Here is a 53,381-nt window from a genome sequence, read left to right on the forward strand (position 1 = left end):
TGGCCTAGAGCCCCTCTTTTTCCTAGCTAAGCATAGACTCTCAACTAACTAACCAGGGGATGGACCCAGATCCATCTCCTGGAAACCTAAAATGGTTAAGTCAAGGTGTTAACCCTGACTTATCAATACAATGCTGTTGGGTACACAAACATTGTGCTGTCCCACTAATGGTTCTCAATCTAGAATTCAGTTAATTACATTGTTATCTCTGTTATCCACTATGTTTAGCGTACTTAGCTGCCATCTTGTGGGCATTGTTATATTAGGTTTTATGAAGTTATCTATGGTGGTCATTTTCATTATGTCATTCATCTTGTAACTCTTCCTTCTCTCCTGTGAGCTTTTCCTGTTTGTCAGACATGCATCACAGAGCTGAAGAGACTGGACAGATGATTTTCCTTTGACCTCTATCATCATTTCTCAGTGTACATTCAATAAATTACCTTTAGTCATATCCATTGCATCTCCCTCACTGAATTGCAACTGGTGTGACTAGGGGAATGATTATAGTGAGTTCACTATCTCCCATTGCTTTACAAGAGACTGCCACTCACACACATCAGAGACTTTTCTCTCGTACATCGGTTACAGAATAAACACAGTTAGGCCTCTTTCCCACGGGCGTTGCGGGAAAATGTGCGGGTGCGTTGTGGGAACAACCGCGATTTTTCCGCGTTTTGCACTCGCGTGAGAAAAATCGCGCATGTTTGGTACCCAAACCCGAACTTCTTCACAGAAGTTCGGGCTTGGGATGGATGTTCTGTAGATTGTATTATTTTCCCTTATAACATGGTTATAAGGGAAAATAATAGCATTCTGAATACAGAATGCATAGTAAAATAGCGCTGGAGGGGTTAAAAAAAATAATAATAATTTAAAGGGAACCTGTCACCAGGATTTTGTGCATAGAGCTGGAGACATGGGCTGCTAGATGGCCGCTAGCTCATCTGCAGTACCCAGTCCCCATAGATCTGTGTGCTTTTATTGTGTTAAAAAACTGTTTTGATCCATATGCAAATGACCTGATATGAGTCCTGTGTCCAGAGATGAGTCAAGCGGAAAGGAGCCAAGCACCGCCCCGCGTCCTCCGAATCTCCTCCTTGCTGGCTGACGTCACAGAGCTGGAGCGCCGAAATCTCGCGATGCGCGAGCTAGCGCATGCGCAGTGTCGGCATCATGTTCATTCCCTGTACTGGCATCAGCACAGGGAACGAACTACGCATGCGCTAGCTCGCGCATCGTGAGATTTCGGCGCTCCAGCTCTGTGACGTCAGCCAGCAAGGAGGAGATTCGGAGGACGCTGGGCGGTGCTGGGCTCCTTTCCGCTTGACTCATCTCCGGATACAGGACACATATCAGGTTCATTTGCATATTGATCGAAACTGTTTTTTAACACAGTAAAAGCGCAGAGAGCTGTGGGGACTGGGTATTGCAGATGTGCTAGCGGCCATCTAGCAGCCCATGTCCCCAGCTCTATGCACAAAATCCTGGTGACAGGTTCTCTTTAACTCACCTTAGTCCACTTGATAGCGCAGCCGGCATCTCCTTCTGTATTCTTTCTTTAGGACCTGGGTAAAGGACCTTTGATGACGTCACTCCGGTCATCACATGATCCATCACCATGGAAAAAGATCATGTGACGTACCATGTGATGACCAGAGTGACATCACCAAAGGTCCTGTAACTGTAATTAATGCTCACCACAGGTCCTATTCAACAAAGGAGACAGAAGGAGATGCCGGGCTACGCGAGCAAGTGGAAGGTGAGTTAAATTATTTTTAATTTTTTTTTAACCCCTCCAGCGCTAGTTTACTAAGGGGAAAATAATAATAATCGGGTCTCCATCCCGATCGTCTCCTAGCAACCGTGCGTGAAAATCGCACCGCATCCGCACTTGCTTGCGGATGCTTGCGATTTTCACGCAACCCCATTCACTTCTATGGGGCCTGCGTTGCGTGAAAAACGCAGAATATAGAGCATGCTGCGATTTTCACGCAACGCATAAGTGATGCGTGAAAATCACCGCTCATCTGAACAGCCCCATAGAATTGAATGGTTCGGTATTCAGTGCGGGTGCAATGACTCATCTCACGCATTGCACCCGCACGGAATTCTCGCCCGTGTGAAAGGGGCCTAAGGCCTCATGCACACGACCGTTGTTTTGGTCCGCATCCGAGCCGCAGTTTTTGCGGCTTGGATGCGGACCCATTCACTTCAATGGGGCCGCAAAAGATGCGGACAGCACTCCGTGTGCTGTCCGCATCCGTTGCTCCGTTCCGCAAAAAAATATAACCTGTCCTATTCGTGTCCGTTTGGCGGACAATAGGCAGTTATATCAATTGCTGTCCGTGCCGTTCCGCAAATTGCGGAATGCACATGGACACCATCCCTGTTTTGTGGATCCACAATTTGCGGACTGCAGAACACAACGATCGTGTGCATGAGGCCTAAGGGTCCATTCACACGTCCGCAAAATGGATCTGGATCCGTTCTGTAACGTTGCGGAACAGATCCGGACCCATTCATTTTCAATGGGGCCAGAAAAGATGCGGACAGCACACAGTGTGCCGTCTGCATCCGCACTTCCGTTCCGCATCCGCACTTCCATTCCACAAAAACAAAACATGTCCTATTCTTGTCCGCAGAGACGGACAAGAAAAGGCATTTCTCTGGTGCGGTCCACAAAATGCGGAAAGCACATGGCCGGTGTCCGTGTTTTGCGGATCAGAATATTTTACTTAACAATTTAACGTGACATCAGATTACCCTTTTGCAGTGACCCAGTTCTTGGGTACTGCACTAATCACAGCAGAGAATCACAGTGTGCACACCACAGACCCCTAGGCCTCTTTCACACGAGCGGGACGGATTAGGTCCGGATGCGTTCAGGGTGCGTTCAGTGAAACTCGCACCATTTTGCAAGCAAGTTCAGTCCATTTTGTCTGCGATTGCGTTCAGTTATTTTTTTCCGCGCGGGTTGAATGCGTTTTGATGCGTTTTTCACACGCGTGATAAAAAACTGAAGGTTTACAAACATCTCTTAGCAACCATCAGTGAAAAGCGCATTGCATCCGCACTAGCTTCCGGATGCAATGCGTTTTTCACTGAAGCCCCATTCATTTCTATGTGGCCAGGGCTGCTTGAAAAACGCAGAATATATAACATGCTGCGTTTTTCACGCAACGCGCAAGTGATGCGTTAAAATCACCGCCCATTTGAACAGCCCCATTGAAGTTAATGGGTCCGGATTCAGTGCGGGTGCAATGCGTTCACCTCACGGGGGGACATAAGGAGCCGTTATACTGTGGGGGGGACATAAGGAGCCGTTCTACTGTGGGGGGGGGCATAAGGAGCCGTTATACTGTGGGGGGGGGCATAAGGAGCCGTTCTACTGTGGGGGGGGGGGCATAAGGAGCCGTTATACTGTGGGGGGGGGACATAAGGAACCGTTATACTGTGGGGGGGGGACATAAGGAACCGTTATACTGTGGGGGGGACATAAGGAACCGTTATACTGTGGGGGGGACATAAGGAACCGTTATACTGTAAGGGGCATTACACTGTGTGGGGGGTAGTGTTGAGTGAACTTCTGTTTTCAAGTTTGGCATACAAGGTTCGGGTTATCTAAGAATTCCGTAGAGAACAAGATGCAAAGATAAGCCGCACTCACCATTCGTGTTCACGCTTCTTTATTGTAGGGTATGGAGGACGGTTCCCAGGTGGGAGGACGGTGCCCTCAGTACCTCTTGTTATGTGTATCTAAGAATTCCGTTATGGATTCCGCTAACACGGACCATAAGTTATGGTCTGTGGTAGCGGAATCCATAACGGAATTCTTAGATAACCCGAACCATGTACGCCGAACTTAAAAACAGAAGTTCGCTCATCCCTAGTGAGGAGCACTGCGGGAGCATTATACTGTGTGGGGACACATACAGGGGAATTTTACTGGTGGCATATAATGGTGCATTATACTGTAGGGGCACATAAGGGGACATTATACTGTGTGGTGGTACATAATGGTGCATTATACTGTAGGGGCACTGTACAGTATTACAAAAATGCTTAAAATATAAAATATAAAGTATAAAGAAATCACTGGTGAGAAGTAACACCCCGTGTAAAGCCAAACCACCAAATCCCTGTCCGTTTTTAACCGGGTAAACTTGGCCTGTATTTTCTGTTGGGGAGTGTGGCCACCCTACCATCAACATGTGTATATTGAGTAAATAAGGTACAAACATCAATTCCCATAATTTCATAATTTTTCTTTACACTTTATTAAAATTTTGAATACTGGTAAAAAAAAATATAATAATAATAATAATAATAATAATAATAATAATAATAATAATAATAATAATAATAATAATAATAATAATAATTCTGTAGGCAAAAGTAAGTAGATCTGGAAAACTGTAGCTGAAGTTTGTCCCTACCGCCTCCCTGTACTGTCCACAGGAAACGCGTCTTACCCGTATGTGAGGAAGATTTTCCCTGTCGCCTCCTGTAACTGTAGACGTCACGTGACGAGTGACGCTTCCTGCTCCCTCAGCAGCGCAGGCCGGCTAGCTGGCAGTGCTGGAGGCTGTGTATCCGGAATATGTGTCCGGGGTCCAGCTGTCACTCGGTTCTCTTCATGTGCTCCCGCAGGGCCCCCCTCGGGTCTCCCCGGCTGTAGAGCGCTTTGTGTGGAGCTGCCTCCCCGGACTGTCTACATGAGGTTATAAGGGAGCTGCCGACATGGACGAGAAGTACGGCAGCAATGCGATGAGCACGGGCAGGCTGGGGCCTGTGGATGCCCCCGAGTCCAGGTGAAGAGGAGCAGGCAGCTGCCATGCATGCTGGGACTTGTAGTTCCTCGGTCACCTGTGTTAGCCAGTCCTCGGCCATCAGTAGGAGACTCCCCTCTATCAGATCTCCTAATGGGGTCCATGGACAAGCATTAACCCTTTAAACCAACCCTCCAAACCGCTCCCTACCACAGCTTCAGACCCAGCGCTTAAGAATGTTCTCATTCACTAGCAGCAAGCAGAGGTCTTGAAAATCGCATGGCATTTGATAAACCTCAGCAACCAGCCAATGCAGGCTACTGTACCCACTAAAGCGTCAGTCTGTATATGGACTGGGAGGAGAGGCCTAGAAGAGCTGTCCTGTCAGAGGACGCTCCTATATATTATAGAATCGCAGGTGATAGGTATTAGATTGGTCAGGTCTGACCTCTTGGACTCCTGTTCTTCAGATGTGCGCAAATGTCTTATGGTGGTTAAAAAACATGTAGTGCCGGGGGCTCAGGTGCCACTACAGCTCCTGGTTCAGGTTGCCATGTTCTCAGTTTCTGTCTTCCTCTCTTGCAGACTGACCAGATACATCGTCCTTCTCTGCTTCACAAAGTTCCTGAAGGCTCTTGGTATCTTTGAGTCCTACGATCTACTAAAAGTAGTCCATATTGTACAGTTTATCTTTATATTAAAATTGGGGTAAGTAGCATCTTCGTCTCGTCAGTTATGCCACTGCGTCATATTAGGCTACTTTCACACTCGCATTTGGTGCGGATCTGTCATGGATCTGGAAAGACGGATCCGTTCAGATAATACAACCGTCTGCATCCATTCAGAACGGATAAGTTTGTATTATCTGTAACATAGCCAAAACGGATCCGTCTTGAACACCATGGAAAGTTAATGGAGGACGGATCTGTTTTCTGTTGTGCCAGATTGTGTCAGTGAAAACGGATCCATTTGGCTCAGTTTCGTAAGACGGACACAAAAACGCTGCAAGCAGCCTCCAGAGCATAATGGAGACGGAACTGAGCCAAACTGATGGATTCTCAGCGGATCCTTTTCCATTCAGAATGCATTGGGGCAAAACTGATCCGTTTTGGACCGCTGGTGAGAGCCCTGAACGGATCTCACAAACAGAAACCAAAACGCCAGTGTGAAAGTAGCCTTAGATAGACATTGATACTTCATTCTGTCCTGGAGCAGAAGATTGTAAAGGGGGTTTCCAGGATGTTGATGGTCAATCCTCAGGATAAGTCATCAATATCTGATCAGTGGGGTCTCTGACTCCTAGGCAACCCCGACGATCAGCTGTTTGAAGGGGCTGCAGCGCTCCGTGGAGGATAGATCGGCAATATTTAAATCATGGAAAACCCCTTTAAGGCTATTTTCACATCTGCGTTTTTGCTGGATCCGGCAGAGGATCAGCAAAAACGCATCCGGTCAATAATACAACCGTCTGCATCCATTCAGAACGGATCGGGTTGTATTATCTCCAAGATGAACAACAAGGATCCGGCACTAAAACCACTAGGTCCAAAAAAACGCATCCAGCACCATTGACTTACATTGTGTTTCATGCCAGATTCCTATAGCCCCCGTATCCCATGGCGCACTCAAAAACGCTGCTTGCAGCGCTTTTTTGTGCATCATGGGAACTGAACGGAATGCACTCTGTTCAGTTCATTTTTGTCCCCATTGAAAATGAATGGGGAGAAAACTGAAGTGTTTTGCTGCGGTTTTGAGATCCTGTGCCAGATATCAAAACCGTACAGCAGAACGCAGATGTGAAAGTAGCCTACATAGAAATACAATACAAGTACATGCCCCCTACGCCCTAGTAGTAATAATTGGGTCCTCTAACCTAATCTCCTCCAGCCCAGTTGTCAGAGCAGACACCCAACTTCCCACCAGTTGGGCCTTTCCCTCCCACCAGTAGTTACAGGTTCCTGCCACACTTCTCCAGAAGTCACCACAACTGTAGGAGCAATCAGTGACCCTGGAAAACTGCTGACAGCACCAGGTAGGAGCTGCTTGAAATACTGTTATTGATGCTTTTATTCTAGCACACTGAAGGCCTCTTGGCTCTCTGCAATAAACCACTTTACAGAGTGACAGGTATAGCTTCCAACCAGGAGACCACTACAACCCTCACTCGGAGGAGAGGGGTTATGAAACGGCTCAATGCAGAGAGCACTTCAGCATAAGGGGCCACATCTATTTTAAAAAAAAGCATTTAGAAACCAGTTTAGCTATCTGTCCAAGGCCCCTGCCCAGCGCTGTCAGCAGTAGTGTTGAGCGAACTTCTGTTTTAAGTTCGGCGTCTAAAGTTCGGCTTCCGGTTAGCGGAGAATCCCGATATGGATTCCGAATTCCGTTGTGGTCCGTGGTAGCGGAATCAATAATGTCCGATTATTGATTCCGCTACCACGGACCACAACGGAATTCGGAATCCATATCGGGATTCTCCGCTAACCGGAAGCCGAACTTCAGACGCCGAACTTAAAACAGAAGTTCGCTCAACACTAGTCAGCAGTTTTCCACAGTCAAAACTGCTGACAGACTCCTATGTATTTTGGGACTAAAATTGTATGTATATGGTATAGTATACAGTGAGGTGTCCCATGACTGCTGTGACCGGTCACTGTCCTCAGCGGTCACATATGCTTGAAAGGCATGTTCTCGTGACCGTGGACAGTTTTTTGTTGTTGTTTTTTTTCTTCTTCCTAATGGGTCACGGGTTAGGTCCATTGGAGTTGTCAGTTCTTAGGCTGGGCTACCCCTTTAAGAAATCTCAGATGTGTCTGGCTATGTCAAACCTGCTCATTTTTAACAAAAGTCACAAATCTTTGTCCATAATATATTTGTGATTTTTGGGCACCACTATTCTGGCGCACGGGGCCTGATAAATCTCTCTGTTCAGTATATTTTCTATAATCCTGTCATCTCTGCAGCCTATAACCTGTTATACGTGATCTGACTGCGGGGTGATCTCATGGCTCTGGTTGTTTTTGGGGGAATTGAACAGTTTAATATAAAATGGTTACGTGAGGTGTGACTTTCCAATTCCCCCATTCTTCCATGCTATAGATATATTTTACTTTTACATTGTCATATTTGTCTACATATATTTTTGTCTCATGTTTGTCTCTTTTTTTTTTTCCACAGGTGTGCAATTTTTATGGTTTTGTTTCAAAAACCATTTTCTTCTGGGAAGACGGTTACTAGACGCCAAGTGAGTCGGCCATGCTTCACTACTTCTGTCCCAGATATAACCTTCTGGAAGTAGAGTAAATTAGTAAAAAGGGGCACGTGGCAGGAATCTTCTTCCTGTAGGTGGGCCGTTCCATGCATTGGGGACCGCAATTTGCAGTCCCCAATGCAGGGGGAACCTCCGTACGGCCACCGGGATGAATCCAGACCCATTCAAGTTGAATGGGTCTGCATTCGTCCGTTCCGCAAAAAGATAGGACGCGTTCTATCTTTTTGCGGAACGGAAGTACGGAACAGAAGCACTCCGTAGTGCTTCCGCAGGGTCCCGTTCCGTGCTTCCGTTCCGCATCTCCGGTTTTGCGGACCCATTCAAGTGAATGGGTCCACATCCGTGATGCGGAATGCACACGGAACGGTGTCTGTTTATTGCGGATCCGCATATGCGGTCCGCAGTATGGAAACAAAACCCATACGTTCGTGTGCATGAGGCCTAAAGGTAGACCGTGAATTCAGTTTAACATTTTCAAGCAAAAACCTTTGGGAATGGTCCCATTCCCAGAGTCTCGCTTTCAAAATCTCCCCCTGTGCCCTGATTGACATTGACAGCATTTCTTTTGTCACAGATCCTCACTGAAATCTCACGTATGCGCTGTTCATTTTTGTCCTGCACAGTACATTTGTGAGGCTTCTGGCTAGAGAAGTGAGCGTACTGCGCATGCACAAGACCGATAATGACAAGCACATGCACAGATTTCAATAAGGACTGCTGTGACATGGGGGAGGGGGTTGTACTGAGACCCCCTTTGTATGGGTAGAGGTAATAGAAGCAGTGCTACAAGATTGGCAGAAACGTGTAGCCCCGGCGCTGACTTCCAGCGACTGTGCTACACCCAAAGAGCTAATCAGTGGGATGTCGTACCCCTGCCGATCACTAAGGCTGGGTTCACACGAGCGGATGCCGTGCGTGACATCCGCTCCGTGAATGACAGCCAAGACACGATGCAGACTGCAGAGGCACAGAGCATTAACATGACTGATAATGCTCCGTGCCTCTCTGTGATCTCTTTACTACGAAATCACAGGGAGATAAAGTTGTCACTGTGATTTCGTAGTAAAGAGATCACAGAGAGGCACGGAGCATTATCAATCATGTTAATGCTCCGTGCTTCTGCTGTCCGCATCGGGTCTTGGCTGTCATTCACGGAGCGGATGTCACGCACGGCATCCGCTCGTGTGAACCCAGCCTTAGTGATGGCCTATCCTGAGGATGTAGATGTGTAGCAGACGGCGCTTGTAACTGAAGCTCTGCTTCCAATCACTCCAGTGGGAACAGTAACCAGGTCTGTCCACTACACAATGGACGGAGCTGGCTGGTGCTGGAGCAGAACATCCAATCTTCAGAGGTGTCGGACCCCCGCCAATCAGTGTTAAAATCAGAGAAAACTCCTTTAAGGGAGGATGTGAGGGATCTTGGCTTGCTGCTTCCACATGAGTCGTGCTTACATTTTATAGGGTCATAGTTGCAGATGAGATTCAGTATAAGTGGCTGTAGAAGGATTGAACTAGGATTTGTGCTTGAATGTATTAACCCGTGTTTTCTGTGCCTTTTTTAGTGGATCAGTATTGTGAAACATGCTTTCGTTGGCTGTATTCTGTCACTCCTGTGGTTCTTTGGCCTTACACTTTGTGGGCCTTTAAGGTAATTGCATTTCTATACACAAATTGTTATGTTTTTGTTGCTGTGGTGTCTGCAGTCTCAATGATCACTGATGACCTCCTGGGACTCTCAGCAGTCAGCTGCTCTACTTTACCTAGACATTTTCCCTGCAGCAAAATGTATTATTACACGTCCGTGTCCGTGCTCAGATCCGTGAGCAGGTGGTCAGTGATGCATCCGTGAAGGATCGTGTGTGTGGTCCGTGTGTCCGTTTTTTGCTGTCCGTGTTGCATCTGTGTTTCACGGACACTGCGTGGCCAAAAAATAATTTTCAAAGCATCTCTTCTTAATGATCCGTGAAACACGGATGGTATCCGTGTTGCCTCTGTGGTTTTCACAGACCCATAGACTATAATGGACGTGATGGATCAGTGAACACAGACAAAATAGAGCATGCATCCATCCTAAAAACACTGACCCACGGACCGTGCTAAAACACTGATGTCTTAATACACACATTAAAATGAATGGGGACGTGTGCTGTCCGTGGAGAACAGGTACAGCACACGTCCATAAAACACTGACGTGTCAATGAGGCTAAACCTGTCTAATGCTTGTTTCACACTAGTGCAAAAATGATCCAGCAGACTGTTCTGGTAGAGAAATAACCTGCCGGAGTTTATCGCATTCAGGATAGTCGGAAACTGTGGGAGTACTGCCAAACAGTAATGGCCAGTTCGCAGTGTTCACCAGCGAACACATGCGGGCTGCCATCTTGACTCACCCATCCGGCGATGCACAGGTAAGCCCTTACCTGTGCCGGGAGCCGGTGTGAAATCAAATGCGGTCACCGGGAGCAGGCAGTTCTGAGAACAGCCCGATGAAGGCCCCCGGCTGCTGTTCTCGGAACTGCCTGCTCCCGGTGACCGCATTTGATTTCAGACCGGCACAGGCAAAGGTAAGGGCTTACCTGTGCATCGCCTGACGGGTGAGTCAAGGTGGCAGCCCGCATGTGTTCGCTGGCGAACACTGCGAACTGACCATCTTTGCTGCCAAACCCCTTTGCCCTTTGACTGTAATGGGACCTGGCAGGGATTCGGCCTGTTTCCAGCCTTAGTGCTGAGATTAGGCCGGACAAATACCGGAGGCTGTTCCTCTAATGGGTGACCATGTAATAACACAGGGCCGGTCTGAATCTGTTACAGCAGGGAGACTTTTTATTCAAGACCTTATAGAGTGGTATTCTCAACAGGGGACGTCCATATGCCTAATACGACCTAGTATCATTGTAATGTTTCACAAAAACAAGGGCCCAAATATGAGTGAGTGAGGCCTTATTACTGCTAAATTTGACACACATAGGAAGAGGAGTATTTTAGATAGATTTGCATATAAAAATGTTATGTCGCTTTACTGATGCCGTTAATATCTTTATTATACCCCTGTCCTGCTCATGGTGTTCCTGTTTTCTAGGACTTTGCTGCTGTTTGAACATAGTGATATTGTAGTTGTAACATTGCTTACCGTGCTGTTCACTGGTTCCAGCGGAGTACCGTCCAAGGTATTTTATAAGGTTTTTTTTTTTGTTTTGTTTTTTACTTTAAAGTCTCCTTAGAAAATGTAGTTGAGATGAGGGACTGGCTCTTATTAAGTAGACCAGCTACATGTGGAGACTTGGAGAGGTATTCTGGTTAAATAACATTATCCACAGCATAGGGGATAACTATTAGATCGGTGGGGATCCTACCGTTGGGACCCCCATCAATCATGAGCGGCCGGTCGGCATGCGTGTGGCCGCTCTGTTCATTTTTAAGGGAGTTCTGGAGATAGCGAAGTACAGTGCACAGGTATCTCCGGAATTCCCCTAAAAATGAAGGGAGCAGCCGCACGCATGCCTGACCGGCTGCTCCATTCATTGCAAGGGGCCCCCGTTTTCATGATCCTTGGGGGTCCTAGCGGTAGGACCCCAACCGATCTAATAGTTGTCCCCTATCCTGTGGGTAGGGGATAACTTAAGGTAACTGGAATACCCCTTTAATAGTAGTTCTCTATGGGAAAATGATATACAAGGTTTCTCTCAGAGAAATAGAACTGCCTTGCTATTGCATCCTATTGGCACCATGAAGCAGCTGTCGGCGGATGGATCTATGGAGTGGTTATTTTCCCTTGTCATGTTCCTAGGCTTCTTGAAAAGTCAGACATTGACTAAGGGCTCATGCACATGAATGTATATTTTTTTCTGCGTCCGTTTTTTTTTTCGGCCAGTATGCAGAACCATTCGCTTTAATGGGGCCGCAAATAAAAAACTGAAACGATTCCATGTCCACATGGCCGTTCCGCCAAAAAATAGAACAGGTCATATTATTGTCCACATTAGAGACAAGGATAGGTCTGTTTTATTAGGGGCCGACCGTTCCGTTCCGCAAAATGTGTAATGCACGGTAAAACATCCAACGGTCGTGTGCATGAGCCTATAGTTGAGTCACTTCTGATAGGTGGCAGTAGCGAGATGGTTCTCTTTGTCTGGGAGATTTGTCTTTGCATAGATGATGTGATTTATAAAAGTGTGCACCCAGCGATTACTGTAGTAATACAGAAGGGAATTGGATGGTAAGGGTAAGTGCACATAGCGCGGATTTGCAATTGTACATGCTGCAGATCCGCACACCAATTTAGCCCCATTCAGGGGCCCCTACGTTGGGCACCTGCTGTGGTTTCTGATGTATTGTGTTCTCTGATTCTTAGAAACATGGAGAATCTATGTCCATAGATGTCTGATAGAACAGGATATCTCCAGTGGGACCTGCGCCTATCCCAAGAAAAGGGTATCCCCAATCCCTGTCCTGCTTGGTGGATCAAGGCGGAGAATGACCGGTGAGGTGGCTGCAGATGTCCGCCGGTCTCTCGATTTATCTCTATGGGAGACAAAGAAACAGCCGAGCACACTTGTTTGGGTTTTTTCATAACTCCTACTGAAGTGAAAGCGAGAACTGTGCCCATGAACAGCCCCCTCCCCGTGTATTCTCAGTCTGGATCTGGCAGCTGATGTCTGCATTGCCAGACAGGACGGTGGTCAGATGAAGGTCCCACCAGTAGGACATTTATGGCATATCCTGTTGATATAAAGGCCTAAGGTAAAATACAGAATTTTCATAATGAAGAGAAAGTAGGAGATAGCTATTGATGTTGTTCCCTAACCAATAAGATTTCAAAGATCTTCAACATCAAGATAAAGGATTTTAGATGACGCAAAGAAAATCATCAAAAAGCTTAAAGACGTAAAGGACTTATCTGAGAGTGGGAAGTAATTTCCTTTGGTCCGGTCACTGTATAAAATTACATGCCAGTGCTGGCCTCAGCAGTCACATACCGTTCCTGACCCTTCAGCGCTGAGGCCATTGGTTAGCCCGCAGTGGTGACATACGTGTTGACAGGATGTCTCACTTCCAGTCCAGTGGGGACCTATAGCCGCCTTGCCCAGTGCAAATTACTTTTCAGTCTCTGACAATCCCTTAAAAACTGCTGGAAAATATGTCAGTAGAGATTCTGCTTTAATTCTTAAAGGGAATCTGTCACCAATATTCAATATGCTCAATATCAGGCATAAAATCAAATCTAGAAATTCGTGCAAAAAATTAAAGTTATTTTTTTTTGAGTTTGACCTAAACTAGGTCTCCTTGGAGAAAATGTCCACTTGTCACTTTTCAAATTTAATAAGTGACTAGAAAAGGTGAAAGTTTGTCGCCCGTTACACAGTGTTTTTCTGCAGTTTATGGAAAAAAAATGTAGCTTCATCTAATCTGTAAGCGTGGCCCATTGACTACTACTTGTCCACTGAAACGTTACTAATCTCGGTACGTATACAGTCACATCATTTTTGTGATTTGATATATACTCGCCATTTACATTCCATAGTTTTGGCGCTGCATGTACTGAGATTCCACGTTGTGTCTTTTGAATTTAAAGGGTAAGAATATTTTAAAGATGCAAATCTGCAAATATCAGCACTGATCAGTGGTTTGCATCGTCCGCTGTGCTTGCTGACTTCTGTCTCTTCTCTCCGCAGACTCGAGGTGCTGCATTTTTCATCGTTGCGGTTATATGTTTACTACTCTTCGATAATGATGATCTGATGGCCAAAATTGCTGAGCACCGTATCCTTTGATGCCTCTAGATTTTCTGAGGGAGCTCTTCTGTATCTATGGTACCTCAGTAGCACATCTGTCAGTGGGAACGTGTCATTCATACATTACGGTAACAACAGATGATTATGATGACCATACTCATCATGCTAATGGCGCAGGCGCTGCCACTATGCCTGTATCATCAGAGCTTTGAATAGAAGTTCCAAGACTTAGCTAAATGTACATTGTGTATTTTTCAGCATTTTTCCAAAAATCGGTTGGTTAGATGGTAAAAAATATGACACCTAAAGAAATACCAGCTTATCCCCAAAAGAAACAACAAATGTTTTTTGGTTGCTTAGTCATAAGCTTTCATCCCTTGACTAGGGTTGCATCGGGTATCGAATTTTCGATACCCAATCGATACTTTTTCACCCAGATCGATACGATACCGGGATTTGCTATTTCCGATACTAGGCTGCTCTACTGCGCAGCCTAGTATCTGTTAGAGAGCATGGCACGCGCCGGGTTAATAGACGCAGATCGCCATGCTCTGTCATTGAGGCCAGGTGCCGGCTGTGTGATACGGCGGGCACTCGTAGCCTACATTTGTATTTAGGGGGTATATTATATTCATTGGTGGCGCAGTGCGCCCCACCAGTATTATATCCATTGGTAGCAGTGGGCACAGTATTTTCATTAGTGGCAGTGGCAGCTTCCGATCAGAGCCCCAGCAGTAAAATCGCGGGGCTCTGATCAGTTACCATTCCCTGCTGCCACTGTCCCTGCTGCCCTGTGCACACAGCAGAAGGGAGCTTACCATGGCAGTTATGGAAGGCTTTAATGGCGTCCTGGCTGCCATGGTAAGCTCCCTGCTGCTGTGTGCACAAAGCACAGGGCAGCAGGGACAGTGTGAGATCCTATTTACCCTAATAGATTAAGGGTTATAGCCCCCTAAGGTGGCTAAAGTAAAAAAATATATATATTACGTATCGCCACGTCCGAAAAAGTCTGAAATATGAAAACATATATCCTATGTGGTGAACGATGTAACAGAAAAAAAAAACATGCAATTTGCACGTCAACATCTGTTGTGAATACAGCAGCCAATGACTGGCTGCTGAGGTGACTGGTCTCCCTTGAGTCACGTGACCTAGTTACATAATGCATGGGGGACACGTCACTATTGCAGCCAGTCATTGGCTGCAGTGGTCACATGACCCGTGTCAAACCGTATGTTGACATGATGAGACCCAAGACCTGCGGTGCCCAAGGAGGAGCAGCAGTGTAGCCACAACTCAGTAGCTGGGATCAGGTAAGTATGATTCACCCTGGGGAGAGTCTGCAGAAAAGGTCCCTTGGGTGAACAACTCCTTTAAAGAGGTCAAAGAGAGAGGGCTTCCTTTGCCTCTGACCGCAACATATGTAGATGACAAATAGGCCACGTCTTTTATTTTTCTCTGACAGGCAATAATGCATTGTAATACAGAGGTATTCCAATGCATTGCATGTTGTCAGTAAAATTCCTTTAAAAAAAAGTTATAATATTTATCAAGCAGTGAATGGCGTAAACAAAATAAAATGGGCGAAGTTTTTGTTTGTTTGTTTTTTTACATTATTTAAAAGATGAATAAGTTATGGATAAATAAAGTTATGGATGTTGGAACACAGTGAGGTAAAAACATAATATTCATTGTGTCCCCAGCAATCATGCATCCTTAAAGGGGTTATCCCATGATTAAAGGGGTTGTCCGAGTTATGAAAAAAATATAATATATATAGCACTGAAAATCTGATGGGCAGCAATATATAACTAAGCTAAGCAAGATTTATGCAAAAAATATATATATATATTTCCTCATTTCCCTGGTTCTTTTCTGGCCCTTTGTTTACATGCAATAAAAACACTCTGCCCCTCCCCCCTGCTCTGCTAAGGGAGTGGCTACAAGTCCTGACCTGAGTGACATGTCTGTCTGCTGGGAGACTCTGCAGCTTGTTGTATGTGTAGGACTACAAGTCCCAGCTGTATAATGACACTGCTAAGGGAGTGAATACAAGTCCTGACCTGAGTGACATGTCTGCCTGCTGGGAGACTCTGCAGCTTGTTGTATGTGTAGGACTACAAGTCCCAGCTGTATAATGACACTGCTAAGGGAGTGAATATAAGTGCTGCCCTGAGTGACATGTCTGCCTGCTGGGAGACTCTGCAGCTTGTTGTATGTGTAGGACTACAAGTCCCAGCTGTATAATGACACTGCTAATACACACAGGATCTTCCCCCTACCTTCTTGTGCAATGCTCTCTCTAGTCCTGCACTTATTTTGAGCTAAAAATCATTATTTCAGTTTGGTCTTTATTAAAAATATGAAGCCCCTTTTTTCTGTACATAGCTGAGATGCTCTAGCAGCAGCCTTTGGATTTTCTGTCTTTTCCATCAGTTGGGGAGCTGACAGACTCCTTATCTCTGCTCTCTGACATTATAAACACTTATTATAGTTCTGTTCTAATATTACTGATAAGAATGTGGATTAAAGGATAACTGTCACATTTAGACCCTAATTTCAATTTTCATATATGTAGTTACTAATGACATGATATTCCAGAATCAGTTACTATTAGACTGACTTACCCCATATTTAATAAGATTCAGCCCTTAGCAACCAGTCTGCATAAAACTGCAATCTCACTATTCAGTTAAGATGGCCGCCACTGCCCTCACCCTGAGGCTAATCCCGCCTGCCCTCACTAGCCAGTAACAATAGCCCCCCAAAAGTGTCAGTAACTAGAGCCCTCCCCCTAAAGGGTTAATCTCCTGCAGCACAAAGGGGTCCTTTTACCACATGTTGCTTTCATTTATACACTGAGCAGACGGCAGATCTCCCTTCCCTGGTCTGCGCTGCTCCAACTCTGCATTCTCCAGCTCTGCTGAGTGAGGGAGCGTCTGCCAAGTGCAGGGACAGGGAGAAGTGCACACAGCCCAGGCACTGTTATCAGCTGCTGGGGAGGACCTGGCCTTAATCATTTCCTTACAGTCCCTGGCTGTCAGTAATGTGACCTTGCACACTGCGTGCTCCGTCCTTCAACAGATAGACGGACCATGCCTAGCAACCCTATTTTAAGCACAGGTAAAAGCAGGCAGTACAGGGAACAAAAATGTGGAATTAAGGGGTAATTGAATACACAGTGAAAAGTTGAAATGGGGCCACCAAGGTGATATTAATTACCACAATGCAATACTCCAAAAAAAAATATACGACAGTTATACTTTAAGTGTTTTTGACGTCTTTAGTTTAGAGATAAGGTTTGTTAGAGATGAACAGCACAAAGTGAAAGTACCAGTCACACAGCTAGAAAAAACAGTTAACCCTTGGTGACAGAACGGCTCAATATTTTTAATAAAGACCAATTAGAGTAAAATGCAGTCATAAACAAAAATTGCATCCGAAGGTGTACATAGCATTTAATTTAAGGCCTTAATCAAAGGTGCTACTTTGTAGGAAATATCTCTCTTGTGGATAAAACCTTCCCAATAATTGTTTCAACTGGGGAAAATGGATCCGATCACTCATCGGCTTGGGATGCTTGTTTGTGTGGGTGTAAGCAGAAAGGTACCCCGTACCATCAGCAATCTGTGTGATCGGCTGTGACTTCCTATAGTCAGAGCATGCTCAGTGAATAATGACTACTTTCTTGTGCCGGTCATTTCCTCCTTAACACTTGTTGATTAGCTGAAGGACACCATGACAGTGCGCTTACACACTTCCTGTACATGGCATTCTCCCTCCTAGGAGTTGCTGACCACAAGGTAAGGGGAATCTCATCATTGCTTCACCTTCCTATGTATGTTTAGTCAGGGAATTTAAAGTTCTCTGGGTTCAAGAATAAACATTGCATTGTCTATTAGATCCTCCTGCCTTTTCAGCGCCGGCGCGCGCTGCTGGTGTCTGTTTACTGTGCTGCGGCTCTAAGATGACTGCTAATATGTGGCAGAATTAAAGCCATCTTAAAGGGACCATATATATATATATATATATATATATATATATATATATATTTATTTCAGATGTTTCGGTATATGTGTCTGAGAAAGCTGGGTGACTACCAATAAGGCTGCCATAGCAGCTACCATGGGGTTTCCCATAATGATGAATCCATTCAAGTTCATGGCGTTGTGTTGTAGTTCCCCACACAGTGGATAGACCAGACTGCCATGTTGAAGGAACTGCAGAGCTTAAAGGGGTTGTCTCATCAAAGACAATGGGAGCATATCGCTAGGAGCCCTGCAAGCTGGTGGCTGGAGGACTCCGATCCGGCCACCACCAAGTGCGCTCCCCATAGAAGTGAATAGGAGCGCACCGCTCATGACCGGCCACCGTTCCCATTCACTTCTATGGGCCCGACGGAAATAGCCGGGCCAGCGCTTGGCTATTTTCGGCAGCCCCATAGAAAATTAATGGAGGGTGGCTGCGCATGCTCAGTGCCTCCTCCAACACTTTTGGGGCTCCTTTCTCGATATAGGTGCGGGTCTCAGTGGTGAGACCCGCACCTATAAGACAATGGGGGCATATCCTATCGATATTCCCCCATTGTCTGTGATGAGACAACCCCTGTAACTAGCGGTTTAAGAGGTCTTGTCAGCTCTCCTGGAGTGTGTGTTTTAACTAAAATAACAATTCTTGAGCTTCTATTCTTTGAACTCTCCATTGTGCTGTTTCCTCTGTTATTCCTCCTAGCATTGTACGACTAGGTGTTCACATTCCCCTTGCCAAACAGGTTTGTCCCTGCACAGTTAGCATTGATTGGACAGTGACATTGTGAGGACACCCCAACTGGTAACACACAATTTATTCATACATTTTCAGGAGAAGTAACAATGGAATCAGCACACTGCAGTTTGTAAGAATGGTGATCCAGAATTGTTGTTTTAGGGAAAGGTCCAGTTAACAAGAGCAGGAGCGCACGGTGTCATTGGTTGCTATGACGCCGTACGCTTCATGCCGCCGCTGCACTATAGTAATACACTCGTATAGATTATACCAATGTATTACTGTAGTGCAGCGGCGGCATGAAGCGTACGGTGTCATAGCAACCAATGATGCTGTGCGCTCCTGCTGTCAGCAGGAATCCAGGCCGGCATACCACGGACCGCTCACGGCCGCGGAACACGGCAGTGTGCTTTCGGCCTTACTTCTGCAAGTGGCATTTATCATGTAGAGAAAGTTAATACAAGACACTAATGTATTGTGATTGTCCATATTGCTTCCTTTGCTGGTTGATTCATTTTTTCTGTCACATTATACACTGCTCGTTTCCAGGGGTTATGACCACTGCTGCAGCAGATATGAGGTGGCCCAGACAGAAGCTGCTACGCATGTATATCTATGCACGCTCTCACCAGAGAGGTATAAGCACGACCACCACTACAGGATTGCCGGGTGGTCATAACCCCTGGAAAAGAGCAGTGTATAATGTAACTGAAAAATGATTCCAGCCAGCAAAGGAGACAATATGGACAATCACAATACATTAGTAAGGGCCTTGCACTAACTTTCTCAGCATGATAAATGCCATTTGCTGAAGAGAGACAACCCCTTTAAGTGGAGGGTGGTTCCAGCATTCGGCATAAATGTACAGATTTTTTCAGGCTTTTAGGTTATCGTCTGTCTTGGGTAAGATGTAGTCCCTACATAATGTATAATAGACTGTATCTCCTGCCTGTTCTGCATTTCTCCATGTCTCCAGCATGTCCATCGTACACTTCATGTCTCGACCTGCGGATTTTCTTTCTGACATTTTGCTGCACCCCGAGGAATGTATTAATTGCCTCTGTTTTCTTGTTGATTTCAGGGAGGAGTGCTGTTGCTTGTGTTGGCTTTATGTTTCAGTGTTGGCTTCCATGCGGCTTCCAGAAAGCTCTCTTTAGATATTGGTGGAGCCAAGCGTCTGCAAGCATTGTCTCACCTTGTGTCTGTCATATTACTGTGCCCATGGGTCATCGTCCTCACTGCAACTACCGAGGTAATTGCCGCGTCAATCTGTAGACCCCTCAGGTCGTGTGTTATCCAGATTACGGCTGGTTTCTATATATTACATTACAGTAAACTGAAGAGAGGAAGCATTTCTACTTGCGTATGTTAAAGGGGATCATCCCACAAAATGTATTTATCACCTATCCATAGGTGATACATTTCAGATTACTGGGTGTCCAACCACTGGGACCCCTAGCAATCCTGAGAACGGAAGGCCCCTGGGTCCCCTCTCTGAATGCAATGTTGTAGCACATGTCAGTCTGCTGCTCCATTCACTTCTATGGGACTGAAGGAGCACTGAGAATAAATGTGCATTGGCTTAATAAAACTTTAAAGAGGTATCCCGGTTATAGAAAGTTATCCCCCATCTACAGGATAGGGAATAACTATCCGATCGATGGGGGTCCTATCCCTATGGGAGCGTTGGAGATAACGGAGTACAGCGCTCGGATGTCTCTGGCGCTCCCATCAAAATTAACGAAGCAGCGCCACTGTTCCCTGCTTACCTCTGCGGTCCCGGGCGCTGTGTTCAGCAGTGATCTGCTGCCAGTGTTTCCTTTCAGCCCTGGCCACAGCATGCTTGCTGCTTGTTTCCTGCAGCACTTCCTTAAGGGCCGGCGCGTGTCACTTCCTGGACTTTATGGGTTGGGTCATGTGACCTCGCTGACCAATCCTATCCCTCCTGCACATATAGAAGTGGCTCAGCCCCCTTCCCAGATGCCTCAGTGTCAAGGTCCTTGTGTCCTACTAAGGTTCCTGACATACGCTTGTGTTCCTGACTCGTACTTGTATTCCTGGACTCTGCTACCCCTTTAATCCCTGCCTGCTTGCCTTGACTCTCCTGTTGCCGATCCGGATTGCCTGACCTGTGCCGCCTGCTCTGAACTGTTGCCTGTCTGACTTCGCCTCTGCCTCATCCTTCGGTCCTGCACTGTTGCTACTGGTAACGACTCAGCCTGCTGACAACGCCTGTACCTCTGGTACCTTTCTCAGGTACCTCCTGGTCCGCCTGGACCAGCTGCCTCGTGTGCCTATCCACCATCAGGGGTACTGTGAAGATCGAGGCATTCACTTAGACAACGCCCTTAGTGGAGGTAGGACACGTGGCACAGTGGGTTCACACCCGCTAGTTCGTGACAGGCGCACATTTCTGAACAGCCGCTTCATCCATTTGGGGGGGACTTCACTGAGTACAGGGTTCACATCCTCGTGATCGGTGACGGTCCCAGCGGTAGGGGATAACTTTCTTTGGCCAGAATACTCCTTTAAAGAGGACCTGTCTGCTCTGCAAACGTGTCCATTGTAATAAATATTTTCTTATCTTTTGCTTGAGCTCTGTGTTATGGCATCCCTCTGTTATTCCACCTGGAAATATATAAACAAATTGACAGCTAGATCACCAGTCCCCTTGTATATGGGGCCTGTTCTTACAGTCTGACACTGGCCATTCAGTGATGACAGTGTCAAACTTTGTGGGACACCCCCTAAACCACAGGAGGGATGCAAAAGGAACAGCATAAGAGTACTTCGAAAGAAAAAAAAAAAGATCCAGCATTGTTATTTCATAGGGAACACACATTTTTACTAAAATAGACATGTGAGAAGAGTCCTCTTTTAAAAAAAAAAAATATACAGTTGCAAGCAGGGTGGATTTGATTTAAATCACTAGTCAGTAAGGCTTGATTTAAAGCATAGTTTTCTACATAAAGACTAATTCTTGCTGGTATAACTTATAATATGCAAGTAGATGAAGATTTTTAGAATAACAACTTTTCATATTAGGTTGATTCTGTATTCATAGGTTTGTAGAAGTTAGGATTAAGGTCTTTTTCTCAACTCTGTTCATGTTATAACATTTTTGCTGTGAAGAAGAGGCATGTGATCTCTGCTGAGTCAAATTCAGTTTTGAGAACTGCAAAAGTAAACCAAGCATCTGTGATAATATCTTGTAGGCAGAGAAACTGCCCAATAATCTCACAATAAACCTCTGGAAGAGCATGACATTGTGAATGGATTAATGGGATTTATTTACCCCAAAAAATTAACATATACAGCCTTATTCTACATAATTATACTAATCTTTATTTCATGATGGAATAACCTTTGGATGGTAATATATTTTCCTCAAAAAGCATTTTAAATTAAAAAAATTTTTTTTTTTTTTTATTTTTTTTTTTTAAATCATGAATTTTTATCCACCCTGGTTGCAAGAAAAAGTATGTGAACCCTTTGGAATGATAAGGATTTCTGCACAAATTGGTCATAAAATGTGATCTGATCTTCATCTAAGTCACAACAATAGACAATCACAGTCTGCTTAAACTAATAACACACAAAGAATTAAATGTTACCATGTTTTATTGAACACACCATGTAAACATTCACAGTGCAGGTGGAAAAAGTATGTGAACCCCTAGATTGCTATATATTTGAGACTTTGAATTGAAGTGCAATAACGGGACACTACTGAACGCACTATACTAAGCGTTTATGAAATCGTCTGGGAATTTAATGGAATAAATTTATAGAATTTTAATCTATGAATAATCAACCGTTTTATTAACTATATTAATGCATGTAACAATTTTAGGAATTACAGACAGACCACAGTATGACCAATATCTTATAGTAATTGTTATTATGTTCTATTGAAATGCATTGCCTATAGATTTATTGTATTGATTTTGAATAAATGTGTTGTATCTATAACGCAGTGTACCTGATGTGTAGCACCAGATATTGAGTGCCCACTATATACTATATAATTCCGTAATTCTTGAATTGTGGTTAGGGTGAACCACACATTAGGGAGAGCACCTGTCCTAGGTTTCCAGAAGGGTGAGCCACTATATAGACTCCCTAATTTTCTAGCATAGATATTGATTTGGAATTGTGACCCGGATTTTCATGCTATTTTATTCATTGTGAATCAATATTTCATATTTACCATTAAAAATAGTGTCACTATACTAGATCTGTGGTCCAGTTATAAGAGTGCCCATTCACTTCTTTGTTACAATTTTCTCTTGGTGATTGGGGTGCGACATCAATTTGGTGCACCTTGCCATCCTGCTACATATCCATAAAGCAGGCACTGCATACAGTAAAGTGATTTACGCATGTGCCCACACAATGCTCCAGCTGAGGCCAGAACATTGATATAGATGTGGATTTGGTTCCATGCAATGTCCCATTGACACCACAATACACAGCAGGAAGTGTTGGCATGAGGGCATAGAAGTATAAATGCAGGCCGTGGGTCTGTACCTGATAACACGTCATAGAGTTAAAGGTGTTGCATGCGAATAGAAAAGTATGGCTGCTTTTTTTTTTTTTTTAAAACAGCACCACTCCTATCCCAGTTGTGCTATCAGCTGGAGTGCCGGAGGTTGTGTCATTCCTGATCTGTCTGACATCTTCTTCCTGAGAACAGTCACCCCTCGTACACAAAAGATCATCAGCCGATCCTGAGCACAATCGACAGGTTCAACTGTCTTTTATTGCGTAGACTAGTTACTCTATAGACCTTAACAGCCCTCCTCTTCTGGAAATTGGTGGTCATTGTGGACCCCACTAGTGTGATCTTCTGAAAAGTAGTTATTTTTTTGTTGGCTTTCCCCTTTAACCCCTTAAGGACCCATGACAAAGCTGTACGTCATGGGTCCGATCCCTAAACATGGCGCCCGATCGCGCGTGCAGCGGGCGCCTTAGCCGCGAGGTCTCTGTATACATCTGACCTTTCAGATGCCGCGCTTCCGGTCCGGTAACAGTGTTCCCCGGCTGTTATCGGGGGACCTGTTACCTCGATCTAATTGACCGAAGCCCCAAGCCGGCTTCCGAGTCAATTAGATGTATATATCAATACAGGCCACTAGGTGGCAGCTTTGTATTGATATAGTGCAATTGAAGTCTTCAATGATGGCTATTTAGCCATCACTGAATACTATGGGCAATCAAATGATTGGCAGTTATTGTCACCCAAGGTTAAAAAAATTAACAAATATAAAAAAAAAAAAGTTCAAATCACCTTTCCTTAAAATAAAAATACTTAACCAATAAAAAAAATAAACATGGGCATCGCCGCGTGCGTAAATGCCCATACTAAAATATAACAATATTAATAGCATACGGCAAATGGCGTAGCGGGGGAAAAAATAAAAACAGCCAATTTACCATTTTTTGTCACTACAACTACCCAATAATTTTTTCAGAAAGTGATCAAAAAGTCGCACACACTTAAATCTACTTTCACACTAGCGTTCGGAGCGGATCCGTCTGATGTTTCATCAGACGGATCCGCTCCTATAATGCAGACGTTTGCATCCGTTCAGAACGGATCCGTCTGCATTATAACTTAGAAAATTTTCTAAGTCTGAAAGTAGCCTGAGCGGATCCGTTCAGACTTTACATTGAAAGTCAATGGGGGACGGATCCGCTTGAAGATTGAGCCATATGGTGTCATCTTCAAGCGGATCCGTCCCCATTGACTTCCATTATAAGTCTGGACGGATCCGCTCGCCTCCGCACGGCCAGGCGGACACCCGAACGCTGCAAGCAGCGTTCAGGTGTCCGCTCGCGGAGCGGAGGCTGAGCGCTGGCAGGCGGATGCATTCTCAGTGGATCCGCCTCCACTGAGAATGCATTGGGGCCAGACGGATGCGTTCGGGGCCGCTCGTGAGCCCCTTCAAACGGAGCTCACGAGCGGACACCTGAACGCAGGTGTGAAAGTAGCCTAAGATTGGTATCACTGAAAATAACAGATTGTCCCACAAAAAATGAGACCTCACACAGCCCCGTACACATAGCTGCAAAAAAGTTATAATGGTCAGAATATGATTATGGGAAAAAAAAATTATGTTCCTCAAAGGTTTACATATTTTTTTTCAGTATTAAAATGCAAGAAAAATTATTTAAGTGTGGAATCGTACTGACCTGGAGAATGAAGATAACAGGTCAATTTTACCGAATAGTGTACAGTGTAAAAAAATAAATAAAATAGAAACCTTTATCAGAATTGGGTTTTTTCCCAATTCTACCCCATTTGGAATGTTTTTCTCGCTCCCTACTACATGGTATGCAACCGTAAATGGTGCCATTAGAAAGTACAAGCCAGCAAACAAATAAGCCCTCATAAGGCTATGTGAATGGAAAAATAAAAAAGTTAGGACTATGGGAAGGCGGGGAGTGAAAAACGAAAACGCAAAAATGGAAAATCCCAGGGTCCTGAAAGGGTTAAGGGGCTCTCAGGTTTATTCAGGTAGTTCCGTTTTAAACTACAAACCATTCCTAAGTTCTAAGCCATTGCCCAATGTTCTCGAGGTTGATCTTTTACGTGACCTAAGATTTTGTGTTTTTCCTTTCTGTTTTAGAGCAAAGTAGAGTCTTGGTGGTCTCTGGCAATGCCTTTCACCACTGTCATCTTCTCGGTGATGATTCTGGATTTCTACGTGGAGTCGGTTTGCACAGTTAAAATGGAAATGTCAAAATGTGCCCGCTATGGCTTCTTTGTCATTGTTCTGAGCGCGTTGCTTCTCGGGAATTTCTGGACTCATCCGATAACAAACCAACTCCGAGCTATGAATAAACCAGCACACCAGCCCAGTACTGAACATGTGTTGTCCGGAGGGGTGGTGGTCAGCTCCATTTTCTTCCTTTTATGTAAGTATTGCTGTCTGGTTGCGATGAATGTGTACGGATGTGCTGAGTAAACCTTACATATTGATGACCTGTCCTCGGGGTGGCTATTCAGTATCTGATTGGTGGGGGTCCAACTACCATTACCTTCCAGTGATCAGAAGGGACTGGGATTCTCGGTAATCGGTGTGGCCTCTTCATGGTCAGGGCAGTAGGTTATATAGCAACCATGCTTGGTAATGCAGCTCAGTCCATTCAGGCCTGGGAAGAGGCCGCAGCACATGGCCGAGTGCCGCAACCCCTTGAAATGGCTGAACAGCAGGGGTACCGGTTTTTGGACCCCCACAGGTTTGATATTGATGACCTGTCCTAAGAATAGGTTGGAAATACTTAATGGGGTTGGGGTATCTATTACTAGCAGCACATGTGCTAGGCATTACTAAACCTTCAGCTCTGCTGGTTTAATAGTTCTAATTTATGCTTCCTGGCAGTGTGCACTGAAAATGGCCGCTGAAGGAGAATCCCGTCCATCAGCAGCCTGGGGATAGATGGGCGATGGGTAAGGGAATGGAGGCACAGCTCCATATTATACCATCTGACATTAGTGCCGATGGTTTAGTAATGCCTGTTACTAGCTGCATGTATGTGCTGTTCTCAGCACATGTACAGCTAGTAATAGATGGTGGCCAACCCCTTTAGGCTTGGTTCACACGCTGCCGATTTTCTGTTGTGGATTTTCATGCAGCAAATCTGCAGCGTTGTACAGTACCAGCAAAGTGTGTTTTTTTTTTTTTTGTTTTTTTTTAGCTATTCTCATTTTCTGTAGCAGAATCTGACCTCTGGTGCGAATTTTAAAGTGGCAGCGGATTTCATCCTTTCCAATGTAAAAAAACAAAATCTGCGTCTAATCATCAGCAAAAAAAACACCATTTGGTGTGGGTTTTTTTCTGCTGCAGATTTTGTGCTGCAGAAAATCCGCAGCTAATCAGTCATTTGTGAACCCATCCTTAAAGGGAACCTGTCACCAGGATTTTGTGCATAGAGCTGGGGACATGGGCTGCTAGATGGCCACTAGCACATCTGCAATACCCAGTCCCCATAGCTCTGTGTGCTTTTATTGTGTTAAAAAACCTTTTCGATCCATATGCAAATGACCTGATATGAGTCCTGTGTCCGGAGAGGAGTCCAGCGGAAAGGAGCCCAGCACCGCCCCGCGTCCTCCGAATCTCCTCCTTGCTGGCTGACGTCACAGAGCTGGAGCGCCGAAATCTCACGATGCGCGAGCTAGCGCATGCGTAGTTCGTTCCCTGTGCTGATGCCAGCACAGGGAATGAACATGATGCCGACACTGCGCATGCGCTAGCTCGCGCATCGCGAGATTTCGGCGCTCCAGCTCTGTGACGTCAGCCAGCAAGGAGGAGATTCGGAGGACGCGGGGCGGTGCTGGGCTCCTTTCCGCTTGACTCATCTCCGGACACAGGACTCATATCAGGTCATTTGCATATGGATCGAAAAGGTTTTTTAACACAATAAAAGCGCAGAGAGCTGTGGGGACTGGGTACTGCAGATGAGCTAGTGGCCATCTAGCAGCCCATGTCCCCAGCTCTATGCACAAAATCCTGGTGACAGGTTCCCTTTAAGGTGCCTGTAAACGGCATAGATTTCTATGCAGATATTCTGCATAAAAACAGCATGAAAAACGCAATAAAAGTAGCACATAAATCCACTCTATTTATTCAATTTTTTGGGCAATTTGTAGTGTAGATTTTTGGTGTCTCTTAACAACCTCATTGACATCTATGGGGAAACCACATTGCATACAAAATATGCACTGTGTGTGTGAGATCTGTGGATAGGGGATAACTTCAAAGAACCAGAATACTCCTTTTAATATACCAGCTTCAAGATCTTTTTAAGACCACTAGGTGGCACTGTGATCTGTTGTTTCAGCCCATAGCAGTGCTGTAAGTTGCTTGAATAAGGCTAGTTTCACACTAGCGGCACAGAACTCCAGTGGGTGAACAGCCTGTCGTAGCCGCACTGCCGCTAGTGCACATGTGCCCCCGGACTACTGCTCCGGCCCCATTGACTATAATGGGGGCGGGCCGGAGTTCCAGCAGCAGCACGGCAAACATGCCAAGAGGCGGCCAGAATAAAACTACGGCCCGCCCCCATTATAGTCAATAGGGCTGGAGCGGTAGTCCGGGGGCACGCATGCTCTAGCGGCAGCACGGATCCGACAGGCTGTTCACCCGCCGGAACAGCCTGCCGGAGTTCCTTGCCGCTAGTGTAGGCCTTGAATTGTGGTATCTATAAGAATCTATAAAAATTCTCACTTTAGCTGTCATTTTAGACATATAGAAGGACAACTATTGTAAGGCACCACCTTACAATAGTTTGAGAGCTCATGCATATGGTCATATTATGGCTCCATACAACCTCCATGTTCTACAGAGTGATAGTACAACACCCACTTGTATGGGTCCTTACTGTCCCTCTGATTTCATATGGGGGCATATGAAGGTTCATACTGCATCCGACAGAAGGAAAAAGCCATGGCTTGCTCTGTGCCAACAGCTCTGGCACCTAAGGGATAGAGACGATCTGTATAGTCTGCATACCGGGTAGTCGTATGGCCTCTGTGTGCCGTCATAGACAGACCTAGAAACCTGAATACAGTCTTTGGGGGTCATTTACTAACCAGAAATACACCTATATTCTTTGACCTTTTCCCGCTCATGCCAGGTCTAAAAAAGTGAATGGGGACGTCCCGTCCCGGTAGGCCTGTCTCATTTGCAATTTTCTACGCCTGGATTAGGCCTAGAACATTGTCAAAATGTAAGACCGTTAGAAGTGGCGGTGGATCCCCCGATGTTATGTAGAGGCCGGCGCCTCTACTTAACTCTGGAGGATCCGCTGCCAGCTATAAGGGGATATTAAAAAAAAGTCTGTCTTAATAAATGACCACCTTTGTTTTTTATCCCAGACACAACCAGCTGTTCAATGTGAATTCAAATGTATATAATGTGTGTACTAGATGTACTTAATGTGCTGTTTTGGACCATTTTGCAGCTGCAAACATCCTGGCCTCAGCCTCCAGGAAGGGACAGAAAGGCACCCTTGTAGGGTACTCCCCAGAAGGAACACCTCTCTATACCTTCATGGGGGACGCTCTGCACAGCACGTCCCCTTCCATGCCAAGGTTTATTAAGGATTCCCTGAAACAGATTCTTGAAGAGTACGACTCCAGGCAGATCTTCTATTTCTTGTGTCTAAATCTGGTATGTGATAGAGTCTGCTAAGCATTTCTTCTCCTGCACAAGCTTTAGGGTTGTCTTCATGGAGTCACAACAACCTATGCATTAGGCTACTTTCACACCTGCGTTCAGGTGTCCGCTCGTGAGCTCCGTTTGAAGGGGCTCACAAGCGGCCCCGAACGCAACCGTCCAGCCCTAATGCATTCTCAGTGGACGCGGATCCGCTGAGAATGCATCAGTCTGCCAGCGTTCAGCCTCCGCTCCGCTCAGCAGACTGACACCTGAACGCTGCTTGCAGCGTTCGGGTGTGCGCCTGGCCGTGCGGAGGCAAGCGGATCCGTCCAGACTTACAATGGAAGTCAATGGGGACGGATCCGTTTGAAGATGACACTATATGGCTCAATCTTCAAACGGATCCGTCCCCCATTGACTTTCAATGTAAAGTCTGGACGGATCCGTTCAGGCTACTTTCACACTTAGAAATTTTTCTAAGTTATAATGCAGACGGATCCGTTCTGAACGGATGCAAACGTCTGCATTATAGGAGCGGATCCGTCTGAGCAGACATCAGACGGACCCGCTCTGAACGCTAGTGTGAAAGTAGCCTTAAGAGGACTACTCCCACTTGGTGTGTGTATCTATATGAGCAGTGGATGCATATGAGGTTCAACCTCTGTGTGCCTGTCCGTTGAGGAGACTGAGGTCCTTTGGAGTGCAGGGGATGCTCCTAAAGACCTCCTTTGTCTCAGTGGTGGCATCAGCCATATTCTATGTTGTGGTTTGTTGGGGGAGCAGCTTATCGGTGGCTGAGAGACAGAGATTAGATAAGCTCATTAAGAAGACCAGCTCTGTCCTAGGTTGTCCCCCTTGATCCAGTGCAGGAGGTGGGTGACAGAAGAACTCTAGCAAAATTAACATCACTGTTAGACAATGTCTCCCACCCCATGCATGAAGCTGTTGTGGAGCTTGAGAGATCCTTCAGTGACAGACTGCTGCATCCTAGGTGCACGAAGGAACGTTTTTGGAGGTCCAGAACCACCACTGTTCCCAGAAACCCAGTAGTGAATTCTTTAAGTAAATTCTGTGTTATGTTTTTCTTGTATTTTACTCTTTAATTTCTACTGCTCCTTTGTACCTGTTCTGATAAATCCCCCATTGCCAGTACATACAGATGCGGTCTCCTTTTGCAGCCTTTAGCCAGTGCTTGCCATCAGGCTATGATTACTGGACATTACCGCTGTGGTTTTACAATCTTCTGCGTTTTACTTTACAAGATAATATTTAGAAGCCATTGTTAGTATTGCGGCCCATGCCCACCTCTGCCCCATACTCCTAGACCGGCACTGTTTTACTTACCCTCCTCATGGCCCATTGACTCTCCTCTACCTCACCCACAGTGAGCCTGACGACTGGTATCTTATGCTGCTCTAGCCTGCACTTCCATCTTCAGCCTGGTGTCTCTGCCCATAGGGTGTGCACACGTGTTTCCTGACAAACTCTGCCTGTTACCTGACTACGAGTATTGCTTGTTCCCCCAAGTACTTCACACTGGTGCCTCTGACCCTGCGGGTCAGCAACCAACAATACCAGGACTACTCCAAGAGGTAGCAGCTTGGTGACTCTCCTGCAGCGAAGTCCAGATTCCTGTATACGGGTTAAAGGGTAAAAACCCAGGGGACTGCCAGGATTAACGCCCTTACGACTAGCTCCAAGTCAAATTGGTTGGTTAGCACAGTGGGTTCACAACCACTGCTGTAAAAGCCATAAAGATGCACAGCTTGTGTACGGGCAATGGGAAACCCAGTTTCTAGTAAGAACATGTTATGAATTATATTTTGTCATTTCCTGTTGGATTTCCGACTATCTCATTCTGATTTTAGGCATTCACATTTGTGGAGCTTTTCTATGGAGTGTGGACCAATAGCCTAGGACTGCTTTCTGATGGTTTCCACATGCTGTTTGACTGCTCTGCTCTTGTCATGGGACTTATCGCTGCATTAATGACCCGATGGAAAGCAACACGGATGTTCTCTTATGGGTAAAAACATCAATGTCTCCATATAGATCTTACGTGGCTTATAGCTGCACTATATACTGTTTATCGGTATCCGTGTATTATGCAGGATACCTGACATTTTGATTATCGTTTTAGGTACGGCCGAGTGGAAATACTGTCTGGGTTTATTAATGGCCTCTTCCTAATGGTGATCGCATTCTTTGTGTTTATGGAGGCGGTGGGCAGAATCTTTGATCCCCCTGATATCAATACAGATATGCTAACTGTAAGTATGCAAGTGTTTGCCTTTTACCGTGTCATTAGAGGTGTTTTAAAATATATTTGGCCAAACCTGTGGCAGATATTTTATTCTGGAGCCATCTCAAATGTGCATAATTTCATCTTCACTTGGTCAGATTTATAGCTACAGATTTAAATTATTATTCTTATTTATTTGAAAGTGCCATGGCACAGAAGATATAAGAGGGGGCATACATACATAATATGAAACAACACAATGTGTATGAACTTTGTAACAGAGGATCAATTCTAACGTAAAACTTTGTGGCACTCTGCCAATAAATGCTCGGAGACGGGTTCCCACACCTTATATAACAATAAAGAGAACTCGAGCAGTTATGATGCGGAAGGGTGAACTTTTATTGAAGTGCGGCCTTTACAAACAGTGGCGTTTCGGCCTGATGTGGCCTATATCAAACTGCTGCCGCTTAGAGAAGATGGGAAAGTGTAGGAAATAGCTGCACTAAGAGAATCTGGGTAGCGTGCAGTTGTGCATTTACCTACTCGTGCAACTGCGCGCTACCCAGATTCTCTTAGCGCAGCTATTTCCTACACTTTCCCATCTTCTCTAAGCGGCAGCAGTTTGATAAAGGCCACATCAGGCCGAAACGCCACTGTTTGTAAAGGCCGCACTTCAATCAAAGTTCACCCTTCCGCATCATAACTGCTCGAGTTCTCTTTATTGTCTTAGTAACAGAGGGGAGAGAACCCTGCCCACAAAGCCTACAATAGAAAGGGGAAGGAGACAGTAGGTGAGGTTAAAAGCTGCTAATTCAGCCAATAATGTATAGCTTCCAACGTATATCCATCCTTTGTGAGTCAGCCGTCACATTGGACGAACATCAGCAAACTCTTCCCCAGCAGCAGATGTGGAGGGAAAGAAGAATCAGGAATGTTGAGTTTCAGTGATGCCATCGCTCGTCCCCAAGCTGTATAGTGGTTTGGCGGTGGCACATCGTTATTAGACACCACGATCTGCGGCCTGCAAACGATAATTTTTTAAGATGTGAAAAGATTTGGATTGTCCGATGATTTAGCGTTTGCTCGTTCATCGGGCAATCTGCAGCAGTATTACACTGCCATATGATTGCTAACAAGTGTTCATTCGAAGCGATTATCTGCCTAACAATCGGTCAGTGTAAAACAGGCAACAGAGACACTATTCAACAGGGGCAGACACAGACATCAGAGTAGGGCTGCAGTAAACCATTATTTTCGAAATCGAGTATTCTGCCGATTTATTTTTTACGATTAATCGAGTACTCTAATAAGAAAAAATTAATTAATAGACAATTTTCCTTTATAAAAACTCATCAGACCCCCTGCCATCAGTCCCCAACACCCTTCGTATCCCCCTGTGTGATCAGCTCAAGTGCATCAGTTCCCCCCAGTACCATCAGCTCCACTATCCCCCTTGCAATCATCTCTACCCCCCTCAGTGCCATCAGCTCTACCCCCCCCCCCCTTCAGTGCCATCAGCTCTACCCCCCCCCTCAGTGCCATCAGCTCTAAACCCCCCCCCCCCCCTCAGTGCCATGAGCTGCCCCCCCTAAGTGCCAAGAGCTGCCCCCCCCTAAGTGCCATGAGCTTATTTTTTTGTATCCTTGGCCAGCGGCTAATCTCTGATCTCCAGCTTCTTCTATACATTTGTCCTGTAAGATTTCCATGGGCGTATCTCTCCGCTTTGGTCTAGACTGATGTCTTGCAGTAATGTATTGCTGATTTTAACCCTTTATATTTTTAAAGCTGGCCATGACATTAGATGTATGTCGGTTGACAATCTAATGTGTGTGGGATCTCCCGCGACATCAGGGAGAGATTGGTCGGCGTGTTGGATTTCACTTGTACAACCCTTTTATTCTTGGAGATCAGCCGCCTGCCAGAGGGGTCTGGAACCAGATTATTCCCTTCTCCCATTCACATGCATGGCTGAGCATCTATGTGTATGGGGGGATCGGGAGGGTGTTCACCTGGAAGTTATCTCCTATATCTGGCCAGCTTTATAGTTAGGATTTGTGGACAAACTTGAATCATTGAGCAGGATGGCACTGTATTCCTTCAGGTGCTGCATGCCAGTAGAATTGAGACATTTTGTGGCACCCATCCCCCAGTGCCAGTACTTACCTTTTCTGTAGGGGCGCCGCTCCACAGCTCCCCTGTCTTTTTCTCTGGTCACATGACACAAACGAATCCTCGATGCAAAAGATTTGCAACAAGGATTTTTTGGTGTCACATTATTCGATTCAATTGAGTAATCGTTTCAGCCCTACATCAGAGGACACCCTGCTAGACAAGTTTACTGACACCTTGCTCATTTAGATGACCCCCTTATGTCTCTAACAATCCACCAGTAATTGTGAAACCATGAAATATATTGTTTAGTTCCTTACATGCACCTAATAGACAGTAGGAACCTATTTTTATTTTAGCCAAAGGCAGAAGGGGATTAAAGTTGAAATATAAAGCAAGGACTTGCACGTCTCCTTCTTACTGGATCCGCTTCTAACTTTGGCTCAAAACTGCAGTGTTTTTATTTTGTTTTTGTTTTTAAAAAAAGGTGGTGTGTGAGACCACCCTCAAAGATCATCTGCCAAGCATGATCAACCATAAATCAGTAAATCGGGCATACTACTCGGTAGGGTTGATCATGCTGAGTGCAACAACCCCTCTCTTGCAGCAGTCGTATGTATAGTTTTTTGAGAAATTCACACTTTTCTATTGATATGTAGACGAGGTGCTCAGAGCACCAGGGGTGATGGTCCTAGCCCCTCGGAGCACTGATTCACTTCTCACTCCTGACTGATTGACAGGGCCTGGCATCTTCACTGTTCCAATGCCTGGCCCTGACAGCATTATGTCAGTTTTTTTCTTGCAGCTTTATGTGACTATGATTCTGTAGAAGTAAGGTCAAGCGGAGGCACATAGCATTATAAATCAGTATAATGCCATGCGCGCTCCTGTAAGTCCAGAATGGAGGATCACGCTCACACGTGGCGAGTGATTCCCGTAATGGAATCACTCGTGTGAAAGAACCCTTCTAGAGATGATAGAAGCAGTATGCCTACCTGATCAGCCGCTACATTCATTTCAGTGGACTTCAAGTGGTACGCATTACTTATTCTCGTGATCAGTGGAGGCTCTAGCTGTAGGACCCAACAATCTAAAAGTTATCCCCTATCCTGTGGAATACAGGAATACCTCCTTAAGGTGACTGTGGGCCTCTTTCCCTTCTGGGCTCCTGTGCAGCTGTTTGCACATTTGGTATATCCACCCTTACTCTCCATCTACAATAAAGAAAGAACTTGGACATTCATTTCACTATCTATGTATAAGATACAAAAAAGATATAAAATAGCACAAGGGCAGAAGTGTTATTTGTTTCTAAGAGACAAACCATTTAAATAAGTTCATATCAGTTCATCGGAAAATGCAAATGTGATCGCACACTACATCCAGCACTCTGCCCTCCATGCTGGATGAGACATTGGTTTATATTTTGGCCAAAGCATAGTAAGCCACTCACCGCGTCAAGGTCGTCTCATGAGTGGTCCCTAACTCTTGTTCCTACCTGTTCATGGGCCATGACAGCCACATAAAATCCAGTTAATCTGTCCTGGAGGCTGGTTTTAAAGTCAGTATAAAACTGAGTCTGCTTGTATAGAACCTACCATTAGCCATCTGGCTCCAGGAGAAGTATATGGTGGGTTCAGCATGCATGTTGGTACTTGCATCCCTGGATCCGATGAAAGCTGTAATGGCACCGGACGGGGTTACAAGCAAAGTGTACTTGGCTTGCATGCTGACCTGCATTCCCTGGATTTTATGTGGCTGTCATGGCCCATGAACAGGTAGGAACAAGTGTTAGGGACCACTCATGAGACAGCCTTGACGCGGTGAGTGGCTTACTACGCTTTGGCCAAAATATAAACCAATGTCTCATCCAGCATGGAGGGCAGAGTGCTGGATGCAGTGTGCGATCACATTTGCATTTTCCGTTTATATATGTATTTCGCCATAGTGATCTGCACCTACAGGCAGGTTGTGCTGACCCAACCCCTTATTTTTTTCATATCAGTTCATATTGTCTTTTCTCTGTCACCACAGCCAGTGTCAGTCGGGGGCCTGCTTGTCAATCTGGTTGGTATTTGTGCCTTTAGTCATGCCCACTCCCATGGTGGTTCCCGAGGAGGAGGGTGCTCTTCTCACGATCATGGCCACTCGCACCATGGACATAGTCACGGTCATGGTCATTCACATGGTGATCATGGACATGCTCACAACCATGGTCATTCTCATGGATCAAGTGGTGGAGGAATGAATGCAAACATGCGTGGTGAGTACAGCTTTAATGGTTTTTGTTTGCTAGCTTATTTTACCCCTTTAACCTTTAATATAGTCAAAGCTGCGGATACTGAAATATATGATTGTTGAGTTGATATGTTTGAATAAAAAATAAATTAAAATGAATATAGTCAAAGCTGTTGTGGTATATTGTTAGGATATTTAGTGGGGAAAATTGGCTTCTACCTCACAGGTTTTTTTTGCCTTCCTCTGGATCAACTTGCAGGATAAGAGGCCGAACTGGATGGACAGATGTCTTTTTCAGCCTTATAAACTATGTTACCAGTGTCAGATAGGTGCTCTCCCAACAGGCACCCCAAAGTGAATGCGAGCGCACCCCTCATGCACATTCACCTCTATGGGACTGGTGGAAATAGCCGAGCCAGCGCTCTTCTATTTTCGGAATTCCCATAGAAGTGAACAGAGACTGGACGTGCTTGTGCGGTGGACTCATTCACTTCGGGGGGGGGCCTGTTCTGGAGATAGGTGCAGGTTCCACCTCTGGGACTTGCTCTTATCTGACATGGGTGGCATATTCTAGTGATATTATAAGCAAAAAAAGACCAACAAATAACCCCAAAGGAAGTAAGGAAACCACTCATATAAAATATATGCAGTTTTATTAATACATGAAATATACACAAAATGACTGAAGGCACACGGTCATAAGAGGACTGGGCACGTAGCGAGGGTAAAAAATGTCTCCACCCTCGTACGGACCGTACTAGCAAGGAGACAAACCAGAGAATCCGAAAATAATCAGCCACACACTGATGGGTCCAATATAAATTACCCAAAAATGACATATAGCTAGATACATATCCAAATAATAAATGTGCATAGTATCAACTGCCACCCATGCTGGTTTGTCTCCTTGCTAGTACGGTCCGTACGAGGGTGGAGACATTTTTTACCCTCGCTACACGGGGTGCCCCGTCCTCTTATGACCGTGTGCCTTCTGTCATTTTGTGTATATTTCATGTATTAATAAAACTGCATATATTTTATATGAGTGGTTTCCTTACTTCCTTTGGGGTTAGTGGTTGGTCTTTTTTTGGTTCTAGTATTGCATGCTAGACCCCAGTGCATTATATGTATGGTACTGGAGTTCTCTTATTGGTTGTCCTAAATATTCTAGTGATATGCCACCAATATATGAGATGAGACAACCCCTTTAATTTAGACCTATTACCTGCTCCAATCAGAGGCTGAACCTTTATTTTCCACCATATATTTTGCATTGCATTTCTAGAGCAGTCCTCCTAGCAAACGTTAAGTGACGGCTCCTGCTCCTTTCCAGGTGTGTTTCTCCACGTGCTGGCAGACACTCTTGGCAGCGTGGGTGTCATAGTATCTACCATCCTGATTCGGCAGTTTGGCTGGCTGATAGCAGATCCTCTGTGCTCCTTGTTCATTTCTGTTCTAATATTTGGAAGCGTCCTCCCTCTCCTGAAAGATGCTTGCGAGGTGATCCTCCTCAGAATTCCTCCTGAAATTGAGAAGGGGATAAACGTGGCTCTTGAAAAGGTGAGTTTTCTCATTTACTTTTCAGCAGATTTTTTGCATTATTCATTTACCATGTGTAAGGGGTGTTAAATATATGGACTATGTTTGGGGTACAGTTCTGGTGAAAAGGACTACGGCACAGCTGTGAATCTGCCTAGAGCAGGCTGGCCTGTAAAAACGGAGTGGCAGTGCAAGGAGGAAGGCCACCCTGACGCCTATGACGGTTCTGAATCCTTTACAAGCTAGCTTTGCTGGAATGGCCGACCAGAGGTGCAGATGTGACCTTCTATATCGCAAGATGTGAACAATGATTTTCCAATATTGTCACATGATGTCTACGCTATGTGCGGCCACCCAGTCCTTGTAATGTGAATTGCAGCCTCTAGTAATCACCACACTTCACACTCACAGGAGACATTGCAGCCAGTAGGTGGTTTTAACCCCTTACCACCCTGCAGTATACATTTATTGCGTTGGCGGGTGGTTGTCTCGTCCCCGCTGATTAGAGCCCCCTGTTGATCGGAAGTGTCACGTCCTGCCCGTGGTCATGTGTACCACTGGAGCTTTTTCATTGGCCTTAGAGGTGACGTTTTCCCAAGTAGTACAGGTCTGCAGAGGCTCAGTGGTCACATCATTGATTGTGTATGTGCTGCTGGTCTGATGTCCTGTGGTCGGATGAGATCAAGATAAACTTATTTGGTTCAGATGGTGTCAAGCATGGGTGGCAGCAACCGGGTGAGGAGTAAAAAGACAAGTGTGTCTTACCTACAGTCAAGCATGGTGGTGGGACTGTCATGGTTTGGGGCTCAATGAGTGGTGCTGTCTGTGGGGAGCTACAGTTCATTGAGGGAACCATGAATGCCAACATGTACTGTGACATTCTGAAGCAGAGCATGATCCCCACCCTACAGAAACTAGGCTGCGGGGCAGTATTCCAACATGATATCGACCCCAAGCACACCTCCAAGAAGACCACTGCCTTGCTAAAGAAACTGAGGGTAAAGGTGCTGGACTGGCCAAGCATGTCTCCAGACCTAAACCCTATTGAGCATCTGTGGGGCGTCCTCAAACGGAAGGTGGACGAGCACAAGGTCTCTAACATCCACCAGCTCCATAATGTCGCCATGGAGGAGTGGAAGAGGATTCCAGTGGCAACCTGTGAGGCTGTAGTGAACTCCATGCCCAAGAGAGTTAAGACAGTGCTGGATAATAATGGTGACCACACAAAATATTGACACTTTGGGCACAATTTGGCCATTTTCACTTAGGGGTGTACTCACTTTTGTTGCCAGCGGTTTAGACATTAATGGCTGTGTGTTGAGTTATTACACTTATACAAGCTGTACACCTACTACTTTAGGCTACTTTCACACTCGCGTTTGGTGCAGATCCATCATGGTCATGATCTGTTCAGATAATACAACCGTCTGCACCCGTTCAGAACGGATCTGTTTGTATTATCTTTAACATAGCCAAGATGGATCCGTCTTGAACACCATTGAAAGGAGGACGGATCCGTTTTCTATTGTGCCAGATTGTTTCATAGAAAACGGATCCGTCCCTATTGACTTAGGCCCCTTTCACACGGGCGCTGCGGATTGGGGCCGGATGCGTTCAGGAAAACTCACACCATTTTGCAAGCAAGTACAGTCAGTTTTGTCTGCGGTTGCGTTTAGTTGTTCAGTTTTTTCCGCGCGGGTGCAATGCGTTTTGATGCGTTTTTCACGCGCGTGATAAAAAACTGAAGGTTTACAAACAACATCTCTTAGCAACCATCAGTGAAAAACGCATCGCACCCGCACTTGCTTGCGGATGCAATGCATTTTTCACGCAGCCCCATTCACTTCTATGGGGCCAGAATATAGAACATGCTGCGATTTTCACGCAACGCAGAACTGATGCGTGAAAAACAGCGCTTATGTACACAGCCCCATTGAAATGAATGGGTCAGGATTCAGTGCGGGTGCTATGCGTTCACATCACGCATTGCACCCGCACGGAAAACTCGCTCGTGTGAAAGGGGCCTTACATTGTGTGTCAGGACGGATCCGTTTGGCTCAGTTTCGTCAGATGGACACCGCTGCAGGCAGCGTTTTGGTGTCCACCTCCAGAGCAGAATGGTGACTGAATGGAGGCAAACTGATGGATTCTGAGCGGATCCTTTTACATTCAGAATGCATTAGGGCAAAACTGATCCGTTTTGGACCGCTGGTGAGAGCCCTGAACGGATCTCGCAAACGGAAAGCCAAAACGCCAGTGTGAAAGTAGCCTTACATTGTATCAAAGTGTCAGATCGTTATGTGTTGTACCATGAAAAGATATAATAACATATTTACAAAAATGTGAGGGGTGTACTCACTTTTGTGAGATACTGTACATTTTGATTTGCATAAGTCCACTGAAATGGTCTTCTCTTTTTACAGATTTCAAACATCGATGGTCTGATATCTTATCGGGATCCACATTTTTGGCGTCACTCTGCCTCCGTTGTTGCAGGAACTATACACGTGCAAGTAATGTCAGATGTTGTGGAACAACGGATCATTCAACAGGTAATACAGAGATTTAAAGGAGTTTTCTATTTGGGATATCAGATCATATGGGGTCTGCTATCCCACATCCCCACCGGTCAGCTGTTGAGGATTAGCTCCGGCTGTACACCGTCACAGCAATGCTGCAGTAACCAGCTCTGCCCAGTGGATGGAGCTGTGTACTTCATGCTCCTGTTTCCAGCACTGGAGCTACTCCTACACGGCTGATCAGCAGGGGTGCAGGGTGTCAGATGGCCTATCCTAAGGATAGAATAGCGATATAAAAATCGGGAAAAAAATCCATTAGGACTCCAGGTGTTAGAAGAATATTTACTTCTAATAGAGGGGGGAAAAAGTACTAATTTAAATGCTATAGTGCTGGTGACCTATGTTGATATTTTCCAATAGGTAACTTCAGCTCTGAAAGACGTTGGAGTCAACAACCTCACGATTCAGGTGGAGAAGGAAGCCTATTTCCAGCACATGTCCGGCCTTAGCACAGGCTTTCAAGACGTCCTGGTCATGACCCAGCAGATGGACACCATCAAGTATTATAAGGATGGGACATACATCATGTGACCGCAGCCCGCACACCCAGTATTCTTCTTGTGTATGACCAGGGAAACCAGAGACTTGAACCGAAATGTACAGAAATCATATGTTGTATAGACTTGGATTTTATACATCAATCTTTTCTTGTCTTTATGTAGAGTAAATCAGGATGTTTTTATACAATGTTATAAAGCAGAATTTATCATTTAGTTCTTTATTTCGGAAAAAGGGTGTTTTAACAGGGAGAGGGTTTGCTGGATCTTGGGCATACCATGTATAGATTGCAAGTGGTCACCACGGTAATGCAGACCACCAGGCTGCCATTTCTACCATTTTGTGCTATTATTAATCCATTCAGACAATAGGTCATCAGTATCCGATTGGTGGGGGTCCGATACCAGGTACCCCCATCGATTAGCTGTTTCAGGCAGCTGCCAGCACAGGAAACTATACAGCGGATGGAGCCAGAAGCAGAGGGTTCTGTTGACTGTCGTGGCCATATTACAGCCCAGCTCCTATTCAAGTGAATGACGCCAGCATCGGAAACTACACGAAGAAAGGAGCCTTCCGTGTACAGTTAAAGAAGTTATCCAGGAAAAGATATTTATGATTTATCCTCTAGATAGGTCATCAGTGCGACACCCAGGACCCCCGCCGATCAGCTGTTAGAAGAGGCCTTGAGCTCCACAGCCTCTTCCTAGGCCATTGACATCACTGTACATCTGTCACGTGGCCTAATTGCAGCTCAGCCCTATTTAAAGGGAACCTGTCTTCGGGATTTTGTGTATAGAGCTGAGGACATGGGTTACTAGATGGTCGCTAGCACATCCCCAATACCCAGTCCCCATAGCTCTGTGTGCTTTTATTGTGTAAAAAAAACGATTTGATACATATGCAAATTAACCTGAGATGTGTCCTGTCCCTGACTCATCTCATATACAGGACTCATCTCAGGTTAATTTGCATATGAATCAAATCTGTTTTTTTGACACAATATAAGCACACAGAGCTATGGGGACTGAGTATTGCGGATGTGCTAGCGGCCATCTAGTAACCCATGTCCTCAGCTCTATACACAAAATCCCGGTGACAGGTTCCCTTTAAGTCAATTGTGCTGACCTGCAATACCAGGCACTGCCACTATACAATGTATGGTGCTGTGCCTGGAAAGCTGCCAGGAGTCGGCATCACTCACCAGAGCTCCGGTGAGCACAGCGGCTCCCTGAAACAACTGATTGACGGGGGTGCCAGCACTCAGACCCCTGCCGATGTGATCATAATGACCTATCCTGAGGATAGGTCATCATTATCAATTCCTGGATAATCCCTTTAAAGTGGTATTCCCATCTCAGATGGTCAGCTGTTTTGGGGCAGGTTATAGCGCTGTTAAAGGGGAATTCCCATCTCAGACAATTGGGGGGATATCGCTAGTATATGCCCCCATTGTCTGACAGGCACACCTATTTTGTAAACTGAGTCGGCAAAGTGAAGGACGGCATTTCTATGGGGCCCCAAAAATAGCCGAGCTCTGGCTCGGTTATTTCCGTCGGCATCATGGAAGTGGTGGCCGCGCAAGCCCAACGCGTTCCCATTTATTTCTATGGGGCCAACGGAAATAGCCGAGCCAGCGGCTATTTTCGACGCCCCCATAGAAATGAATGGGGGGTGGTTGGGCATGTGCGGCGCGCACCCCCCTTCACTTTGCCGGCTCAGTTTACGAGATAGGTGCAGGTCCCACCTCTGGGACCCACACCTATCAGACAATGCGATATTCCCCATTGTCTGAAATGGCAATACATCTTTGACGGCGCCAGCACCCGCCCCAGAACAGCTGACCATGCATTGTGTCAGAACCCCACCGATCCTGAGGATAGGTCATCAATATCTAAGTCCCAGAAAACCTTCTAAGATAATGGACCAAACTGAACGTTTTAGGCTACTTTGACATTAGCATAGGATCTCAATAGCGGAAGAAAACTCTTCAGTTTTGCCCCCATTCATTGTCAATGGGGACAAAACTGAACGAAACGGAATGCACCAAAATGCGTTCCTTTCCGTTTGGTTGAGCTCTCATCGTGGACAGAATAACGCTGCAAGCATCCGTCCTGACACACAATAGAAAACGGATCTGTCCCCCATTGACTTTAAATGGTCTTCAAGACGGATCCGTCATAGCTATAGAAGACCTAATACAACCGGATCTGTTCATGACGGATGCATGCAGTTGTATTATGGTAACAGAAGCGTTTTTGCCATTCCATGACGGATCCGCAAAAAAACGGTAATGTGAAAGTAGCCTAATGTGTTTATTATGGAATCTCATTTATTTTATTTTAGTCTATTTTTCCTCTTCCTTTGGATTGTGCCTTTCAGTAAAACATTGGGACCTGCACAGAAAAGTTTGTGCACTGGGCTGTCTATTCCAGGTTCCCAACTGTTCACATGAATGAAGATGGAAGGGATATAGAGCGAAAAGAATCCACATGATTTGTAATAAACAGGTTGACGTGGTCTGGTTATTTTGTCACTAGGCAGACAATACTGCAATGTAACCATGTAACTAAATGTTCTCGGAGGTTGACAGGACCAATGTCTTCATTTTAAGGTGCTCCTTTTGTATAGGGACGTGGGACTTTAGATGAATATTTATAATGGGGGTTTATTTTTCTATAATTGTTCAATAAAACATCCAGGCAAAAGACATTCTGGAGGGAACCTTATTCGTCTAGATTGAAGAAGTTCTATTGATGCCATTTCCACTGTTTTAACATTTACTTAAACAGAACTGAGCCGCAATACCGGACACAGCCTCTAAAATATGTGAGGCGCTGTTCCTGGTGACCAGTGAATCCAGCTGACCAGTGGGGGTGCCAGTAGTTGGACCCCGACCCATATGATATTGATGGCCTATCCTAAGGACATGCTATCATTATCAGCCCTGGAAAACCACTTCAAAGGAGTTGTCCCATTACAACAACTTATCCCCTATCCAAAGAGTAGGGGAAAAGTGTTTAATCGGTGGGGGTCCGATCACTAGAATGGGGGCTTATGTTCCACCGTTTGAATGACACTACAAACACCTATGCATGGTGCCCAAGAAAGCTGCAGAGTCCAATAGAGCAGCAGCACGCATTTGTATCCGCCATTTGATTCAACCTGGGGAACACTGACCCCCCTTCCCATTCTAGTGATCGATGTGGGCCCCAGTGGTCAGACTGCCAATCAGACACATCCCCCAGGTTGTTGCAGCAGGACAACCCCTTTACTTACATATGTGGGACCACAGTAAAGTAAGTTCCCAAGGTGCGCTTGGCAGCTGAAGGCATCTGTGTTGGTCCCATGTTCATTTGTACCCGCATTGCTGAGAAAAATTATGTTTTAATATATGCAAATGAGGCTCTAGGAGCAACGGGGGCGTTAACATTCCAGATAGAGCTGAGTCCATTGCTCCTAGAGCCTCATTTGCATATATTAAAACATCATTTTTCTCAGAAATGAGGGCACATATGAACATGGGACCAACACAGATGCCTTCAGCTGCCAAGCGCACATGTAACAGGTCAGCCAGTGTCATAGGTACAAAACTGCTGACAGATGCCCTTTAACATTATATCGTAGTGGAGTCACCATATCTGTCATGATGTACCGAGCACATAACTTAAAGGGAACATGTCGGGATGAACATGGTGTTTGAGCTGCAGGCAGCATGTTATAGAGCAGGAGGAGCTGAGCAGATTGGAGTATAATTTTATGGAAAGATTCAGTAAATCTTGTAATTTACCCATTTAAATTCCTGCTCATTCTGGGCTCTGAAGTCCAGTAGTCGGTCCTATCAGTGATTGACAGCTATCTCTGTATACATAGTCATAGAGGGAATGCTATCAATTACTGATAGGACTGACTCCTTGATTTCAAAGCTTAAAGGGGTTATCCGATTTCTGAAACATCCCCCCCATAGGCTGGGCCCCTCACACGGAATATACTTAACCCACTTCTGACACTGTCGCTGCTGCTTCTCCCCATGCATGGATGAAAACATCCGGCCTGCCATTGGCTGCTTAACCCCCCCCCCCCCCCCCCCGTGTGTAGGGAGAAGTAGCAGCAGCGGTGCGGGGACCAGGCGAGGCGCATGGGGGAATGTTTCAGAAATCGGATTGTGACAGGTTCCCTTTAAGCAATGAATACACAAAAGGATATCTAATGTATCATTTTGCAGACAAAACCTATAGGCATTCAGTATTAAAAGGAAACTTTCAAACTAATTGGCCACTTATCAACTCGGTCTGTCCCATACTGCAGGACTGAGCCGACATCTTTCGTTAAGGCCTCGTGCACACGAACATGTGCCGGCTCTTCCGCGCACGGCCACCATCCATGCCGTTGCTGCAGACAGGCAGACCCATTCAGCTTGAATGGGTTCGTGATCCATCCACACCGCAAAAAAAATAGAACATGTTTCGCAACTATCCTTCAGGATTGCTCACCCATTCAAGCGAATGGCTCCGTATCCATGATCAGTGGCGTCTCTAGCTTTCAAATTTTTTGGGGGGGGCACACTGGGGGCCAGGACAAAAGTAGGGGGGGCAGCTATAACAACGATACATTTACACAAGTACGCTTAGAAATGCTGCAATACTTTACCCAATACCTAAAACCGCAACAGGGAAGAAAAGTCCAGCTGTCTGTGGATGACACTTTTATAGAGAGGGGGATCTGTGGATGACACTGCTATGGGGGAAGATCTGTGGATGCCACATACCGTATATAGCATCTTATGCTATATGTGTCATCCACCCCATGACAGTGTCATCCCCATTTCCCCCTCCATAACAGTGTCATCCACAGATCTCCCTCCCCGCCTCTCACAGGAGTGTACATATATAAAATAAACATATTTCACATGAACACTTACAGTTACTTGGCTTGGCCCTTGGGGATCTCGGACACCACTTCCACACTTTGGCCGGGGGCTCGGCAGAGCTGATGTTGTGTTTTATCCTAATGAGAAAGATTTCATAATAAGGATCTGGAGAAGGGGCAGAGGGATAGCGGAGCAGGGAGAGGCTGGTGCTGCTACTAGGGGGTCATACCATGGGGGAGTAATAAAGCCCACCATAATGCCCCCCAGTAGAAATAATTCTTATATTGTGCAAAACATACCCCCTTATGCCCCCAGTTGAGCTAATATCCCCCATAATGTGCCAGTATAAAATACCCCTATATAGTGCCCCTCTCCCCCCTCCCTGCTAGTGCCCCCCATAATGTACCAGTATAAAATACCCCTATATAGTGCCCCCAGTAAATGCCCCCAGAGTGCTCCTCTCCCCCCTCCCTGCTAGTGCCCCCCATAATGTACCGGTATAAAATGCCCTATATATCGTGCCCCAGTAGATGCCCTCAGTGTCCCCCATACTTTGCAAGTATAAAATACCCCTTCTTAGTGCCCCCCGTAGATGACTCCATAGTACTCCTGTCTCCCCTTCTCCATAGTACCCACCATAATGTGTCCCAGTATAAAATGCTACTGTACAGAGCCCCCCATATAAAACACCCCTTCTTTGTGGCCTCAGTAGATGCCCCTATAGTGCCCATCAATAATGTGCCAGTAATAAGTGCCCTCAATAACGTGCCACTGCCAGTAACAAGAGCCCCCCAATGTGCCAGTGATAAGCCCCCATCATGTGCCAGTAACAAGAGCCCCCATCACGTGCCAGTAATAAGCCCCCCAATGTGCCAGTAATAAGCCCCCCATCACGTGCCAGTAATAAGCCCCCCATCACGTGCCAGTAATAAGCCCCCCCATCACGTGCCAGTAATAAGCCCCCCATCACGTGCCAGTAATAAGCCCCCCCATCACGTGCCAGTAATAAGCCCCCCATCACGTGCCAGTAATAAGCCCCCCATTACGTGCTAGTAATAAGCCCCCCCATTACGTGCCAGTAATAAGCCCCCCCCCATTACATGCCACTATTAAGCCCCCCATTACGTGCCAGTATTAGGCCCCCCCCATCATGTGCCAGTATTAAGCCCCCCCATCATGTGCCAGTATTAAGCCCCCCATCATGTGCCAGTATTAGGTCCCCCCATCATGTGCCAGTATTAAGTCCCCCCCATCATCATGTGCCAGTATTAAGTCCCCCCCATCATCATGTGCCAGTATTAAGTCCCCCCCATCATGTGCCAGTATTAAGTCCCCCCATCATCATGTGCCAGTATTTAGTCCCCCCCCCATCATCATGTGCCAGTATTAAGTCCCCCCCATCATCATGTGCCAGTATTAAGTCCCCCCATCATGTGCCAGTATTAAGTCCCCCCCATCATCATGTGCCAGTATCAAGCCCCCCCCCCCATCATGTGCCAGTACTAAGTCCCCCCCATCATCATGTGCCAGTATTAAGTCCCCCCCCATCATCATGTGCCAGTATTAAGTCCCCCCCATCATCATGTGCCAGTATTAAGTCCCCCCATCATCATGTGCCAGTTTTAAGTCCCCCCCATCATGTGCCAGTATTAAGTCCCCCCCCATTGTAATAAGCCCCCCCAATGTGCCAGTAACACTATTGTATAAAAAAAAAAAAAAAAACACTTATACTTACCTCAGTGTCAGCGATGCGATGCAGACTCTTCCTGTGTCCCGCGCTGTAAGGCTCAGGCGGCGCGATGACGTCATCGCTCCGCCTGCGCCGGCCTCTTATAGGCTGTCGGCCTAGTGCCTGCAGCCTATCAGAGGAAGGGGAAGGGACACGCCTCTCCCTCCCCTGCACCTCCGCTGGCACAGGCAGGTTACAATGGAGATGAGCGCAATGGAAGTGCTCATCTCCCTGTGCCCGGCGGCGGCGGCTCACTTAGGGGGGGGGGGCATTTTAGTTGGGGGGGCACAGCATGATGTAGGGGGGGGCCGTGGCCCCCTCTGGCGACACCATTGTCCATTATGCAGTGCACAAATGGCCGGGGCCTGTACATTGCAGACCCACTGTTTGCGGGCCGTAATATGGGCAACGGCCATGTGCATGAGGCCTTATGCCGGGTTCACACTTGAGCGTTTTGCAGCGCGTTCAAACGCGCTGTAAAACGCTCAACACATGAAAACCAATGCTTCCCTATGGCCCTGGTTCTCACTTGAGCGTTTTACAGCGCGTTTGAACGCGCTGAAAAACGCCCTACGCTCAAAAAAGTTCTTGAGCTTCTTTGGGGCGTTTTGTCGCGCGTTTGCGGCCATAGGATTGCATAGGAACGCGCAAATATGTTCTTTTGCGCGTTTGTGACCAGAAAAACGCGCGTACGGCACATAGCAACAGGCAATAAAAGGCCACACAAATTGCCGCAATTGGTCGCCTTCTGGAGAATTCCATGACTGCAAACAATCCACTCTCCCAACACACATGAAATTTCCCACCTGCATTTCTCTCTCATTAGACACCTTTCATATAGACAGGACTGTATTTTCATTGGACAACACTTCTGTCAATCACACAAACGCGCGTTGACTATAGACTTAAACGCGCATATCAAATACGCTCAAGTGTGAACCCAGCCTTAGACATTCAGGCAGGCCAAAAGCTTTATGCCATGGCCACCTGGATATCTGGTGCTAGGTAAGACTCATTGGCCTCATTAGGAGGCTGCATTTTAGACCAGAGCTATGCTCTGATTTTTTGGGGCAGCTGTATAGACAGTCATTATAGATAATGGCCGAGTGTTTTCACAACCACTGCTGTGATTGACATGATCAGGGGCAGATTAGGTGCATCATAGGCCCAGGGCGGTGTGACCAACTTGGGCCCCTTCCTCCATTTTCCCCTAACATTTTCCTTCTGTGTAATGCACAATAGTTATTTTCTTTCTGTATGAAGAGGCTGTGGCGCTACGTGAGTGCTTATGCCTCGTTGCTAAGACTTGTGATATCACATTCATCGGTCATTGGGCCTGGGTGCAGCTCAGTCCCATCAAGTGAAAGGTGCTGAGCTGCAAAACCAAGCATAGCCGCTATCAAACGGACAGCACTGTACTTGGTAAGCAGCGAGTACAGATAATGTAGTAGGTGTCCCCCGCAGTCCTATGTAACACTACAGATAGCACAGTGATAACTCTCCGAGTACAGATAATGTATGAATGTCACCTGCAGTCCTATGTAACACCCCAGAAAACACAGTGATAACTCTCTGGGTACAGATAATGTATTAGATGTTACCTGAGGTCCACCCTGGTTCCTGCTCCTCTGAGGCTACTTTCACACCAGCGTTTTTACAGGATCCGTCAGGGATCAGCAAAAACGCTTCCGTTACTGATAATACAACCATCTGCATCCGTTATGAACAGATTCGGTTGTATTATCTTTAACATACCCAAGACGGATCCGTCATGAACTCCATTGAAAGTCAATGGAGGACGGATCAGTTTTCGATTGTCAGAGAAAAAGGATCTGTCCTCATTGACTTGCATTGTGGGTCACGACAGATCCGTCTTGCTCCGCATCTCAGGAAGGAAAGCAAACCGCAGCATGATGCGGTTTGCTCTCCGGTATAAGAACGGAACGGAATGCATTTTTGAGCACTCCGTTCTGTTCAGTTACGTTAGCGTTTTTTTTTTCCGGTATTGAGACCCCATGACGGATCTCAATACCGGAAAATATTAATGCTACTGTGAAAGTACCCTGACCTGCTCATCTATCAGTGTGAATACAGCATAGTGAGGTGGTGAGGACTGCAGCTGATAGTGGGCAGTTGTACTGTAGAAGCTGTGGGGCCATGCTAGGGTGGCCAGACATCCGGTTTTAGGCCGGACAGTCCGGCATTTAGACTCCCTGTCCTCCGTCCGGCGCAGGGCCTGGACGGACGCAGGGATGTCCTCCATTTCAGTAGCTCACGGTCAGACAGCAGCATTGTGCTATCTGAGCAAGAGCTACAACTACAGTCAGGTCCAAAAATATTGGGACATCGACACAATTCTAACATTTTTGGCTCTATACACAACCACCATGGATTTGAAATGAAACAAACAAGATGTGCTTTAACTGCAGACTAGGATATATTAATTATCCAGTAAGCTATTTCATATATAGTGTACCTCTACCCGGTACCAAGTGAACCATGTACGTAATTACAGTGACGTTTCTACCACACTCAACATACTCTCCATATCCTGTTTGTATTGTCATCCTTCCCTTTTAGTGCCTCTTACTGATATTGACCCAGTTTTCTAACCGATGCACTCCATCAAAATAAATATACATACACTGCTCAAAAAAATAAAGGGAACACTTAAACAACACAATGTAACTCCAAGTCAATCACACTTCTGTGAAATCAAACTGTCCACTTAGGAAGCAACACTGAGTGACAATCAATTTCACATGCTGTTGTGCAAATGGGATAGACAACAGGTGGAAATTATAGGCAATTAGCAAGACACCCCTAATAAAGGAGTGGTTCTGCAGGTGGTGACCACAGACCACTTCTCAGTTCCTATGCTTCCTGGCTGATGTTTTGGTCACTTTTGAATGCTGGCGGTGCTTTCACTCTAGTGGTAGCATGAGACGGAGTCTACAACCCACACAAGTGGCTCAGGTAGTGCAGCTTATCCAGGATGGCACATCAATGCAAGCTGTGGCAAGAAGGTTTGCTGTGTCTGTCAGCGTAGTGTCCAGAGCATGGAGGCGCTAGCAGGAGACAGGCCAGTACATCAGGAGACGTGGAGGAGGCCGTAGGAGGGCAACAACCCAGCAGCAGGACCGCTACCTCCGCCTTTGTCCAAGGAGGAACAGGAGGAGCCCTGCCAGAGCCCTGCAAAATGACCTCTAGCAGGCCACAAATATGCATGTGTCTGCTCAAACGGTCAGAAACAGACTCCATGAGGGTGATATGAGGGCCCAAAGTCCACAGGTGGGGGTTGTGCTTACAGCCCAACAGGACGTTTGGCATTTTCAAGAGAACACCAATATTGGCAAATTCGCCACTGGCGCCCTGTGCTCTTCACAGATGAAAGCAGGTTCACACTGAGCACATGTGACAGACGTGACAGAGTCTTGAGACGCCGTGGAGAACGTTCTGCTGCCTGCAACATCCTCCAGCATGACCGGTTTGGCATTGGGTCAGTAATGGTGTGGGGTGGCATTTCTTTGGAGGGCCGCACAGCCCTCCATGTGCTCGCCAGAGGTAGCCTGACTGCCATTAGGTACCGAGATGAGATCCTCAGACCCCTTGTGAGACCATATGCTGGTGCGGTTGGCCCTGGGTTCCTCCTAATGCAAGACAATGCTAGACCTCATGTGGCTGGAGTGTGTCAGCAGTTCCTGCAAGACGAAGGCATTGATGCTATGGACTGGCCCGCCCGTTCCCCAGACCTGAATCCAATTGAGAACATCTGGGACATCATGTCTCGCTCTATCCACCAACGTCACGTTGCACCACAGACTGTCCAGGAGTTGGCAGATGCTTTAGTCCAGGTCTGGGAAGAGATCCCTCAGGAGACCGTCCGCCGCCTCATCAGGAGCATGCACAGGCGTTGTAAGAAGGTCATACAGGCACGTGGAGGCCACACACACTACTGAGCCTCATTTTGACTTGTTTTAAGGACATTACATCTAAGTTGGATCAGCCTATAGTGTGTGTTTCCACTTTAATTTTGAGTGTGACTCCAAATCCAGACCTCCATGGGTTGAAAAATTTGATTTCCATTTTCTTATTTTTTGTGTGATTTTGTTGTCCGCACATCAACTATGTAAAGAACAAAGTATTTCAGAAGAATATTTAATTAATTCAGATCTAGGATGTGTTATTTTTGTGTTCCCTTTATTTTTTTGAGCAGTGTAGTTCAAGTCCATCCGGCACAAATTGGATCACTACACTATAGTGATAATTTTTTTTTTTTTTTTTTTTTTTTAATGTTAAAATTTTAAAAAAATGTATTTATTTTTTTTTAATTTTTGACCGTAGTCTGCATATCCCTTTTTATCCATTCATCCTCCATACATTCCCATTTTATCCTTTTAATTGTCTCTCTTTGATATTGATCCAGTCTAAGTCAATTAATCATCGTATTCCATCACATTATATATACATACATTTTATCCATATTTTATCACCATAACGCCCTGTATCTACATTTTTTATACCCTCCACTATGTATAAGGATCACCTTATCATTCACAAAAACTTTATACAAGTACTGCACTCAATTTATCTGTGCCCAAAACATTTGTATCACAACAAAGGTTTCTGAAATTAGCCTAATACAAGCACCGTTTGTTTTATACTTCATTTTGTAGCACTTACAGGGTCACTACAGTCAGGCTCGGACTGGCCCACAGGGATACAGGGGAATCCCCCGGTGGGCTCCTGAGCAAGGTGGGCCCCTAGTCTCCCACCCCCTGCACAAGTGGCACATAACACATTAGATTTAGTACACTACATACATATATTCAATGTACAGCACCTCAACCAGCTTATGTTCATATAAAACATTTTTTTGATTATTTATTATATTTGAATGTATTCGTACGGTGGGCCCCCAAAATATATTTTACTGGTGGTCCCTAGGTACCCCAGTCCGACACTGACTACAGTATAAAATAAATCTCACTGATCCAGCTCTCTCTCTAACTGTACGATATGAATGAACGGACTGCCCTCCTGCAAGCCGATTTCACACTCCCCCTCTCTGACGTGGCATCAGCGTTCGGTTGCCGAGAGACGGGGTGTGACGCTTGCAGCTGCCAGACCTCATGACCGGCCGTTGGATCATGTGACCGGCCGTCTCCTTATGCGGCCGCACTTCCACTGCGCTCGCTGCCTCTCTTTGACGGCGGTCACATGTTACAGGTCATGTGATCGTATCACATGACTCCTCAAGGTCCTGCGCTTACACAGGTTCCTTGAATCACTATACTTACGTTTCACCTAGAATTAGAAATCGCATCGCTGTGAAGGTGGATCCTATGAATAGGGACCATAGAAGACTGATTATAAGCAATTTTGCCAGTCAGCTAACGATTTTCCCCTTCTGTTTGCTGAGCTCTGAGAGCTCACCCAGTACCGCCCCCTTCCCGCCCCCTTTGATTTTGGCGGTTTTTTACATTGTATTTAAATGTATGTAATTTTACTTTTGTGTATGCAAGTCAATTGTACCTGAGGAAGGGAAAAATCCCCAAAACGCGTTGTACCACTTGCTTAAATAAAAAAGAACCCTCATCATTCCAACCACTGGGTGGTTTTTGCGCCGTGGGATATTCCTTTCTTTTATTGAATTAACTGCAGACTGTCAGCTTTAATTTGAGGGTATTTACATCCAAATCAGGTGAACGGTGTAGGAATTACAACAGTTTGCAAATGTGCCTCCCACTTGTTAAGGGACCAAAAGTAATGGGACAGAATAATAATCATAAATCAAACTTTCACTTTTTAATACTTGGTTGCAAATCCTTTGCAGTCAATTACAACCTGAAGTCTGGAACACATAGACATCACCAGACGCTGAGTTTCATTCCTGGTGATGCTCTGCCAGGCCTCTACTGCAACTGTCTTCAGTTCCTGCTTGTTCTTGGGGCATTTTCCCTTCAGTTTTGTCTTCAGCAAGTGAAATGCATGCTCAATCGGATTCAGGTCAGGTGATTGACTTGGCCATTGCATAACATTCCACTTCTTTCCCTTAAAAAACTCTTTGGTTGCTTTTGCAGTATGCTTTGGGTCATTGTCCATCTGCACTGTGAAGCGCCGTCCAATGAGTTCTGAAGCATTTGGCTGAATATGAGCAGATAATATTGCCCGAAACACTTCAGAATTCATCTTGCTGCTTTTGTCAGCAGTGACATCATCAATAAATACAAGAGAACCAGTTCCATTGGCAGCCATACATGCCCACGCCAAGACACTACCACCACCATGCTTCACTGATGAGGTGGTATGCTTAGGATCATGAGCAGTTCCTTTCCTTCTCCATACTCTTCTCTTCCCATCACTCTGGTACAAGTTGATCTTGGTCTCATCTGTCCATAGGATGTTGTTCCAGAACTGTGAAGGCTTTTTTAGATGTCATTTGGCAAACTCTAATCTGGCCTTCCTGTATTTGAGGCTCACCAATGGTTTACATCTTGTGGTGAACCCTGTGTATTCACTCTGCTGAAGTCTTCTCTTGATTGTTGACTTTGACACACATACACCTACCTCCTGGAGAGTGTTCTTGACCTGGCCAACTGTTGTGAAGGGTGTTTTCTTCACCAGGGAAAGAATTATTCGGTCATCCACCACAGTTGTTTTCCGTGGTCTTCCGGGTCTTTTGGTGTTGCTGAGCTCACTGGTGCGTTCCTTCTTTTTAAGAATGTTCCAAACAGTTGTTTTGGCCAGGCCTAATGTTTTTGCTATCTCTCTGATGGGTTTGTTTTGTTTTTTCAGCCAAATGATGGCTTGCTTCACTGATAGTGACAGCTCATTGGATTCCAAATGCAAATAGCACACTTTAAAATG

General features: G+C 45.8%; 1 protein-coding gene across 1 annotated transcript; it reads left to right on the forward strand.

Moving 5' to 3' along the window:
- The first annotated feature begins 4,526 nt into the window (after positions 1-4,526).
- On the forward strand, positions 4,527-40,307 carry SLC30A5 (solute carrier family 30 member 5). Its single transcript, XM_040421368.1, has 16 exons — positions 4,527-4,814; positions 5,358-5,480; positions 7,950-8,016; positions 9,608-9,693; positions 11,125-11,212; positions 13,718-13,805; positions 17,504-17,580; positions 19,623-19,793; positions 25,174-25,462; positions 28,511-28,719; positions 30,576-30,733; positions 30,848-30,977; positions 35,096-35,324; positions 36,633-36,859; positions 39,262-39,390; positions 39,778-40,307. Exons 1-16 carry the CDS (start codon positions 4,744-4,746, stop codon positions 39,946-39,948), a joined length of 2,313 nt encoding a protein of 770 aa, XP_040277302.1. The 5' UTR covers positions 4,527-4,743; the 3' UTR covers positions 39,949-40,307.
- Positions 40,308-53,381: the final 13,074 nt, after the last annotated feature.

The sequence above is a fragment of the Bufo bufo genome, chromosome 2 (assembly GCF_905171765.1).
Source record: "Bufo bufo chromosome 2, aBufBuf1.1, whole genome shotgun sequence".
Lineage (NCBI taxonomy): Eukaryota > Metazoa > Chordata > Amphibia > Anura > Bufonidae > Bufo > Bufo bufo.

Coding starts and splice junctions, on each gene's coding strand:
- SLC30A5 (XM_040421368.1), top strand. CDS start 4,744: ATGGACGAGAAGTACGGCAGCAATGCGATGAGCACGGGCAGGCTGGGG. Junction 9,694..11,124: donor ACACTTTGTGGGCCTTTAAG/GTAATTGCATTT, acceptor CCTGTTTTCTAG/GACTTTGCTGCTGTTTGAAC. Junction 30,734..30,847: donor ACACGGATGTTCTCTTATGG/GTAAAAACATCA, acceptor TTATCGTTTTAG/GTACGGCCGAGTGGAAATAC.